This window comes from Juglans regia, chromosome 11, assembly GCF_001411555.2.
Source record: "Juglans regia cultivar Chandler chromosome 11, Walnut 2.0, whole genome shotgun sequence".
In the NCBI taxonomy this organism is placed as follows: Eukaryota; Viridiplantae; Streptophyta; class Magnoliopsida; order Fagales; family Juglandaceae; genus Juglans; species Juglans regia.
Genome location: NC_049911.1, coordinates 10,323,177 through 10,395,265, shown reverse-complemented (window position 1 = coordinate 10,395,265; position 72,089 = coordinate 10,323,177). Strand labels below are relative to the sequence as shown.

Here is a 72,089-nt window from a genome sequence, read left to right as displayed (position 1 = left end):
AGAGAAAAGGCCAATAACCTTTATTTTCAAAGCACTTGGTCCTATGAAGAAAGTTTGGAGTACTTATGCAAGAGAGATGCTTGTGGTTGTGCATGCCGTGAAGGTGTGGAGACCTTATTTGTTGGGAAGGAAGTTCACTATTGTTACGAATCAACAAGCATTGAGACACTTACTTCAACAAAAGATAGTGACACCCGAACAACAAAAATTCTTAGTGAAGTTGCTTGGTTTTGAGTATGACATCATTTACCGACATCATTTACCAACCAGGTAAAGAAAATAAGGTGGTGGATGCTCTTAGTAAAAGAGAAGGAAGTTCATTGTTGTGGCATGTTCATGATGAGGATGAAGCTATTTTGATGGCCTTGAGTGAGGCCGAATGGAGGGTATGAGATAAAATTCGGGAAACAACAAAGTTAGATGCAAGAGCCATTGAAATTGTGGAGCTTTTAGAAGCTCAAGGGATGGAGTCAATGGGTTCAAGGTGAGAGATGGCCTAATCTACTACAAGAATTATGTGTATGTTCCCAATGTGCCTAACTTGAGAAGAGAGATTCTTGTTCACTTCCATCATAGTAAAGATGGTGAACACTCGGGGTGGTTGAGGACTTACATTAGGGTTAAGCATTTTTTCTATTGGGAAGGGATAAAGAAGGCCGTGAAGAAACTTGTAGTTGAGTGTGATGTGTGCCAAAAATCTAAGTATGAGACAAGACCTCCATCCGGGTTGTTGCAACCATTACCTATCCCTAATTTGATTTGGGAATACGAGAGCATGAACTTTGTTGAGGGACTACCTATTAGTGGCGGGTTTGAGATGATACTTGTTGTGGTTGATAAATTGAGCAAATATGAGCATTTCATTCCACTTACTCATCCATACACGGCCAAGAGTGTGGCCAAAGCTTTTATTGATCATGTGGTGAAGCTTCATGGATTTTCCAAGAGCATTGTCACGGATCGGGATAGAGTATTTATGAGCTCCTTTTGGAAGGAGTTGTTTGAGCTCCAAGGGAGCAAGTTGAAGGCGAGTTCATCTTACCACCCACAAACTGATGGGCAACCGGAAGTGGTTAATAGAACACTTGAGCAATACTTCAGGTGTTTTTGCCATGAAGAACAAAATAAGTGGGGGGAGTACTTGTCTTGGGCCAAATATTGGTATAATACTTCATTCCATGCTTCCATACAACGAAGCTCATTTGAAGTGGTTTATGGAAGAACACCACCAATATTGGTGAATTATGAGAGGGGCACGGCCAAAAATGATGAAGTTGAAAAGGAATTGATCACTAAGGATGAGATCTTAGTGAAGGTAAAAAAGGAGCTTGCTAAAGCTCAACAAAAAATAAAAAAGTACCATGATGAAGGTAGAAGAATCGTTGCCTTTGAAGTAGGAGATTGTGTGTATTTCAAATTGCAACCTTTTGGCCAAATGACCTTGAGAAAGAAACTTAACTTGAAGTTGGCCAAGAAGTACTATGGACCTTTCAAAGTGCTTGAGAGGTTGGGTGAAGTGGCATATAGGTTGAAGCTTCCTCCAACCTCCAAACTACATCCGGACTTCCATGTAACCGTGCTCAAGAAGAGGATTGGTGACCCTAGTCTTATTGTGGAAGAGCTACCCAAGTTTGATGATGAAGGGCGTATGCTCTTACAACCAAAAGAGACTCTTAATTATAGGGTTATTACAAGAGGAAGAAAGAGGCAAAGTGTATGGCAAGTTTTGATCAAGTGGGATAAAGCCCCAAAAGAAGAGGCTACTTGGGAAGATTATGATGATATAAGGGAAAGATTTCCTGAATTTATCTTTGAGGGCAATGATATACTTGAAGAGAGGGGGATTGTTAGACCCCCACGTCGAGTTGCCTCTAGAGATGCCACACATGCCCTAGTCATGATGGAAACATGCACCCTGGCTAGCCTACAACCATGCCTTGGCTCGTGGGGTGACACGCACGGGGCGCCCAACATGCATGCATGCCTTGGCCCGCGTGATGGCACTCATGGGGTGCCAAGCATGCGGGCTAGTGAGGCTAGCATGCGCGCAGCCATGCGCCGCACGCCCATGCGCAAGGCATTGCACGCAACAGCATGCCGCGCACCCTTGCGCATTCTAGTGCGCATGCCCATGCGCTGCACGGCCAGCCCAGCCAGCGCGTGTGCGCACACGCCCATGCCCATCATCCTGCAGCACACCAGCGAGGTTAGTGGCATGCCGCATAGCATGCCATCCAGCACACGACCCCAGGCCGTGCCTTGCGGAGCAGGCCAGTGGCATACCCATCAGGCATGCCATCCAGCACATGGCTCTAGCCCATGCCTTGCAGCCAGCGCCTAAGCCACCAGCTTGGGCCATGCAGTGCACCCACATGACTCACCATCAGCAAGCCATGCCGCACCACCTAGCCATGGACCAGCCCGAAGACCAACATGCAACCACTTAGCCCATCATGGGTCCATGCATGTCACGGCCAAGAGTGGTCCATACCACTATCATATTGATTTTTTAATTATTTATTTATTATTTATTTCCAAGAGACCTATTGGGGGTTTCCAAGTTGTAACTCTTATAAATAGGAACTTTAGTCATTTCTTTTACATCTTTTGGCAAATTTCCTTGAGAGAAGACTATTGTTTGAGAGATGACAAACGGTACCTTTGCACTTGGGCTTTTTGGGTGAAATTCGTGAATTCCAAAGAGATGATTACACCTTGCAATTTATTGAATAGGTGTAATTCATTTATCTTGTTTCTTTGCAACTTGGTGAAATTCGTGAATCCAAGTTGTGTTAATCAATATATGTGGTTTATTCAATTATTGTGCAATTCGTGAATCAAGTATTGGATTATTATTATTTATGCTTTTGTGCATTCAAGTTTATAAATATTTTGCTTTTGTTCTTGAGTGTTCTTCATTGTTCTTGGAGTTCTTCATATTTTTTGCTTTTCCAAATCCATAAAACCCTAAAAGTCGACCAACACATGTGTTAGTCAACTTTCCATAAATTGTTTGCTTCATCTTTGTTGCCCTAGCCGAACCTTGCTTTCATTTGAATTTGAATTCAAATTTCGGCATTCATTGCCTTATTTGAGTTGCTTAGCCGCCCAATCCACTTACCATAATTAGAGTTCCTACATTTGAGGAACCCTAATTGACCCCATCCTTTCTATAGCCGGCCATATACACTCACCATTGACTTTCAAGATTTTAGGAAACTTTCCTAAAATCCATCACTAGCCATCCTCGACCAACCCTAGCCGCCCAACACTCTTAGCCTAATTCCCAAACCCTAAACCTAGCCATAGCCTTCCATCACCTTTCCAAACCCTAAATCCAAAGACCAAGTGGTGCCAACCATAGCTTCCACTAGTGCCGTGCGCCCCTTACTCCATTGTAGCTCATACACTTCCTTGACCAATTCCACCACTCCATACACCCAACTTTGCCTAAAAGCCTAACTTCACCATACCCAAGTGGTCACCTTGACCATCATTGCTTGAGAACCAAGCAAGAGAAGAACAAACTTTCGGTCATCACAAGACTACCATTGGCGTGGAGAACTTAGTGTCTAGGGACTTGACCGAAGTCCCTAACAACTATGCCATTGTATTGTATAAATTAACAACTTCCATCTAAATGCCATCACTGGTACGTTGATGGTGCGTTGATTAATATTGTTTATCTAAACACCGGCATTAGTATGTTGCCAACGCATTGTATAAATGCCACTAGCTATTTTTTTCTAGCATTTTGTAAGCTCCACCAAATAATAATCACTTACGTTTGCGAGCATATGTTGAACTTTAAATGAACGTCACAATATTTACGTTATCTGCATTTTTGAAACTCCTCAATATGCAGATAAAAATCCAAAGCAATTTATTTTATATTGATGTTTAAAAACCTGCCGGTAATAGGATATACCACAATAAAAAATCTATATAATACACAAATTAATAATAAATATAATATAATTGGTCATTATTGATGTAATAGATAAAAAAATTACAATTCAAATCACATGAAAGTGATTTAAGAACAACTACTATATATAATATTATTACATGTTATAAAGATAGACTTTATTTCAATTGATTTCTTGAATCCCTCGATTTCTCACTAGCAACTTCAATATCTCCAAAATCGCAACCGAAACGGTTTCTACAATCCCTTGGTTCTACTCTTCTCCTTGTTCTGCTTTATTATCTACATTTTCAATACACGTAACCGAAGCCCATTATTCAAATTTTTATAGTAATCAAAATCTTCAATCCATACTAGAAAAAGATTCAAACCCATTACTCAAAGTTACAGAATTATCAAAACGCAATATTCAAATTTGCATGAAAATGAAAGAAAGAATAAGAACATCAATGTCATTCATAGTTCTGCATTGGCGAAACAGGTCCTTCATGTCCTCTCATGAAACAAACAATAATTTTGTTAAAATTCGACCACTTTACACTTCTAACCAATCGGGCTAAAAAAATTAAAGGAAAAAATAACAATACCTTATATCAGGTTGGAGAGAGAGGGCTAAGCACGACATGGCCGTGATGGTCAAGAACTTAAAACTCAAAGACTAATTTGGAGAAGGTTTCTTGCTTTAGCCCCATGGATTCCTCTCTCTCTCTCTCTCTCTCTCTCTCTCTCTCTCTCCCTCTCCCTATTAGTGAATGAAAACGAGAAGCTCTGCCTCTCTTATGCGAAGTTTAAAACTTTACTGAAAATTTGAGAGGGAGGAGGGTGCAAGTTAAAATTTTGAGCCTCATTAATTTTTTACAATTTTACCCATCTCATTATTAACCTATTATTTTTTACAAGTTAATATTATTGCTATCGAGTCGGACTAATTTGAAAGAGAAAAAGTGGGATTGATATGAGAAAAATATAAGAGAAAATAAATTCATATTTTTTATATTTTAAAAATATAAATAAAATAATTTTGAAATAAAAATAGAAATTTACGTTGATATCTTTTATCAATACAAAAATAGTCAGAACAATTATATGTTATTGCAGGCGTAACAATGCAAACACCGGCAAAACTTCTTATTTATCGGCGCATAATTGATAAATTTCCAGTGTTTGTATAAATGTCGACATAATTATATGTTATGGCCAGTGTAACTAGATAAATGCCGACAAAACTTCTTATTTATCAGCACATAATTGATAAGTTTTTGGTGTTTTTATAATCAGCGACATAATTATATGTTATTGCCGGCGTAACTAGGTAAATGCTGGCAAAACTTCTTATTTACCAACGCATGCATAAACGTCGGGAATGTAAACGCCGGCATATCCCTATTTTTTTCTAGTATATTTAACAAGTCATTTGAGAGAAATTTCCCTTGATGATGATCTTGTACCACCTATTCAAAGTTTAGGATAGCGTTGTATCTATCAAAATGATTGTTGCATCTTATGAAGCCTCTAACCAAAAGATCTAAATTAAACTGGTTTAAAGATTTTATTGTATGTTTTGGATTTAAAAAACTGTCGTAAGGCTCTAAAAGTTAAAATTTAAAAATCATGGTCTATGAGGGTGTTAGTTGAGGAAGTCTCTAGAGATACAACAGTTTGACTCTTGTCAACAGTTGTGCCTCTTGTCAACCAGTGCTTGAGGTCTATAAATAGGTACCTAATGTGCACAATGACCAAATGTACACAATTTGGGCTCACACAATTGCTCTGTCATATACTAACCTGTGGGACAAACACCTGCACGAGATTGTCACCATTTTCAATACAAATACCAATAGTGGTATCAAGAGTCTCGTCAATGACAAAGGGTTGTATTCTCGCATAGTGAAGACCAGCAATAAGCAAGTGGTTGGTTTGACAACTACATTTGCATATTATAACCATTTATGGAGGCTTTCAGACCCAACTCAGAAAAAATTTCAAATCACGGTAGGAGGGCTTAAATACATTGGTAATCTAGAGAACTTGGTTACCAGTTACTACTTTGAGAAAAATTATTGGAGAATTTTCACTCAAAGGGGCAGTCGCCAGAGTACTTCAGTACAACAAAATGTTCAAAAATCAGATAGGCCGAAATATGAAAGTTTATGTGAACGAACTTTTGGTGAAGAACATATAGTTTGGACAATACATGAAAGACCTCTTGAAGGAAGCTTTCGGTGTACTACGACTGTACAGGATGAAGCTCAACCCATTGCTTAATTTAATGAGATAGATCTAAATTAAATATGAAAAGTGAAAAAAAAAACGCTACATTCGGTTCCCTAAATTAACTTTTAATTTTAGGATTGCTACAATTACTCTCTAAATTTAGGGAGCAACTGTAGCAAGTCTAAATCATTGTTTTCATTTTTTTATTCTGAAAATATATATATTTAGATATATTTGTTATTCTAATTCTTTCTTCCAAACTATAAACCACATCATAAAAATCAAATTTTCCTATTTCTGTTAATGTGAGGTAGATAATATTTTTATATGTTTCAATAATATTAAATAAAGTCATTTTTACTAAAAATTTAACTAATTTCTATTAACAATTAAACACACATTTTCACAGTATTATGTATGATTTTAATTCCTTAATAATTATATATTTCTAGATTTTCTTATTCCAAATTTAATTATATTCAATTCCTTGCTACTTTTTTAAATTTAACTATTACAAAATATTACTGTTGGAAAATGCTAATTTTGACAAAAAAAAAATTATATTATTGTTAAAAACATAATAATTTTGAAAATATTATCATACCTGCAAAAGAATAATTTATGTTTTTGTTTAAAATATTCACTAGCTAGCTAAGAGTAATAGTTCAAAATATAAGGAAAAAAATAGTGAGTAGTTAAAATTGTAAAAGGGAAGTGAGAAAAAAATAATAAAGAAATAATAGAAAAATATTATTTTTATAGAATAAAAAAATGATAGAGAGTGGAATGTAGGAGGTTTTGAAAGGATGAATAAAATTTAAGAAAAGATTACTTTTAGCTAAAATTTATGGAAGATTTTGCGCATCCTGATGTGGATGCTCTTATATATCCCAAATACTCCTCGTTATGTATTATATAGATTATTAATTGGGCACGCAACACCTGATCGCCAATGATCGATCTTCTCATGATAGAAATTCCTAATCTTCCGTGTGTGTGTATATATATATTGTGTATATATATATATATATATATATATATATATATATGAGAGGCATTTTATAAAATAACATATAAAAATAACTGTCTTTATATAAATATCCTAATATTGTTAAAACATGGTTTTATAAACAAATGTAATACACATGACTTTACTTATGATTGTGTGTGTATTATTACTCTCTGATCTATATATGTATAATATATAGCATGGGTACATCGTACCATACGTATTTAGTTTAAGATATTTCAAAATTTATTTATTTATTTTTTCTAAGCAAGCTCAATATATTATAATTAAGGGATACAAAAATACATGAGTAAGGGGTAGCGAGACCCCGACAAATCCAATTTCTTAACTAATGCAACACTATATAAGAAGAAAAAGAAATGGACCTGAAAATAAATAAATGTTTCATGTCCTTTCTTGCTAAGAGAGAGCTGCACAAAGTGCTGATTTTTATACAATATGAGAGAGAGATTGTAGTTTCATGATTGTAGGCTATGGTGATTGTAGTGACTGCATTTTGTCTTGAAATGGCTGTTGGGTAAGTCCACTGCCTCATTTTCACGATCATGTGGCCAAATAGGACAACTCTTATAGTAGAAAGCCAATTAAGAAAGCCAAACTTCATCACATTATATGTTGTCCCAAAACTCCACACTCTCCTAAAGGAGTACATGCATGTGATTCTCGGGCCGGGGACAAATGTAAAAAGAGTGGGGCTCGTGGGATGTGGCGGAGAGAGATCGGCAAGGATAGAGGCGAAAATGGACATATTATAGTTTAGACGTAGACTTTAGAATCTGTGATGGTGCGTGAGGCTCTCGTGCTTGTCTCTTTGCAACCACAATAGTCAGATCAGAAGGATCTGATGGTGGCGAATCCGTTGATCTGACACGTTTGGTGAGAAAAGCTCTCAAAAGGGGTGGAGCGCAAGGCCCACGCACAGTTGTTGGCGGCATATAAGGCCCATGCTTGGTGATTTTTGCAAAACAACTACCTTCTCTTCCAACGATTGGTGGCCTCAGAGCCTTCTCGTATCGCGCGTCGCTCAGATGTTTCTGAAAAATTACAAATCTGTCTTTTCAACTTTGGGAGAAACAAAACATCTAAGAAAAGAGAACTAACTTTATAAACAAAGTAGATAGTTGAAGAAAGAAGAGAATGATAGAGAGCATGAGACCGAGGAAGCCAAGGCCTTCCCCTCCTCTCTGGTGAAAAATTCAGATGTGTTTGGATTTTCTAATTTTAAGAGAGAGAGAGAGAAGTGTGAGTTTTATTTCGAAATTTGTTTAATTGGTAATTCAGTTCATTCTCCTTTCTCGTTATTACATTCATAAAAAAAGAAACGACACTGATCTAGGATTTCGATCGATCCTCTGAACCATCCTTGCTCTCATGCATAGGAATTGCATGGACACTCTTTGTTGTAGTACTACTTTTGCTCGGCTCAAAATAGATGCATAAGGGAAAAAAACATGTATTGAAAAACATTGACCCACCGCCTCGTTTGCTAACGAAACGTTTACTGGACCCAGCTGTGACAATACGTACACGAGTCACGACGATTGAGTCACTATATACTCTGCATTGATTTCAAGGTTATATAGAGGCTCGAAGCACCTCTTTCATACATATACATATATATATATATATATATATATATTTATATATGGGTCGAAGCACCCTGCCATTATTAATTATGGATAAGTCACAAGTGGCAAGAAGTTTCTGTACGTTAGCTAGCTAATGAATTCCTAATTAGGTTTAATTAAAAGAAAATGATTAATCCAAAAATAAATATTTATAAAAAAAAATTCACAAAAGACATGATTTAGTATGATATGTCAAATAATTATAGAATTTTTTTTACTATAAAATAGATTTGACATATCATATCAAAATTAGTTTTTTTTTTTTCAATAGTTCTCCAAACAAGTATCCCGTATGAATAATTCTACGTACAATCGTGAAGTGCATAAATGTCATGTAATTGTTTTGAAAAAGTGTAGGGTCTATTATTAAAAAATTAATTTTTTTCATATAAATTTCATATTTTATTTATATTTTTTAAAATGATTATACGGCAATTACACAATTTACAATTATATATATATATATATATATATATTATATAAGTACTGAACGCTAGCTGGTACCCAGATGATGATCATGATATTAAATACTAGCAACTATATATACTACTATTGAAAAAAAGTTTTATTGTATCCTTAAGATATATGCCTTTTGGCTATATAGGTCGAGCTAGAAATTAATGTTCCATATATGGATACTGAAAAGTCAAATTAATTAGTCAAGGTAAAAAAAAAATATAAAGGGATCTATATATATATATATATATATATATATATATATATATATTATTGAGCATTAACTAAACGACAGTTGATTAGCTTCATGATCTTACGATAAATCTAATCTCTCCTACCAAATCCAGACTTTGACAAACGCAGCCCGCGGACGGCTATATATCTAGCCACCTCCCTCTAATTGGCCTTTTCCTTAGAAAAAACTATAGCACTATAAAAATAAAAGAATGGCTACCGACAGAAAAAAAATTATATAAAAGTGAAACTCATAAAATAATGTGATTTTATAAGATTTATTAGATCTATTTTATAAAAAAAATAATTTTATAATATGATATATTATATTAAGTCACGTAAATTTATGATTTACGAGCAAAATATTTTCCTAAAAACAAAAGAAAACATCCAACATCCCTAGCTAGCTCCATCAAATTAATTACTAGTTTTGTACGTACGTAGCTTCCTAGCTAGCTGCATAATATATAACATGTAGCATACATATATAAGAATCCAAAGATTTCATGAGATCGATCATCATATCAAGCAGATTATCGTACGTGTAGCCAAAAAGCTTGATCATCTGCGTCTTGCCGTTTAATTTGTTAACTTTCACAAAACAAACGAGGCAAAACTAAAAGTCCTCAGTGACCATCCGATTATAAGTACTTTTCCAAGCTGCGCGCGCGCAGCATGCGTGCGTTTAGCTAAAAAGTGTTATAATTTGTACTTCTCATGAGTAGTAGCATCCATCTTCAGGAAAGTGAAAAGTCAAACAGAAATATATTAAAAGTCAAACAGATCAATAAATTAGCAGGCCAGCCAGAGCTAGCATATATATATATATTAGCTACGAAAATTAAACAAAGTTACCGCGCGGGCAAAAGGCTTGCTCATGATCATCATCTGATCGGTGATATCTTCTCGGTTGGTCTGAAAGAAATGAAAGAGCACTGAGATATTGGCACGGCTCAATCAGAAATAAAAAAAAGAAGATGATCAGCAGCACCCTTGAGGTTTCGCAAAATGCATCTTTTTCTTCTGAGTGAACCAGGCCAATATCGAAGTAACTATTTCACATGATGATGAGATACTCCAGCTTGATCTTCAAACATATGAAAACTAAAGTACTAGTTCGAGTATCAAACTGAAAAGATCTGGTAATTATGTAGAGAAGAAAAATAGAAGCAAGCAGGCAAGCTTGCTAGAGCTAGGTTCAAGAAGAAGAACACCAAATAAAAATACCAGAAAGCTAGAGAGGGAAACTCATGGGTATAGATCAAGGCTAGCAGCTAGCTTTGAATTTGGTGTGTGTGAGAAAGGTTAGAATGTCTGGGGTGGGATTTAAGGGTGGAAATATTGAAGGGTGGGGGGTCTGCATGAGCATTAAAAGCTGCGACTACCAAAGCAGAAAGCTGGGCCAGAGCATTTAAATCCATAATTCCCCCGGCCTCCATTTATTTCACTTTCTTTTTTTCTAAACCATAATGCCAGAGGCATCAAGTTTCATGATCGTCAGCCAACTTGTTGGAGGCGCCCAATTAAGCCAGTAGAAAGTCAACATAACCTAAACCTAGAACAAAATATGCGACCACTCTACCTGGGTAAAACAGACTTTCTGGGATAAAAATGGGGTGCTCTTGTTCAAAGGGAAGAGGGCCCCAGAAAGCAAGATCTCTGCTCCCAACAAAGGGATCGCCCACGATGGTGATGCTCTCTCACTCATGTCTTACCGAACCCGGAAGACCAATCGCCATTAATGAGGGAATCTCTCTCTGGGAGGGACAGGCTGCGACATTAATAGGTAAGGTACTACCGATGAGACTGTTTTGAGAACTGTTTAAAATCCTTTTGGCTACGTCTGTATATTGAGAGAGAGAGAGAGAGAGAGAGAGAGGCTGGTTGACTTGCAAGTTGCAAGGGAAGGGAATAGCATTTTTATGGGCACTAGATCTCATGAAATGTTATTGGTTTGCAGCTAATTGCTTAGAGTTCCTTACTAAGGCAAGCCAAGTTTCATGATTAGTTTGCAGTTTGCACTCTATATCTTTGTTTTGCTCACGCAAAAGATCGATGAGCCATCTTTAGACAAACTAATCCGCATGCGTTGCACGCACGCGGTTACGTTATGTACTATACTTAGGGTAACTTAATCATATATATATATATATATATATAACCTAAAAACGACAGCTAGCCTTCGATCGATCGACAGCTTGCCTTCGGCCAGTTACGTTATATATTTCACTTCTTCATGATAGATTTTTTTTTTTTGAATAATGTTAGAAAGAAGTCACTATAGCAGTGCATACTTTACACTTATTGTGTGGCTGCTTCTAGTTGATTGTTCCCAACATTCACTTGAAGAGATGTATGGTTTAGATAATACCATATCATGTGTGTAAAATATATATTCTCAATAATAATTTTTATCTATATTTATTCTTTTTTTTTTTATCAAATTTCTAATAATATACATATATATATATATATTTATGTATATATCTGTTGGACAAAAAGTGGATCATTGATTTTCCTCTCATAGTACTGTTGCTGCATTGGGACATTAATATTGTAGGACCATTGACAAGTTACTATCCAATTAGGTCTTGCATATATTGTAAATGATCTCTCTCTCTCTCTCTTCACACTCCCTTGGCATCCGAGGACAAGCATCTATGTAATGTAGCCAAAATGCAAAGTCTAAAGTACTTGCGTTTTGAGCTGAAACAGTGTAATATTTTATTATTTCACAAAAATAAATCCATAAAATAATAATATAATTTGATGGAGTAAGTTAGATTATAGAATTATTTTTATTTTAAAATAAATATAACTTATCATATAATAATAAAATCAAAACAAATTTTTAAATGTAACACTAATTCTCATATGTGGTGGATCAGAATTAATGATATGCTATATATAATCTTGCTATATATATATATACATGACAGTCTGGCCGGCCGGAGGCATTAGATCACAAATCTGAATAAGAATATTGATAGAAATATATATATATATATATATATATGTGTGAAGAAGAACAATTCTATATACAACCATGAATTGCATAAATGCCATCATGTAATCGTTTTGAAAAAGAATGAAATCTATTATTAAAAAATTAATTTTTTTTATGTAGATTTAAAGTTTTATTCATTTTTTTAAAGCTATTATGCGACAGTTACACAATTTACGATTGCAAATATATTTTCTCTATGAAAAAATATGTGCAAATAGGATAAGAATTATTAATCCTTCAACACCCATATTTTTTTTTTCATATCCGGATTCTCAAAAAGTCCAAAACGAACGATCCAAATCTAATAAAACCTCAATTATGGTGATTAGACAAAGAAAAAACGTCTTGATTATAATTAATATCAATTCTGAATTAATTACTACCAAATATGAAAGGATATACATAGAAGCTGTGATGCACCACCGTCTAATTAATAATTAGTTGGGCCCGACCCCACTATACACAGAAAATTCAATTTCTCTTTATTTGTAAACGGATTAAAATCTTCCATACTTCTATAAAAATTCATGAAAATTCTTCTTGGTTTAGTTTGTAATGATTAAGTGCAACGATAAATATGGAAAATGGGTTGTATAGTAGTCTTAAATGTGTAATTTCAACACATTCTTTAAAACGGTAGAAAAATTTAAGACCTACATGAAAAAATTTATTTTTTAATTGTGTACCTCTAAAAGAGTACGCGTAATTTGCATATCCTATATTGCAGCCTACAACAGCTCAAGTATTGTAGCCTACAGCTCATGTTACAAGTCGTGCATCCACTACAATATACATACGGGATAAAGGCTAAAATATCAGAAGATTATACAATATTCTTTTTTCATCTCTTTCTGTATTGCTATTTTGTCTTTATGAGTGAGCTGTATAATTAGTTATTTTCGTTTTTACAGTTAAGGTCAAGATAGCAGGCTGTATTTAATTTCCCCAATATGTACAGATTTGATTTATTCAATTCAATATACGAGAACAAAAATTTCTTCTCGTTTCCTTCCTAGCTTGAATCTTATTCTCTTTGCCTTCATTTTTCATTTTGTGTTATGGTATCAGACAAGAAGGTTTTCTGCTAAACTTCTGCTGTTGATTTTTTTCTTCTTTCGTCTAAGCCATGGAAGAACCAAATCAAGTCTCTCCTTACCTCAATTTCACAAACCCAAACAACCCTTATCGAGTTGAGAATGGTGACATTAGAGCTCTTTTTCTTGTCACTGAAATCCTCATCACTGATAACTATGCTACTTGGGTCTCGGGCAATGCGTCGAACACTTAGAGCAAAGAACAAGTTGGTGTTTATTAATGGAAGCATTTCAAAACCTACTAATGAAGATGATTCTCTGTTTGATGCATGGGAGAGAAGTAATGATATGGTAGTGTCTTGGATACAAAATTCCATCAGCATGGATATCAGGTCTAGCGTGACTTTTGTGGATGATGCACAAGTGGTATGGACATAACTCAAAGACCGTTTCACACAGCAAAATGGTCCTCGTATCTTCCAACTCAAAAGAAATTTGGCTAGTCTTCGACAAGAAGAAGGCTCTGTGAGTACTTATTTTGGTAATCTTAAAACTCTTTCGGATGAAATAGCAATCAATGACCCTATTCCTATCTGCACTTGTGGTCAGTTGAACATTTTGAAAGATAGACACCAAAGAGACCGTGTTATATAATTTCTTATGGGATTGAATGACCAGTATTCTAATGCTAGGGGCCAAATCATGCTTATTGAACCACTCCCTACTATCAACAAAGTGTTTTTCTCTAATACAATAGCAAGAATAACACCATCAACTCACTAATTTTTCCCCATCTCCTGACACTATGGCATTTACCAAAACTTTTCAACTTTCTTTCAAAACCAAAAACTCCATTGCTCAGAAAAAAGAGAGACTGTATTGTAAATAGTTCCGTATTCAAGGACACACTCTGGAAAATTGTTTTAAAGTGGATAATGCACAAGCCCCTGTGCGTACTCACTGTAACATGACAGGCCATGTTATTGAAAAATGTTACAAACTTCATGGATATCCCTTGGGACACAAGCTGTACAAGGACAAGGGAGCAAACCCTTTTGCAAATCAGACCAGTTTGTCCACAGATTCTTCTCAAGAGGAGGTGCATGAGGGCAAGCTCAGTTTCACCAAGGAACAATATCAACAACTCATGAGTCTACTCCAGCATAAAGATTTTTCTAATTCCCTTCCCTTTGTGAATCAGACACAAACTCTTCTCAAACCAAATCCCACAGCACCAAAAGCTTCCAAAATGTCTGGTATAAACCCCACTTGCTGTAGTTTTTTTTCTTACAATTCTTTTAATTCAAACATAGTTCCTTGGATCATTGATTCTGAAGCTACAGATCACATGATCTGTAGTCCCTCATTTTTCACTTTTGTTACTGTAGAAGTATCATATATTGTCAAATTGCCTAAGGGCACTTGTATTCCAGTCACTCACTCGGGCATTGTTAAGCTTACTGATAGTATTACCCTTACCAATGTTTTGTGTGTGCCTTCTTTCTCCTTTAATCTTGTTTCAGTCAAAAGACTTACTGAAAACCTGACTTGTTGCTTTATTTTTTTGTTTAATGCATGTTTTATACAAAACCTTTCCACTTGGACCACGATTCAGATGGGTGAAGCGAAATGCAGCCTAGATCAACTCCTGCCTACTGCTATTTCTCCCATTGCCTTGGTTGACACTTTGTCTTAGTTGTCATCTTGTGTTCCTTCTTCTGCTTCTATGACTTTTAAAAATAGTGTTGATGTTAGTAACCTTTGGCATTGTCGCCTAGGTCACATTTCTGAGTCTAGGCTCAATTTAATCAAGGATCTTGCTGTAAAAGATAGCTACATTTTAAATAAAAATGCTCATTGTTACATTTGTCCTCTTGCTAAGCAGCATAAGCTTCCCTTTCCTGTTAGTTCTAATAAATCCTCTGCTGTTTTTGAATTGATTCATTGTGATATCAGGGGCCTTTGCTCTACTGTTGCTTATGATGGTTCAAGATATTTTTTAACCATAGTTCATGACTTCTCTAGGACAACTTGGATTTATCTGCTCCAAACCAAGTCAGAAACAAGAAATTGAATTCTTGTATAACATGGTGGAAACTCAGTTTGAAACCAAGGTTAGAATTCTTCGTAGTGATAATGGGATGGAGTTTAAGATGACTGATTTCTTTAATAAAAAATGGATTATCCACCAAAGGTCTTGTGTAGAGACACCTCAACAAAATGACATTGTTGAGAGAAAATATCAACATTTGTTGAATGTGGCCCGTGCTTTATTTTTTTCAATCTTGTCCACCCTTGTCTTTTTGGAATGACTGCATTTTAACTGCAGTTTACCTTATAAATAGAACACCTACTCCCTTACTTGAGAATCAAACCCCTTATGAAATCCTCTTTGCCACCAAACCGAATTATTCACATCTTAAGATCTTTGGTTGCCTTTGTTTTGCATTAACACTCTCACATGGGAGAAAGAAATTTGATCCAAGGGGCAATAAGTGTGTTTTCTTGGGTTACCCTTTTGGGATAAAGGGTTATAAGTTGTTGGGTCTTGACACCCACCTTACTTTCATTTCTAGAGATGTCATCTTCCATGAAATCATTTTTCTTTTTCAATCACCTTCCTCTATTGAATTTGCTAAACACACTCAATTTGATTTTCTTTTCACCTCACCAGAACCAATGACCTATCCATCTCCATTTTCAGAAATTGCTCATGATAGTTCACCATCATCTTCTGAGTCCATACATGTTGATCCTCTTCCTACCAATCTGGAGCCTGAAATTACCCCATCTCTTAACTCACATGATAATAATAGCCCATTGCCTACAGCTCAACCACCTATTCGTAGGTCATCTAGGACTAGAACAACCCCTAGTTACCTCCAAGGTTTTCACTGTCAACAGGTTGCTATCATTTCAGACTCTCGAGAACTGGTTCAGGTATCTACCCCTCACACTAATTCTATTTTTCCTTTGCAGAATTATGTTTCTTATAATTTATTCTCACCCACTTTACAAGCCTTTTCCACTTGCCTTTCCACTGATTTTGAACCAACCTCATACTCTCAAGCTGCTAAAAGTCCTAGTTGGTGCAAGGCCATGGATGCTGAATTGTCGGCCTTGGAAGAGAATGAGACTTGGATTCTTACTGACCTACCTCCTAAGAAGGAAGCCATAGGTAAGTATGTTTACAAGATTAAGAGAAATTCAGATGGGAGTATAGAAAGGCTGAAAGCCAGACTAGTTGCAAATGGGTATACCTAGCAGGAGGGAGTTGATTATCATGAGACATTCTCACCAGTAGCCAAGATGGTTACTATGAGATGTCTCATTTCCATTGCAGCTGTCCAAGGTTGGCATTTGCATCAATTTGATGTAAATAATGCCTTCTTCCATGGTGGCTTAGAAGAGGATATATACATGCACAAGCCACCAGGCTACACAAAAGGAGGTCATCAGCAGGTTTGCAAACTTCTCAAAAGTTTATATGGTTTTAAACAAGCTTCACGACAATGGTATGCCAAACTTACTTCATGCCTTCTAGATTTTGATTTCACTCAATCAAAGGCTGATTACAATCTTTTTACCATGACTAGTGGCACTTATTTTATAGGTTTACTTGTTTATGTTGACGACATGTTAGTTGCTAGTAACTCAATGGATTCTATAATTGCCATCAAGAATTGTTTGCATGAAAAGTTTCAAATCAATGGTCTCGGGATTTTGAGATACTTCCTTGGGATTGAAGTTGCTTGATCACCAAAAGGGATTCATATCTGCCAATGAAAGTATGCACTAGATATTCTTGCTGACTCTAGTGGTTTAGGGTCAAAACCTGCCAAGAATCCCATGAAACAAAATTTAAAGTTCAGCAAGAATGATGGTATGCCTCTCACCGATCCCTTTGTGTATCGAAGACTTATTGGCAGTAGGGCTGCAAACGGGCCAGTCCGGTCCGATCCGGTCTGGCGATGGACCGAAAATTTTCGGTCCATTATTTTCCCAGACCGGACCGGACCGAACACCCAAAGGGACCGGACCGGACCGATACGGTCCGGTCCGGTCCAGTCGGTCCGCCCTCTTTTTTTTTTTAAATAATTAATAAAAAAATTTATTTAAAATACTAAATTAAATTAAGTGACTTATTAATGTGGATTATGTAACAAACTCAATAAAAAAATATTTTATATGGTCAATGATAATAAATTAGATGAAAATTATATTATTAATTTATATAATTACTATATAATTAACTAATTGATATTATATATTTATTAATTCATAGAATATTAACAAGTGTTAATAGTATATTTAAAATTTTATATTGTTAATAGTGATAGGTTAAATGAAGATATATATAAAATATTGTTAATTTATAGAATATTAACAAGTATTAATAATATATTTAAAAATTTATATTGTTAATTGTACAATTATTATATATAAAATATATATAAAAAATAATTTTTTTTTTAATTTTTCATTCGGTCCGGTCCGGTCCGAAAAAACTGTGGACCGGACCGAATGATTTCTGTCCTCTAAAATATGGACCGGACCGGACCGGTCTAAGTCTTGGTCCGGTCCGGACCGAAACGGTCGGTCCGTTCGGTCCGACCGGACCGTTAATCACCCCTAATTGGCAGTTTGTTATATTTGACCATCACTCACCCAGATATTAGCTATCCAATCCAAACTCTTAGTCAGTTTATGGATAAGCCTACTACAATTCGTTTAGCTACTGCTCATAAAGTCTTAAAATACATCAAAGGTGCACTTGGTCAAGGCCTTTTGTTATTTGCTTCCTCTGAATTACAATTAAATGCATATTGTGATTCTGATTGGACATCATGCCTTGACATCGGCAAGCCAGTTACTGGATATTGTGTATTTTTGGGTCACTCTTTAATCTCTTGGAAGTCCAAAAAGCAGATTGTTGTGTCTCGTTCCTTTACTGAAGCTGAGTATAGAGCAATGACTGCCCCATCTTCTGAACTCACCTAGATTTGATTCATTCTTGCTGATCTACATGTGTCACATCCTCAAGCAGCCACACTCTACTGTGATAACCAAGCTACTCTCTATATTGCAGCAAACCCTGTCTTTCACGAACGCACCAAACATATTGAATTGGACTACCATGTCATTAGAGACAAAATTCTTAAAGGCTCTATTTCAACAGCCCATGTTCCAAGTCACCTCCAACGACCTGATCTGCTTACTAAAGTTTTGTCATCATCACTTCTCCATTCTCATTTGCTCAAGATGGGAATTGTCAGTCTCCATTCTCCATCTTGTGGGAGGGTATCGCAGCCTACAACATCTCAAGTATTGCAACCTACAGCTCATGCTACAAGTTGTGCATCCACTACAGCATACACATAGGAGAAAGGCTGAAATATCAGAAGATTCTACAATATTCTTTTTTCCTCTCTTTCTGTTTTGCTATTTTGTCATTATTAGTGAACTGTATAGTTAGTTATTTCAGTTTTCACAGTTAAGGTCAAGGTAGCAGGCTGTATTTAATTTTTCCAATATGATCAGATTTGATTTATTCAATTCAATACACAAGAACAAAAGTTTCTTCTCATTTCTTTCTTGGCTTGAATCATATTCTCTCTGCCTTCATTTTTCATTTTGTGTTATCCTAAGATTATATCAACTTTAGTCATTTTCAAATCCATTTATAATCTTATCACAATGGTATTTATTACTTTCATCAACCAAAATATTTACTTTCTAAAAAAAAAACATAATATATAAGTAATAAATTGTGATATGATAAAATATCAATCATTTAATGTAATAAAAATAATTAGATTTAAAATTTTTATTCTATGATCACTAGAACCTGATCAAGGCCGATGATAGATTAAAATTCCTAACAGTACTTTAGCATGCACATGATGATCAGCATCATAAATTAATTCTCCTAATTAATCATTATATATTTCTTGTTTTAACAATTATAACATAGAAAATAGTTTTTTTCTTAAATAATAAATGTTAAATTTTAAACATTAATCAGTTAAACGTAAAGTTTTGATCTTGGGAATATTGAACTGATTTAAAGGATTTTGCATGCACTACAATAGAAGAGGTTTTTTGTGACAAAACTTTTCGTCCCAAAAAAGTGTTTGGGATGGAAAAAAAATCCTCCCAAGGTCATCCCAATATTAGTGTCGCAAAAGGTTTTTTGGTATGAAAATTTCAATATCATCCCAAAATATATTTTTTGGACGAAATAGAGCAAAATCGTTCGATGGCATTCGAACGGGAATTTTTTTTTGGGATAATTAAGGTTCGTCCTAAATTTTCGGCAGAACTGTAAAATATTACATTTGACCATGAATTATGTTCAAACGCATACTTCGTGAGTGTTCGATCGAAATAAATTTGTTCAAACGTATTGACATGGAAAAACGTTCGAATGTTAATTTTACTGGTCGAACAGACAACTATATTTGAACGCATTAAGTAGAATGTTCGATCGGATTATGATACAATCGAATGATTTGCTAGGGGATGACGTTCGAACGTTGATGTCATATTTGATGTCATCAGTAAGCATTCGAATGATTTTTACATTCGAACGGTTTTCGAGTGTTGTTCAAACGTCTATTATAGATTACATTCGAATATTTTGTATCATTGTTTGAATGGTTTGACTGCTTTTGTTCGAACTATTTGTGGTCGTTAGTACGTATTTGATTTGACTCAATAATGAAAAACCAAATACACATACTATAAAATAGTATTACCAATTTCTTAGAGAGGCAATGAAAAGATCTTGAACTTGCATGATAATGAATGTTCAACTTTAATTTATTTGTTTTGTTTATAGAACTTTGCTCCTGCATAGAAGTTGTAAATATTAGCAAGATAAAATTATAAACTATGATATGTAAAACAATTAGTTTATCTTATATGCTGGATCCTCAAACATGCGACAAAATTTTCTCAATCGGAAGGTCGGATTTCTTGAAAAGGATGTTGGTGTGCCTCATCCTTGTTTTAGAATTTATTATAATGCTCATGACACATCGCCTTATATTTATGGAATGCATTATATATAACTTCATTAAAAGGCTTACACTCATCTCTCCAACTAAAATTTAGTTCGAAATCATCATTGAAAAAATATATACACAAAAAAATTATCATTTGCATATTCTTTATTTTGCATATATATTAAATAATTTTAGAAATGAGTTAAATATTACCAAACAACGCTTCTTGAAAAGCTCTTTCATATCTTAGAGAACTTTATGGCATGAACTCGTAGCCAATGTGCATAAACTCATGTAAGAGCACCCACATATGATACAAGCCAAGCTGCTAGTTGTCATTCACCTCCTGTATGTACATTAAGAATGTTAACCTTAATCTTACTTAATTTACGATATTTTGTGAAGGTTCATGTATCATATTTTATAACTAATTTTCTTAGTTTTATTTTTAAATTTGCAGGTTGACAATATCTTATAGGGGAAGGAAGCGTGGTAGATTTGGGCAACCTTCCAGCGAAGCAATTCGAGATAGGACTGTTTTATTGGAGCGTCAGGTGAAAATCTCTGACTTTCAAGATCTTTTTTGGGAGGGTTGTTCCTTAGTATCCATCTTCGTCGAGTGTGGTTGGACACCAATCTTTGACCAGAAGGACGAAGGGAGGGACATTATTTCCTATATCGACATTGTCTTTGAGTTTTATAGAGAGGTCGGTGGTGCTAGTCGAGATGAGGAGGCAAATGCGATATCGGTCCGGGGAGCCTTAGTTACATTTCCAGCGAACGCACTCGCTGATTTTATTTGTATCCCTCGATTGCCCACTGCATATTCCAACGTGGTGCCTAGGGAAACTACATATGCAGGTGACGGGGATACGGCTGAGGATGATGGCTCTTATGTAGATGGACTTGACGACCTCCCTGATCATGATATTCGATAGTTAGTTGTTGGTCTAGACGCTCCTCCCTATGATGGGACAAAGAGCATCAACCAGGCCAATTTATCTGGTTTATTCAAGATTATGAATTTATTCATCTCTAACAACATTGGTCCTCACCATCACAAGACTAAGGTTGACATGGATCGTGCGAGGTTTATGATACTCATCTCTCGTGGGATGCTTATCGACCTAGTGAGTTATATATTCGCTAAGATTCGATCAGAGACCCACTACATTACGACAGATATATTACCATTTGGGATCCTGATCACACCATTTCTGCTAGTTACATGGGTCCTACGAGATACTGTTGAGTGTTTCGGGATCCGATTGGATCGATCAACACCTCGACTTTGTCACGTAGCATGAGACACTCAAGATTTCATCTTCTTGCTCCCATTACAAAGCCGGTAGAGACTCAGGGAGATGCACATCCGAGAGATCATGGCGTATCAGCTGGTGAAACATCTACACAAGAGGCATCACACACTGTTATTCATGAAGAGATTGCAGATATAGTGCATGCAAAGATCTGCATATAAACATCAAAAGTGATTGATGCAGTGCGTACAGAGATCCGTAGTGTCTTCTTTGATTTACGTATAGAGATTGCTAAAATCTCTGCGCCTCAGGTGATGATCAACACTCGACTAACACAGTTAATGGCATGCCTAACTAGAGTCAAGGAGTACTTTGTAAAAGATTTGGGCATGTAGTAGTGTGTATGTTTTATTTGCATTTTTTTTTGTATGAACAATATTTTGTGTTTTGTAAAATTAATTTAATTATGACTCGTCTTTTTTTTTTAAATTAATTATTTATTTCCATTATATATTTTCTTTAATTGCTAATTTTTTTTATATAAATTAAACATTTCTCTATAATTAAGTAAGGTATTGTTCTTCCATAAAAATGAAATAAATATTGTCACTGTTCGAACATAATGTATACGCCTTCGAATGTATTTCCATTCCTACCAAAGAATTCTGCAATTCATTTCCATTTGAACCCTTTATATTGCATTCGAGTAGCGATTAACCTGGACGTTCAAATCATTTATTAGGTTGTTTGACCGGTAGGTCAATTTCTCGCTAAATTTGTCATTCAATTCTATATAATATCCATTTGAAAGTTTATTTTATTTAGTTCAAACGGTTTAATAAATGTTTGAACGGATATTTTATTAGGGACGAGATTTCCCATCCCTACATATACCACTCGAATGGAAGATTTACTATTCAAACGATTAACGACTTCCATCAGTTGTTAAATTTTGTTCCTAAAACTCATTTTTTGGGACGATTCTTTTTTCATCCAAAAAAAAAAAAAATCGTCCCAAAATCTAATTTTTGTTGTAGTAATGAATGATCATGAGGCTTGATATAACTAACATCATTGAAGAATAATGTCCAAGTATGATCAAATCTGGTACACCAATCAGAAAAAGAAAAATTCTACTCAACAGTCTTACACCACACACCTGCTGAGGAAAAAAAAAAGATACAGAATATATAAAAAAAAATTATACTCATAATTCCTACTTCACACACTATACATTTTTTTTTAGTAAGTATGTAGTGTAGAGATAATGAGTAGAAGAACTCAATTAGTTTAACAAGAATAAAATAAAAAAAATAAAAAAATAAAAACAAATATGATGTTTGGAATAATAAGTAACAAAATTCTAGATAAAAACCCATATCAATAAGCATGTGGTATAAAGTTGCTGAGCAGAAGAAATCGTCATAAATTAATTCTAGAAGGCTTAAAATTTCTAAAACACCCCTCCCCCTCCTTCCAAAAAAAAAAAAAAAGAAAAAACCAAATTCATGAAAGGTGGACGTCATAAACACAAGGAATGGTCACGATCTGATCAGAACCGTACGTGGGATGGTGGACCAAGCGCTTGCCACGAAGAAAATGGAGCTGTTTATGGGAAATAGCCTAGCAAGCAAAACTTACAGCAAACAAAGACAAACGAGAAGGAATCTCACAGATAAAGGCAAGCAATACCGCTTTGGTCATCTATGGAAACAAAAACCCTTGCCAGCTGAGACACAAACAGCTAGCTAGGCCGGTGGATCTTGACCTTATCATTAATTAATATCAGGGAATCATCAATATTTCTGGGTTAATCTTCATGTATTGGTTTTCGAAAACATGTAGACTCAACATCAGACTCGTCTGCAGGAATTATATCATTCTTTAATCTTCAGGGTTTTCTCTTCTTCTATATTTAATTATATATATCCATTGATGTAAATGGGTCAATGCATATCTGGGCAAGCTGGGAAGCAAAGATCATCAGATCAATTTGGTGGTGGGGGTGAAGAAGATCATACAGAGAAGCTGCAGGCCGGGTGTTTGGCTACTGTGAAAGAGAAACGGTCCAGGCTTTACATCGCTAGGAAATGCGCGGCGATGCTTCTTTGTTGGCACAAATACGGCAAGCAATAAATTCTCTTCTTCTTGACTCTTCTTTATTCAGTACTGTATTTTTTCCCCTCTGATCCTGATATATATTTATATTTATTCCCATGCATCATATATGCATGCTGTAATTAATATGCCTGCAGGAGATCGAGACTTTTCTGGGTTGATCAGTTTCATATATATTTATGAGAAAGTTTTGTTGCTCCTAATTTCTTATCATCATCTTCAGATATTTTCTCTCCTCAATATTCTTAATTTCTGAGAAATCAATCAAGTCAAGTTTAATTAGAACCCCAGAAAGAGAGTCAAAATTTCAATTGAATAAGCCAGATCATCATATATACATGGTAGTGATCAGTGATATGCATGCATGTACCTGAAAGATGGAGATGAAATTTCAGGAATATATACACTATATATATATATATATTCATGTGTTGCTTAAATCAAGGAAGCATAATGAACAAGTGAAATGCAAAAATATAACAAATTAATATATGGTTTTTGGTGCAATTTGATGGTAAATATAACAAAGAAACGAAAACAGGCTTATCATGATAATTTGTTAAGAATAATGGTACTGTTCTTTATCTTTTAGAGATCGAGGGTGTTTGCTCATTAATGGAGGGTCGGAATGGATTTGGACGTCATGCTTTCCATTCTTTCCTACTTGCCCATCATTCATCATCAGCTTTCCTCTTTTCTTATATATATATATATATATATATATATATATATATATGTTTATGTGTATATGTGTATATATATTTATATATGTATCTGTGTGTGTGCGCCTGATCATGACAATATTAATAATTTTTTTTATTAAGGATTAATAATTATTGCAATATTGGTCATTAATTATACGGATCATTAGGAAAAATCCTAAGATAATCCAGGCATGCATCAAACATTCAAATTAAAGTGCATGCAGGTCTCTTCATCGGATACATTAAATATTATATATCAGTTAGTTGATAATTTGCTCATCATGGCTAATGACAAACAAAACACGAATCATTATCACAACGAAATCATCGACTTCAAAAAAATAAAAAATAAAAAATAAAAAATGCACATTCAACGTGCCATGACAATAGAGAATTATATATATAAGAAAAAAAATATTCAAGGAGGATATGGAATTGCTATATATATCTATGTATATGTGTGTGTATATATATATATATATATGTAGGATACAAATTCTCATTATAAACAACCTGCTGATAGTGGCAATTAGCAAGAATACAGGACCTAGTTTTGAAATAAGGCTGGTTTGGTTATACAAAATCAAATTATCTCATCTCATATAATTATTACAAATTTTAACAAAATATAATAAATAATTCAACTTTTTCAAATCTTAAAATAAAAATAATATTATAATAATATTTTATTTAACTTTCACCAAAACATCACATCTTATTTCATCTGAACTGTTTAACCAAATGAGGCCTCAAGAGGTGTTTAACAATTAATGCTTCTACCCAAAGGCCTCATAATGGATCAAGATCTATCACCTCATGAGAATCTATATATAGATTTGAGATTGAAATTATCCAAATATCCCTGTATTGTAACACAATGTTCTATCAATTCATTCAACAAATTAGATAGTCGTCAATCATACAATTATACGATAAGAAAAAATTAATATAAAATAAATAAAATGCATAATATCAAGATTGGTAATAAAGGAAAATATTTTAAAGAACTCTTTAAAGGTAAAATCCTACGGGGTAGCCAAATCCAAAAAAGTCAATTTTATTATTTAAAAATAAGTACAAGTAAGTTTCAATTACAAAATCTTTGTGATGAGTGTACAAAAGTGCACTCTAAATATCCTATTATTGGACTAAAATGCTAAAATGTGAATATAAATAATAGGAATTAATGTGTATTCTTGAATTGAGTTTCTATTTACTTTGGAATACTCCTGAGCTGATTTTTATATTTAATTTCAGAGTCTATAAAAGAGCAAGTCCAAACCTAGTCAGATTTTCAAGTGGGCAAGACGTTGGAACAACTAAAGAACTTTTAATCAGTGTAGGACTCTTCAAATAAGGATAATGATGGAGTTTAAGAGTAATTCGGATCAAGAGAAAAAGTCAGTTCGAAATTCGCTAGAAGACACAACCTGGTTATACTTTAGTATTTTGATCATAACTTTCCGCTCAAATATCAGATTAAATTCTTGATGCGTTGGAAAGCTATCTTAAAGACCTACAAAGTTGTCTCTAATAAGAATTTTCAAATTCGAACTCCTAAAGAGCGTATGTGGCAGCCAAGTTGAATCCTAAAATTTAGACGATTTTGTATGCGGGAATATAAAAGACATTAGGGTTTCTTTCCTACCCTATATAAGTATTTCATTAACACGAAATTGGGGGTAGAAAAAGGGGAGACGGCTCAGCTTTGAAGGAGGAAGAGAGGAAATTAATTGCCATGGCTGCCGTTTGCTCTATATTTCTCTTGAGATTTTTGTTGTCCATTATATTTATGGGTAACTAAATTCTCAAGTAGGGCTAGGGATGAACTTGCACATTAGATGATATTTTTAATTTATGTATTTGATTTTCAATTACTAAAACTCTTTTATTTTATCATTCTCAATTCATTGTTGATGTTTTCTTCTTCGAATAATGATAGAATTTATTCTATTTATGGATTCAGTCATGCTTTTTCTATTGAATAGATTGATTTGTTGATTATGTTTGGATCAATTATTTATCTATATTGATTTAATTCTTTGCTGCAATATCGCTTCAAGAGTATATTGTCGTCGTTGAATTTTCTCAATAGTGATAATAATTTACGTATTTTAAAAGTGGTGAATGATTTTTCAAAGGGTTACATTTGGTTTAATCTTGGTTTATAAATCTATACCTTCCGATTGAGAATTTTGGGAATTGAGTTCCCAATTGAGTTATTCAATGAATTAAGAATAATTAAAAAATCGGATTTGTGCAAGGGATTCCCGACGCATTACTGTTTGTCAAATTTGAGAACTTTTTCCGTTAGTCACTTTGCTTAACTTAAATTTGCATTAAAATTAATCTTTGTTCTCCATTAATCATTTAATATCTTTCTTTAGTTTCTTTATTCTTTCTACTAGTCTTTTAATTTGTCTCTCTGTGAAATCGACACCCCAAAACTGTGTTACAACTACAACATTATTCTTTGGGCGTAATCACTTTGTCAATTAATTCTCTTACTTGACACGACAAACGACTCGTTTGTCTCTACCGAAGTAGCAGTCAGAAATTCTAACAATGTTCAAACATTGATTTTTCTCCTAAAACTCCAGTTGCTAAATCACTATCACACTATCTTAATCTTGGACTAACAATCACACACTTTGAGAGAAATAATATGAAAACTTTCCAAAGAAATTTTTTACCAAAATATGTATTGGAAAATACTCTAAAAAATATCCAAAACTGAATCTTTGCAGATCTAACTAGTATGACAGTTTAAATAGATTTCTGGAAGTAGTTTCCAAGTCACAGAGAAGCTCTGTTGATGACTTGCTGACGCCTGATACTTATATTTTTAGCATTAGTAGTTTCACATTCAAAGTCTTCTCTAGATAAGATATATCTCTTGGAACTCGATTTCTACACTTTTGACTTATCTAAAACACATCCTAATAACCTCTAGATAAGATTAAAATAATTTTAGACAAAGTCATAGTATTTTACATTCATCCAAATTACAGAACCCAGCATAAGATGAAGTTTATCATCTTAGTCACTTAATTCTATCCAAACTTATCATTTTAGTCACCTAGTTCTAGCGAAACTTTTGCATCAACAATGTCCCCCTTTGATGGATTGGTGACAAAATTAACTTTGATTAATGTAAAATAGACCTGTCGAAGCACAACCAAAAGACCAAGAAACCAAGTAGAAAATCTAAGACAATAATCAAGAAACAAAAATATTGACTTAGATCATTGACTAAGATTAGTTTCATCAGCATCACAAGTTTAAAATAATCTAAGTCTAACAATGTTCTAGTTCACCATTAAAACATGTTCAGCAAAAACAAACTTAAATGAAATTAACCATAGAGTAAAAGTTTCTAAAGTAATCTTTGCAAACCAGATTAAAATTTAAAATTTAGTTTTTAGTTCTCCTCCTCAATATTAAACTATCTTAAACAGAATAACAAGAGATCATCATTCAACTCCCCCTCAGCAACACACTTACTCCAACTCCCCTAAATCTCACAATACCAAAAAATCAATCTGCTCCCCCTCAATCTGCTCCTCCAACGCTCCTCTAACTTCCCATTTTTGTCACAAATCTGACAAGACTCAAACCTCCTTGTCATTAGAGTCAGACCCATGCTGACTATCGTGTGGGAATATGAATATAAGACTCTTGAGAAGACCCTCCAACGACCACGAAAAACCTCAACTTTACAATGCAACGTGATTAGAATGAGGAATGTGCATGACTGCATGTAAAGTAATTGACAAAATGCTGAGAAACTTAAGTTGAGGCAAAACATCAAACACTTGGTGGACATTCCTTAAAAACCGAATGACAAAGGCCAGAAACCCACCCAAAAACCATCCCCAAGTCATGATATTTTGAGACAAACTCATGGTCCAATCACAATGCATTTCAATTTACATCCCAACACACCAAATCCAAATTGAACTCACAACATCCACTAGATACCGAAACTTAATCCCAATGGGGAAGATATCTAAACCCTAGAAAAAGGGAATAGATGAGAATGGGACACTTACTGTGGCTGAGGGACTCGAAGATGAAAATCGACGCTCGATTTAATAGGTCTAGAAAACCCTAGGGCACAAAAGGCGCACTGCGTGAATATGGAGTTGGCTCAAGAGACGTGAGGGACATGTGAGACGTGAGAGAATAGGAAAAATAACAAGTGTGAGGGTCTTAGAAGGTATCGGGCGTGAGTGTGCCAATGTGCCTGGGAGTCTCTCTTAAGTGGGGCTGGGTAAAAGACTTGGTAAAATAACGGGACTGAGTCATTTACCACAGTAAGCCTTAGAGTCCCACTAAGACTTAAGTTACCTCTGCAAAACGACTCCCAAACCCCATATGAAACATGCCCTCATGTAGAAAAATTCCCATATAACAACCCAAAAAAAAAAAAAAAAAAGTGCATGCTTATTAGGGCTTAAAAATAAAATAAACTAGTATTGACCTGGTACAAAATTAAAGCCCATATGCCAAAAAATCTAACCCAACACTCTGTTTTGCAATGAGTAGTAAATTTGTTTTTAAGCAACTTAATTCTTTTGAAATCAAATCACTTTGCCTAAATGCACTCAGTGTCCAAGCACAATCTACCAATCACACAACCAACCTTGAAAGAGGTTCATATTCTCTTATTTGAAATAAAGAATCCAAAAAAAATAAGTGATAACACACCACAAATTCATCATGGCCAAAGTCTATGTGGGTGTGTAAGTGAGGTAACTTACCATAATGATCAATTTTGCTTATGTATAGATACCCCTAAATTTTCTTATTTATATTTTTTCCTTTTTGACACATAGATACCCCCAAATGAGTCATTTTTTTACCTCAAAAGATAAACTTTATGCTAGAGTCTAGATACTTGATAAGAATATCTCCTCCGAACACAAGTTTGCTCAAACCTTTGTATGTCCATTTTATTGCTCATATTTTTTCACAATAAATATATCAATGATTTTTTCTTTAAGGACTTAGGCTGCGTTTGGATGTTGAGCTGAACTGAGTTCTTTATGAATCATAGTAAATTGAGTAGTGGAGGGAGTTATGTGGGGTCCATCTAAACAGAGTTTAGAGTGTGTTTGGAGGTTAACATGGGTTTAATACTTTTTATGAGAAATTGAAAAAGGTTGTAGATCCCACGTATAAAGATGTTTTAAATTGAAAAAGGTTGTGAGTCCCACGTGTAAGAAGGTTTTGAGTTGGGATGAGTTTAGTAATTTGAGAAGTGGGTGTTTGGATATTAGACTCAATTTAAAATTAGACTAAACTCAGCTGAGCTCAACTGAGTTTGGAAACCAAACGTAGCCTTAAGGAACATGACGGTGTTTGTCTTTTTTTGCAATGAATAAACACCGACATTTTCTATATAGATCAAAACTTTATGTCCGGCAAGAGGAAACAACTTGACTTTTAGTACTAGGTTCAACTAGGATTAGTCAATTTGAGGTATAAACTCCCCTTTGGGATAGCATCCAGGAAACTTCATTGAACATACGTGATGACTAAAATATTATAAATAAGTTTCTTACAGTGCACTAGAATGTGACTTTGGGCAAATATGAACCATGAGGTCTATACTCACATTTTAGACTATATAAAAAAAAATAGAGAGATGCTTCAACTTTAAGTATGGAAAGTGTGAGGGTCCGAGTAGTCTTGACCTGGCAAGACAAAAATGGTCTATTCTTTTTTAATTTTTAATTTTTGATTATTTTATAGATCAAACCAGAAAAATAGAAAACAATTTAACCAAACCAAATAAAAAAAGATTCAAACAAATAAAAAAATGTGAAACGCATGATGTAAAGAATGTAGGAACATGCAAGTGGTCCTATCAATTAATGTCACACGGCATCTTCTTGACCACCCACTTTACTTTAAATTTTGAGGCGAGTTTTACATCATCACAACTTTTTATGGTCTTATCCTTGTTGCCAAGACAAAATTCAGACAACTCACATACCTTGACGTTTATGGTGTTTATTTGTTGGCTTAACTCTTGGACTTGGTTTTCAAGTGTCTTTACCTTATTCTTTTATTTTCTTTCACCTCTATTTTTCTGCACTTTACACAAATTAAAGAAATATGGCCTTATATAACTAGAAATACCACAATAATGACTGACAAATAGATATAAACTTACCTCCAACCGTACCTCAGTTCAGCTTCTTTGAGGCTGATGTTTTATGTGGCTTTTAAAAATGATTTGAATTTGAAACGACTTCTTTTGGAACATCTACAACTTGACTTTCATTGACAAAGACGATACTCTTAGAGGTAATAGCAGCAGATTAAGAGGCTTGAATATCTTTGTCTTATGAAGTTGTATACCCCAAACTAGTACGATAATAATTGGACTTTTGACTACTTAACATCTTATCGAATTTCTGAGTTGCTGATTTTTGTTGATACTTTTGAGAACTCTTCAATTATTTGTCTAGTGCATCCTATTGAGCTTTCAATTTTGAGATATCAACTTCAAAAAAATTTAGTGCCTCCAAAAGATTATTCTTTTCATTCTCCACTGCTGTGAGTTTGTTATACAGCTTCTTGTTAAACTTTTCCAGCTTGATCACTTATTCACATAAGAGCTATATCTAAGTCACTATCATCAAATTCACTTTCAGATTTTGTTAGCACAATTTCAGGAAAATCATCAACAATAGTTGTAAAAGCCATAAAGGAATTTTCATCATTAGAAGATGAACTAAAAGTTTCAAATTCTGAACTGTTGCTAAGTATGACATTCGGTGCTTTTCCCCTATTTTTCTTAAAATTTGGACACTCCACTCTATTATGACCATAGCCAGAGCACTCGTAACATTGTACTTTGTCATCTTTCTCAGATTTTTCTTTATTCCATTTTCATAATCATTTTTCTTTGTAGAAAATTTCTTACCTCGATTTTGTTTTCCACTAGCTTTCTTGTTAAACAAGAATTTTCTGAATTTCCTTTCAATGAGATCTATATCCTCATCGTTCAAATTTTTTTCATCAGAAAAATAATCTTGATCTTCTTTCACAGTCTTTAATGCAATGGACTTACATTTTCTTGTTTGAGGAAGTGAGGAATCATATGTTTGCAAAGAGCCGACCAATTTTTCAATCTTAATAACATTCAAATCATTACTTTCCTTAATGGCTGTAACTTTTGGGTGAGAATTTTCAAGCAAAGACCTTAAAATATTTCTCACAATTTTTGAATCTTTCACCTTCTCACCGAGATTAAACTTAGAATTTACAATATCATTAAGTTTAACATAAAAATAATTAAAACTCTCATCTTCCACCATTTTAATCGCTTCAAATTTTGAGGTTAGTATCTGGAATTTTGAATTTTTACTATTCTTGTGCTTTAATGTGTAACCCCCAAAACATCCCAAGCTATTTTGAAAATCTCACATGGAGATTCTGTTAAACTATTCGTGAGATATAACCATAAAAATAGTGTTAAATCATTTGCTATTCCATTTGCAGATGAGATTGCAGATGTTGATCTCATCTCTAGTCCAAGCATCAAGAGTTGTCTCGGGTTTAGTCCATCCTCGTTAAACTACATGCCACACACGTTCATCTAAAGGCTTGAGGAAAACCCTCATAGAACTTTCCAATAAGCATAATTTTTCCCCCACAAAAGATCTACAGAGACACGGATCACACTTGGATGAGTGAACTACGTTCTAATGCCAATTGAAACTACCTAAATATCCACGTATTGTAATACAACGTTTTACCAATTCATTCAATAAATTGGTTAGTCATCAATCATGCAATTATACAATAAGAAAATATTAATATAAAATAAATAAATTGCATAACACCAAAATTGGTAACGAAGGGAAACCGTTTAAGAAAATCTTTAAAGGTAAAACCCTACGCGGGGCCAAATCCAAAAATGTCAATTTTTTTTTATTTGAAAATCAAGTACAAGTAAGTCTCAATTACAAAATCTATATCAATGACTCACTTACTTGACACGACAAACGATTCTTTTGTCTATACCACAGTAGCAGCCAAAACCTCTGACGATTTTCAAATATTGGCTTTCCTCCTAGAACTCCAGTGGCTGAATCACGATCACGCTATCTCAATCATGGATCAACGATCACACTCTTTGAGAGAAACATTATGAAAATTCTCCGAGAAATTTTATTACCAAAATATGTACTACAAAGTGCTGTAAAAAAATATCAAGAACTGAATCTTTGTAGATCCTAACTAGTAGGAAATTTTAAATAGGTTTCTGGAAGCAGTTTCTAAGTCACAATGAAACTCCGCTGACGGATTGTGTTGACGACTTGTTGGCACCTAATACTTATCTTTTTAGCATTAACAATTTTACATTCAAACTCTTCTCTAGATAAGATATATCTCTTGGAATTCGATTTCTACACTTTTGACTTATCTAAAACACTTTCTAACAATCTCTAAATAAGATCAAAACAACTTTAGATAAAGTCAAAATGTTTTACATTCATCTAAATTACAAAACTCAACATAAGATGAAGTCTATCATCTTAGTCACTTAGTCCTATCGAAACTTATCATTTTAGTCACCTAGTGCTAGCCAAACTCTTGCATCCACAGAGATGAGGAGACTAAATCAAATATATCTCAATACAGGCAAGTTGCAGTACCCAAGGATCATTAGGATAAACATGGCATGCATGTCTACAAATAATAAGTTGGATAACATGAATTAATAACATTGTCATAGTGGTAAAATGAGAAATTCTAAATGTCACATGAATGCCACTAACTAAAGAAGGAATCGATGGAGAAATGGTACAAGATTTACACGGCATAATAAAATCATCACCTATGACAAAGAACTTAAGGCAGAAAATGACAACTTAGCATTCTAAAGGTCAAGGTTTAATTAGGTGCCTCAGGTCATGTACTGGTAACCCTCATGCAAGGAATATATATAATGTTGGGCATGAACTGTATAAGAGGTTGCTTCTATTTGATCAAGCAGACCTTATTGGTAAAGATTGTACGTCCTAGGCCGGAAACTAGAACCATTATATTGTTGAAGGATCAGGAAATTGGAGGTTGGGTTCACAGCAAGGACGATAGTGCCAACTTGCCCAAGCTTGAGTTTTGATGGTCCCTAAACTCTACCACAAGTGCATGGGTCATGACAATTAAAACATGACAAAAAGAATATCGTTTCCACAAGGAGGAGATCCAAGTACCAATTTATAAAATTTCCTATATTATTTAGACGATCCCAAATTTACGTGACTGACTGCAAATTCTTAACCTATAAATCGAATATGAAAGGTTCCTAAGGCTTGGATTTCATCAATTGAATTCCTTCAATGAGTTTAAACCTGGTTGCTTGCATTAATGTTTTGCTAATTACAATGACCAATTTTTTTTTTTTTTTTATGTGATATCCTCTTTTGAGGTATAACACCTATACCTATATTAACCCTATGTCTACTGTTGTGATCACATAAATTAATATAAACTCATTATGCTCTGTGAAATTCTTGAATATAGGTCACAAGGGTGTGTATTTATTTCTAAACTACATTGCCAAGGTTTGAGTAATTCACGAACTAATATTGAACTTCAACTTCCATTACTTCATTCATAGCAAGTAAATTGCAAGTGTGAAAATCAAAATCACGCAATTGCAATTAACAAAGGATATTCAATACAATCATACTCAAATTACATCCAAAATTCAATGACTACATCCTAGCCCTAGAAGAAGAAAACTAGTAAATCATAACTAATAAAACAATCCAATTATTTCTCAAACATAAATTTGAATTCAACATTTTTAATAACAATTCAACAACAAAGAATTAGAGAAAGAAAAAAGAAATCTGTAATTGTAAAAATAGTGAGCTTCATTCTTCCTCTCCAATATTACAGCTCCTCCTTCAATCCCTATTTTTTTTTGGGTATTTTTTTTTTCAATTTCAACATTTTATCTTTGATTGGTAATAACTGCAGGCCATCCAATCAATTCAAAACCAATTCTTCTTTCAAATTTAAAAAAAAAAAAAAAAAAGTTTCCCCCATATATGCTGCTAAAATCTAAAAATTTTGGCTGATTTTATTACCCCATTTCTAGATGGATTTAGAGCATCAAAACGATACAGTTTGGAGTTGGGCCTTCTATGAAAGTTTTAGATCTCGTTCTCAAATTTTTAAAACACTTGCGCTTGCTTTATTTAGACTTCTAGAACTCCAGATAAAGCCTAAAAACTGAAACAAGGTCTAGACTGCAGTAAACTTCTGGACAGATTTGGACTTCTTCGTTTTTGCTAATTTTTGAACTTCAAAATGGCCGAACTAGGTTTTGAACTCTTCATAAACGTTTGAGGCCTACGTCTTCTTTCCAGCAAGTCAAACAACACTTGAAACCGAAGTCTGTAGCTCCAGTTAGAACCTAAAAACTGAAAAGTGTTCTGTTTTGACTAGACCAATCCAACTAGGATTTGCTCTCTAGGCCTATCCCGAATTCTGCCTCTTCACATCGCTCAATTTCAACCTAATTCAATAATTAAATACATGCAAAATATAAACAATTCTCAAGAATTAAATAAATATAAAGGAAACCTAAAATTCTAGATAAACAAGTTAAGAAACATATAAAACACCCCAAATCAAAACAATTATGACTAAGGAAGTGTGGGAAATAAATTCCCACATCAAGTTTCCACACTCACATAAAGTATGCGATCGAAGACGATAAAGTAGCAGGTGTCTTACTTGCTCGAACCAAGCCTAGCTAATAATGTTTAGCTAGTATCGTCATATGGTTTATCATATGTATGTCATGCACAAAACCATGATGGACAAAACATAAATAACATAAGAACAACACCTATATCATGTGGCATTTTACTTGGGCAATGAAAGATCCTCAATTCAAGACAAGAGAAAGATAATATATAGAGTGATAAATTATGGCTAAATATTAAGAAAACCAAGAGTTGATATGACTACTTTAGCTACAACAATTTAGGTACCATGCATATTATCGATGATTTTAAAAAACAATTACTCACGAACTAGGAGCACGACTATGGAGTCTAATTAACAACCCTTCCTCATCATGATGTGGTGTTAAGATCCAAACTCATATAGTAAAGGATCGAGCAAGCTGTCGAATTCAACGGCCATAAGTGGGATACAAGCTGTATTTTTGTGAAACTTTTTAATTAATTAGCTTGCTCTCAGACCAGCCTGGGGTTACTAATTAAAATCAATTAGCTACCAGAGGTATATATGGGCATTTACAACATTAAACTTCATGGATCGATGAAGTTTTTATAATAATAAGGTTGCTAGGGTGTAGTACTCAACGCGCACAACTTAGCCTCGTTTGTTTTCAGAAAAATCTCATCTCATATCACATCATCTAATCATTACAACTTTCCCAACTTCTAATACAAAATAAAATAAACAATTCAACTTTTTCAATTCCCAAAATAAAAATAATATTAAAAAATATATTCTAACAATACTTTATTCAACTTTTTAACTTTAATCTCAACTCATCTCATCTCATCTGCGAAAACAAACGAGACCTATAGACAATTTGATTAATGAAAAATAGATATAGATGTTTAACACCGAAGATTTTGACTTAGAAAGAAACTATATTAGGATAAGAGAATTAATCATGTGCATGAGACACTAGACTCTGGTCACGATTAATTTGGCGAACCTCTGCCCATTGCCATTGGTGTTTTGAGTGCTAATTTCTTGAGATCGATCCTGTAATATGTCTGATGGTGGATGTTTGGATGATTAGAAAATATGAAAAAAGTACAAGAAAATAGATCAAATTCGAGGTTAACCTAACCTCCAAGAGAAGAAGAGAATAATAGAAAATGTTTGTATTAAGTTTATGAATGAATTTTCAAGTGAGTCCACACTACTACAAATACTGACGGCCTGCTCTACTAACTAATGGGCCCAAGGCCTACTTAACCAAACAATAAAATAAAAACAGTTCATATAATTCTAACACTATAAATGGACCATGGCCCACATCAACACTAACTTATGAGTAAAATAAATGGACTCTAGCCAACACGCCCACATAACTGAGCCCATCAAGTCCAAATGCTGTTGGTCTCTAAATGACGTCCAAACTTACATAGAAACATAGTGTTTCTAGCTATATTGACCGCAACATGAGATCACTTGGAACGCGAAGAAAAGCTAGCTTAGATTGAATTGATATTGTAGATCGAGAACCAAGAGATGTCAAATCGAGACTAGAGTATGTATGAGTCCTGCAGACGTGACCAGGCCATTTGGACGCCCATCAATGCATGTTCGTCTAAACGTGCCCAGCAAAATTTTCGAGCTAGGATTGGTCCGAACAGAGTGGCACAAAAGTGTATATATATCATATCTAGGACTTGCATATTTTACCTGCATGCGGTGAGATACATACATACATACATATATATATATATATATATTAATGCTAGCTAGCTATGATCTACCAACTTATAGTTGTCTTGAATAGATCGAATATTACTACTCGGTCTTTCGTACATAACATTAATTAAATTAGACATCATATATATTGTCATAATATTATGACATGACATGATGTTTCAAAACTTTTAAAGAAAACCTCTGATCATTTACAAAACTAGACGAACGGTGAAATCATTTTACAAAAGAGGGTTTATAACCATGCATGCACTTAGATCATTAATTAGTCTGTTGGGTACGTCGTAGTCAATACGTTTTGATGAATTTTCACCTGCAAGAATTTGATAATTTCGCATATAAAAAACGGGTGAAAGTGTGGAAGAAGAGCAAGGCGGACCGAGCATGCATGCATGCATATATGGCCTCTTAAGTTTTTATTTTAAAGGCCGTTTGTAGTAATCTTTCATGAATGTTTACATGTTTTGTTTTCAGTACTACAACACATGATCAGTACTACTCATCAGTTTAAATTAATGCTTGTAGAGGCAATTGATCCGATCGAAAGCCATCGCTAAATGAGAGGCAATTGGGCGGCATAGTTTTTCTCCAACCAATTAATTTCCTTTATTTCAAATTTAATATTTAACTAGTAATTGTGAATTCACGTGGAAGCTAGGCAGGCACGTGTTCCCATTCCCTATATATATTTACTATTAGAAAATGAAAATATTTTTTAAAATTAATATTCGTATTAATTGGATCTCACTGTAAAATTGCTAAGAATTGAGAATTGAGAAACTGAAGATATGGAAGAGAATTGGAAAACAAAGAACATGAAAGAGAGAGCTTTACTTCTTCTCATCAGACGAAAATGAAAATGACTTGATGAGTTGAAAAATAAACTATACAAAGTATTGTATTTATACAACTTGAGATACAATCAAGTAGGTTATTCTGAGGCTAACTAACTTAACTGTCAAACTGGATTAAGAATTAATAAAGTCCCTTGTTTGGCTTCTCGGGATTTCCTTTCCAATTTCTTGATATGGTTTCTATATTCCAGCACCCCCCCTCAAGATGAGAATGAATGTTTAACATTCCCATCTTGCGAATAAGGAAATGAAATTTCAAAGATCCGAGGGGCTTAGTAAGGATATCTGCTATCTGATGCTTTGAAGGAATATGTATAATGTTGATGAGACCCTCTTGTAACTTCTCTTGAACAAGGTGGCAATCAAGTTGAATATGTTTGGTTCTTTCATGGTGGACAGGATTAGAAGTAATTGCAGCTGCTGGACTTTTTGACAATAGCAATTTGCTCAAGCTTATTGGATGCTAAGATCACACCATCAACATTGATTAATAGAACCATGAAACTGTTTGAAGTCTGCTTAGTGAAGAGTGAAGAGTCTGATTTACCTTGAATGAAACCAAACTGGATTAATGAGGCTGACAGTCTTGAGAACCACTGTCTTGAAGCCTGTTTTAAACCATACAAACTCTTTTTAAGTTTGCAAACTCGTGGATCATTAGGAGAGGCAAAACCAGGTGGTAATTGCATATAAACTTTCTCATTTAATTCTCCATGCAAAAATGTATTATTTACATCAAGTTGATGTAAATACCAACCATTTATTGTTGCCAAAACTAATAACACTCTAATTGTTGTCATTTTAGCTACAGGAGATTAGGTATAAAAAAAATCTAGTCCTTCTTGTTGAGTATATCCCTTAGCCACTCATCTGGCTTTGTATCTCTCAACACTACCATCAGCTTTGAACTTAACACGATAAACCCATTTGCATCCTATGTCAATTTTGTTTGGAGGTAAGATGGAAAGATCCCAAGTTTTGTTAATTTCAAGAGCTTTTATTTCTTCTACCATAGCATGTTTCCATTCAGCTTGAAAGATGGCTTGTTTAAAAGTTTTGGGTTCATATATGGTGGCAACAGCAGATACAAAGATTTTATGGTTATGACACAATTTGGAATTAGAAAGAAAGGAAAAGATTGAGTAAGGTTTACTAGAAGAACAACTAGGAGATGATTATGCAGCTGAATGCTTGTGAGTCAGGTTGCCACAATAATAATCCTGCAAATGAGTGGGAGGATGTCTATTCCTTTCAGACCTTCTTAGATTTGTAGGGTCATTATATGAGGTATTAGAATCAACTATGACAGAATCGATGACATCAGAATTGTGAGAAGAATTATCTGGTGTTGTATTTGATGCTATATGATCATATACTTGAGGAAAGTTTGGAAAGACATAAGGTGTATGATCACTATTAGGAATAGATGGAAAAACTTATTCATAGAAAATAACATTTCTAGATACAAATGTTTTTAGAGTGTTTAAGTCTAGAACTTTGTATCCTTTAATGTAAGATGGATAGCCTAGAAAAACACATTTCACAGCTCTAGGATGGAATTTACTTTAATGATTGGTAAGAGTATTTGCAAAGCATAAGCAACCAAATACTTTGAAGTAATTGTAGTTTGGTAAATTTTGAAATAACAGAAAGTATGGTGTTTGATTATCAAGAATCAATGAAGGAGTTCTATTGATTATATGTGTGGCAGTTAACACACAGTCAGACTAGTATGTTAAGGTAATTTTGACTGAAATAAGAGAGTTTTTGCAACATTGAGTAGATGTTGATGCTTTCTTTCAACTCTATCATTCTGTTGAGGAGTTTCTACACAAGATGATTGGTGTATGATGCCATATTTTTTATAGAAGTCTGGCATATTGAACTCTTGACCATTGTCAGTCCGAATGGTTTGAACTTGTGTATTGAATTGATTTTGAACATATGAAATGAAGTTATTAATCAGAACTTGAGTATCTGATTTAGATTCGTAAGATATAACAAATAAATCTTGAATAATCATCCACAATAGTAAGGAAATAGGAATATCTAGAATAAGATATTGTAGAAAAGGGGTCCCAAATATCAAAGTGCACCAATTGAAAGGCTTTATTAGAATGAGTAGTTGATATAGAAAAGGGAAGTTTCTTTTGCTTGGCTAATGGACATACTTCACATATATGATTTTTTGAAGAGGTTACAGAAGAATCAAATGAATTGATGACTTTTATTCTAGAATTTGGAAGATGTCCTAACCTAAGATGCCATATTTTAGAAATGGCATTACAAGCTTTAACATAATTTGAAATAGAAGGTAAACTGATTGGATTAGAATTCTCAATTTTCGTAGCAACAAGTATGTGTTGTAAGTGGTATAAACCTGACTTGACTTCAGCAAGCCCAATCATCTTCCATTTGTTGAGATCCTGCAAAACACATTTGGATTCGAAGAAGCACAAACCAAGTGGGTTATCTTTTGTCAATCTTGAAGCAGAAAGAAGATTGATATTGAATGCAGGAACATAAAGTGCATTATACAGTGTTATATCAGGTGAAAAGATGACATTTTCAGTAAATATAATTGGAACAGATTGGCCATTTGGAAGGTGGACTTTGTAAGGTTCAGTGGGCATTTTTATGGAGGTAAAAAGGTTAGGACAACAGGTCATATGATCTGTTGCCCCGTTATCTAAAATCCAAGTGAATGTATTCTTTGAATTAGATGTTGTATTATAGATTGGAGAAATACCTAAAGTTGTTGCATTATTAGCAACTGGAGTGGAGTTGATGTTTGAATTGGACAAGCTATTTGCAAGAGTAATTAAATTTTGAATTTGCTCTTGAGAAAAAATAGTATTAGGATTACTTGCATCTTGCTCCAAATATGAAGCATTGTTTGCAATAGGTAATCGTGAAGTTCCATTTCCAGGTTGAACATAATAGGATCTTTTGTCTCGATGACCCTTTCAGCCAAGGGGATAGCCAATGAGTTGGAAGCACTTATCTACCAAGTGTCCAGAATATCCACAGTGGGAACATATTGCATCTGTTTTGCCTCTTGGTTTTTGAAACTTGGTAACATTTGTTGAATTTTGCCTCTGAGATTGTGTAGCAAACATGGCATGTGAGTTAAGAGAAATACCAATAGTATTTGATAATGATCTTTGGCTTTCTTCTTGCAGTAACAGAGAAAAGACCTTGCTCATTGAAGGTAATGGAGATTGAAGCAGCAGCTGACTACGCAATGCTGAATAAGAATCATGCAGACCAACCAAGAATTTCATTACATAATCAGCTTGTTGGCATTCAAATAGATTCTTTAAAATTTCACAAGAACATCTTTCAAGATTTCCACAACAACAAACTGGAATTGGGCGGTAGCTAATGTATTCATCCCATAGGGTTTTGAACTCACTAAAATATTTAGTGACAGACTTTGATGCTTGAAAAATAGAGTTGAGTGATTTTTCCAACGTGAAAACTCTAGGACCATCACTATGATGATATCAAATCTTGAGTTCCTCCCAAATCTTGAAGGCACTTGTGAAGTAGAGAAGGCTTCCACGAATTTTTTTGGAGATCGAATTCATTAGCCAGGACAAAACCAGATTGTTTGCCCTAAGCCAAGCAACTCGAAGTGTTTGATTCTCAGAAGATGGTTGAGATAAGCTGCCATCAATAAATGCAATCTTGTTCTTCACTGTAAGTGCGATGGAAACAGAGCGACTCCATGCCACATAATTCTCTCCAGTGAAGATTTCATAAACCAACAAAGCACCTGGATTATCAGATGGATGCAAGAAATAAAAGCTTGAAGAATCATCTGAAGGATTCATTCTTGGAGTAGCAGAACTTGAAGAATTTTGGATAGGAGGATCAGAAATAGAATTAGATTCTGCCATAAAAGCAGACAGAGGAATCAAATATGCACATGATACCATGTAAAATTTCTAAGAATTGAGAATTGAGAAACTGAAGATATGGAAGAGAATTGGAAAATAGAGAATATGAAAGAGAGAGCTTTACTTCTTCTCATTAGACAAAAATGAAAATGACTTGATGAGTTGAAAAATAAACTATACAAAGTATCGTATTTATACAACTTGAGATACAATCAACTAGGTTATTCTGAGGCTAACTAACTTAACTGTCAAACTGGATTAGGAATTAATAAAGTCCCTTGTTTGGCTTATCGGGATTTCCTTGTTGGAATATAGAAAACCATATCAAGGAATTGGAAAGGAATTCCCGAGAAGCCCAACAAGGGACTTTATTAATTCCTAATCCAGTTTGACAGTTAAGTTAGTTAGCCTCAGAATAACCTACTTGATTGTATCTCAAGTTGTATAAATACGATACTTTGTATAGTTTATTTTTCAACTCATCAAGTCATTTTCATTTTCGTCTAATGAGAAGAAGTAAAGCTCTCTCTTTCATATGCTCTGTTTTCCAATTCTCTTCCATATCTTTAGTTTCTCAATTCTCAATTCTTAGCAATTTTACACTCAATTTCAAAAAAATAATATAATCTTTTAAAGAGTAAAAATTAATATATATAGAAAATGATATTAATTTTTAAATTTCTAATTACAATTTAAAAAATAGACACTTCACATAAGAAAAACTTTATTTAATATCTAAGTCTATATATTTAGAGATTTAACATTGTTGATGTGAAAGCCTTCTAGTACTTCAGATAACATAAAAAAACGTTAATAATTTAACCTTTTTCATGACTATAATCGACATCCTAGCTAGCATGTGGTTAATTGCATGTACACATCAACTTACAAATAACAAAATTCTTTGCATAATTTGCCACCCTTCATTTCATTATCGCTAGGTTCTGTAATCATTATCAATTATGATTTAATTTCTGATGTTGGGTCTTGACCATACAACTAACATTTTCTAAACTCCGCTATACCAACCACATATTATTTACCCAAAAAGCTATGGATTTGAGTCTCGGGGTGATTACAATTTACAAGAGAGTTTTAGTGATATTGATCAAGATGGTTAAACTATCTTCTTTTAAGATTATGTTTGGATTCTGAGGTGATCTTAAATGATCTGCGAATTGTAGTAAAAAGTAGTGAATAATAGTAAAAAAGTAGTGAATAGTCTATGAATGTAGTGAAGTAGTTTCAGATTCACTTACCAAACACAACCTAATCATAGTAATGTTAGATACAATCCTAGAATATACAAGTCTCACGCATTCCTTTTAAAAATAAAAGTGAAGTTTACTATTAAAAAATAATATTTTCATATGGGTTTCAGATTTATATATTTTTTTCAAAATGAGCATACATATAGAATTTGCTCAGTACACTAAAACTGCAAATATCATTTCTCTTTCAATAAATAATACATAAATTTGGATTGTAGATCTCATAAGAGGAGGGCAAAAATTCAGAATGAGAGCTATATTTTTTTTAATCCAATTTTATGAAGATGGAAACATTAAAGCATATCCAAGAGTCTTGTTTCATGTAAAACAAAACATTGAGTACAAGTGAGTGAGCAAGATGCATGCAAATTGCTTATAGAACAGATTGTTGCTGTAACGCCCCATCCCCAAGGGTCCGGAAAGTTAACCCATGTCACTTAAAAATCATTTTCCATCCACATAGTACGTACTCTAATTTTTCTTTATCGCACAAAATACCCATTTATTTACATCAATTACTCCAGAATAACTATTCTAAGACGATACAAAGTCTTAATGTAAATATCAACCCCCAACAAATCACAACATCAGAGCACAACAAGTTTACTGAATGAAAATCCTCAATAACCATATAAACCTTCTATGCTTAAATCATCATTCTTAACTCCTCTCAACCATGCTCCATATTCTTGATCCTCAACTGGAACATTCAAATCATCTGAAAAATATTGTGGAAATAAGGGGTGAGTTATCAACAACTTAGTAAGCAGAGAACATATACTAGTATGTAAATATGAGCCTTTTCAGAAAGTTCAGTATGCAGAAACAAAACATTTTATTTTTATACGCAGATCTCTGAAAAATGTGTTATCAGAAAATCAGAGCGATTTTTCAATCTTTTCATACTCAAAATCAACTATTCACGTTTAAAGATCCGTTTCATATTTAAAAATGCTTTGGCATGACATCATTGAACATCTTCATCTTATCATATCATATCATATTGTATCATATCATATACCATGTTTAACCCCTGTGGCAGGTTGTGTTATCCCCGGTGGCCAAACTAGGCAGTGTCATGCGGTGAACTTCCCATTTTTCAATCTCGGAGCCTCGAGTGTGCACACAGGAAAGAACACGTAAAAAAACCACTTTGTTTCCAAAGTAGGTGCACTCATATCATATCATATCATATCATATCATGTTGGTACCAACCATATCACGTGAACCAGTATCATTATATCAGAACCATATTAAAAAATTAGATTCAGAACATATAAGTATGTCAAAGTTTTATCATATCCATGTCATATCAAAACATGTGCGAAATATATTCATATCATTTCCATTTGATCAAAACAGATTCAAATCATTTCATATCACATGCATAAAAATCTCAATGATATCATAATCGCTCTTTTGCATATTTCATAAACATGTTAAATATTGCTCATGTCTATACTATTCATGTCAAAACATTTCTTTTATCTTTCATACATATCTCATGAGTGAATGCAAAACATATACTGAGGTTGTTTTTTACATTTTCTTTTTAAAACAACATGCATATTTTTACAAACCAACCTCAGTTTATTTCTTTTTATGCAAATCTAGTATAGGAACCCGCTTACCTGGACTTCTTAGCTTTTCGAAAATTTCCTCAAAAATGTCGAGTCGACTATAAATCGTCACCTATAAAAATAATCACGTAATTTCTGTAAGTTTTCAATTAATCACGTATTTCGATATTTAAGCCTAAACTTCTTAAATAACCTATTATAATTCCTCAAAACTTAAAACCTTCATAATCCCAAAATATATTATCACTTCCTAAAATCACCAATATCCACCATAACCCACGTCACACACAAAACATCAATATTTAAACCCGAAACAGCCAACAAATCTCATAGCATAAATCAATCACACCAACAACTCTATCATCCAATCCAATCGACCCCCTTACTCCTCGGACTCAGGCTGGCACAACCAATCAATTTGCAGTAAATATGAGTTAGCGCGAAAATACATTTAAATCTCAAAAATTCTTTGAGAAAATACTTACAATGCTATAATATAATTTTTGAAAGATCACAGAGGTGCTAGAAGCGGCAACACAGCAACAAAACAGTTCCAAATGCACTGTGGCCGTGGGTCTCAAAAACTTACTTTTGAACGGGGACAAACCAAGACCCGAGATTGTTAGAGTAGGGTTTAGGGATGTCGGTGAAGCTAGTGGTGGTGGTGGCGCAAATGGTGGTTGAAGACCAAAAATACCCAAATCGGAAATGAGGTTGGATGTGCTTTACCGGTGACGGATCGGAGCTGGGGTTGGGTCCATTGGGTTGCTAGGAGGCCAAGGATGAAGTGGTGAAGAAATGGTGGCTGGAGGTGGCACGCCAGTGGCGCGCGAACATTAGAGGTGCCGCGGCCTTGCGTCGTGTGTGGGAGCAAACGGTGGCACGAGAGGGGCTGAGATTGGAGGGGTGGTGTCGCCGACCGGTGGGGGAGCGAATGGGCTGGCCGGTGTCGGTCACGGCGGCGAGCGGGGCAAGCTGGGTGAGAGGAAGAAAATGCACGGGGGAGAGGGGGTGCAGCGAGCGGGAGAGGAGAGGAAAAAGAAAAAAAAATGAGGAGAAAAGAAAAAACAAAAAAGAGGAAGAAAAGAAATGAGTTCCAAACCCCACATCTTGGGTCACAAAAATGATCCAACAAAAACGATTTCAAAGCAAGAAATAAAATAAAATAATTCAAACGTAGTGATTAAAATGAAAATAAAAATTTAAACACAAAAATAAGTTAATTAAATATGAAAAACAATTTAAATGTATAACAATAATTAATTATAAGAAAACACTTCAAAATAATTTTCACAAAATTAAAATCATAAAAATAAACCAACTAAAAATCTAACAAATTTTAAAACAAGAGAATAAAATTTTAAATTAATAACAAATAATCTTTCAATTAAAAAATATACTAAAATACGGGATGTTACAGTTGCCCATCAAGTAGAATACATTGTTCCCAAAGACAACAGAAATGACCCAAAAACATACACACCCATCCAGGTGAAAAATGACAAAATTGTAAATATAAGCATCAAACAAAAATATTGTTCATGGGCAATGAAAAAGACCCAAAAGCATCCAAAAATGTTCCCATCAAAGTGAAGTGAAGAAGGAAAAGAGTGTAAATAAGAGCATGGGACAAAAACAAGATTTATGAGCTATACAACCACTAAGAGCATTAGTGGTGGACTCAATAAAGTTATATTTTGGTCAAAGTTTAACTAGATTATTACATAAAAACTCACCGTAGTGGACTTAATAAATCTACTGTATTTTTAATTTTGATCATTTTTACTGGCTAAATATGTTGAGTCCAAGTTGCTGGTCAAATATTATTTTGGCATAAAAAATTCCCTCTCCCGCATACTATTCGCTTCGCACGAGCTCATAACTCCAGAAAATTCCTCTTCGTCTCAAAAGTATGAAGCACTCAAATTCCAAATTCAACCACAGAAGGCGGTCAGCCTCCATTAGTCATCATTTCAATGATGTGGCATCATCTTACTGGAGTGTTTCAAGTTCTAATTCTGGAATATTATGATTAGTTGATGCCAATTTTTTCTTTTAAAATTTAATATGAATGTTAGAAAATTAATGTGTATTTTTTTTAATAACGAATAAATATTCAAATTAAAATTAAAATTAAATAAATGAAAATGTTAAAATCAATATTTTAATATAATACTGATAGATTTGGAGAGTCTGTTATTTGGTGTTATTGAAAAGTGGCTAGCTAAATTTATAAAAATGAATTCTCTAATCAAAATTTGGCTAAACTTTGTTGAGTCTACTACTAATGCTCTAATATTATAGTTCTAGACAATGCTCTTTTAAACTGATTTGTTGATCATAAAGATGCATATTTGTTTTCTACATACTTCAATTAATAGATCAATTAAACGAGCTTGTGTTGAGCTCAATTTAATGAGTAAATTAAGGTTAAGCTACAAAATTTATATTTATAGATTTTAAATGATGATTAATTTGGTTAAATTATTTATGTGTAATAATTTATACAAATTTTATATATACAAAATTTATGCCGGCTGTTCTTTGTAAAAGAGTAAACCTACTATGAATAAATATAAAATTAATTATTTTTTATAAAAAAATTATACAAAATTTATTAAAAATTTATATCTAACATTACGATGATAATTTTTAAATCCTTATATTTTAATCTTCCTCCTGTGAACCAAAGTATGTCTTCATCACTGATTTGACATGTAAATTATAAAAAGGGATGAGGAATATAAATTTCTCCAAAGTTCGATTATTCAACGCACTAAATCCAAGACAATCTGCATGGTTTTCTGGCTCCAGCTTTTAAATTGTAATGGGTGAAGCTGTCAAACTTAAAATAACTATAAAAAATTGTGTTGGAATAATTTTATTATTCAATACAATAAAATATGCGGCGACATGGTTTTTATATGTATCGTGCATAACTAAGCTCATTCTAATAACTTTCAACATTTGCCCAAAATGTTAAAAGAGTTTGATTTGCTGGTTTGTGAAAGGACTTGCTGCCACCCACAAGGACCCACCATAAAAGGACAAGGGTTTAATCTCTCCCATTTTCAATTTGAGAAATGTTACTTATTATCTCCATACTATATATCAATATGTAATTTATCATTTTTATACTTTTTAAAAATGACAAATCACATATTAATATGTGGTATAGGAAATTGTTAATGTCTTAATTTGCACAACAAATTGAAAGAGAGGAAATAATTATCCTCGGCCCACGATGATGGTTTGGGCTTCGATACGATACTCTTCGCATTCATCCATATAATAAATAACAAATAAGCGAATAAAAGTAAATAAAGAGGGATACATGGATTTACATAGTTCGACGTAATGCCTATGTCCGCGAGTTGTTTGGGGGCAAAATATACTATAATAGATGTTTTTACAATTTCTCATGACCTCACATATCTCACAATACATTAAGAGAATTTAGAAAAGATCATTTGGAGCTATAGTGGAGTTTGGCATAGGGAGGTTTTGTGAAGAGAGCTTGTGTGTAAAGAGTTTGTTGAGAATCCTTGTGGACAGTTCTTGTGGACAGTTCTTGTGGACAGTTCTCCTCATATATAGAGAGGTCTATTTCTTTGGAGGGATGGCCTTGTGAAGTATTTTCCTTTTAGGAGTCTGAGTCTCTTTCCTTTTAGGAGTCTATGTGTCTTTTCTCTTAAGAGTCTGTGTTAGCTTGTCCTATCTCTTATTGGTTTTATCTCTTAGCTTGATTTTTGACCTTATCTCTTATACGCTGCTAATTTGAACCCTACAGATGCCCGCGATTCTTAAGGGTGATTTGTTGTACAAGAAGGCCTTGAGAATCTTCAAGTCAATAATCTGTAGAAAAAGTTTTGAAAATTGGTCACTGATATCCTGTTTGGTCCCTGGTTTGCTATTTGTTTTGTGCTAAGCGGTGAGGGGCTCAGCTTGGAGAGATAGGTGGGAGGTGTACCCGACCGCATTATGTATGAGCGTGGAACTTTACTTTGGCGAGAGATGTACTCAACCGCATTAAGTGTGAGCATGAAGCTTTGCTTAGGTGGGAGATTTACTCAACCACGATAGTGGCGAGCGTGGGGCTCGGCTTTAATTTTGTTTATTTGTGTGGATGTTTGCCTGAGAGATTGTTTATTGTTGGTTAAGAGTACATATTTTCATGATTGATTTTTTGTTTGTATTTTTATGATCGTTTTTGCTTTTGTTGGTAGTAGTGGATTTTCTGCCCCTTTGGTGTAAATTGTACCAACTTCTTGTTTTGTTGTTTGCTTGTAGTAACCTGCACTTAAGTGGTCAGGGTGCCCGTTAACCCCCTAGATCCATTTTAGGCGGTTGTTGAGCTCGTCGACTCGTTCCCAAAGGACACCTGCGTGAGGCAGCTCTAAGCTCAGTGGCTCGTTCCTGAAGGTAACCCGCTAGTGGCGGTTGTGGCGCGAGCATAAACACTTAGCATTTGTTGGAGTATATGTTGTGCTTGTATTGTTATCCATCTGAGAGAGGTTGGGTGATCCTTGACCTTTCCCACCTGTTGGCTTCACTGCAAGTCTTTGGACTCGACATTGGTGGCTAACTGTAAAGGTAGTGGGATCTTCTGACCTCCACGCCCGTTGAGTGCATCGTGAGTCTGTGGACTCGACGTTGGTGGCTAACTGTAGAGGTCATTGGGTTTTCTGACCTTCACACCTGTTGAGTGCACCGCAAGTCTCTGGACTTGACACTAGTGGCTAACTGTAGTGGTCGTGGGGTCTTCTGACCTCCATGCCCGTTAAGTGCATTGCAAGTCTGGACTCGACACTGGTGGCTAACTGTAGAGGTCATGGGGTCTTCTGACCTCCACGCCCGTTGAGTGCACCGTGAGTCTTCGACACTAGTAGCTAACTATTGGGGTCGTGGGGTCTTCTGACCTCCACGCCTAATGCTTGCACTGCGAGTCTTTGGACTCGATACTAGTGGCTAATTGCTGGAGTCGTGGGGTCTTGTGACCTTTATGCCTGTTGGTTGCAATGTGAGTCTTTGAACTCGACACTGGTGGCCAACTGCTGACGTCATGGGGTCTTGCGCCCTCCACGCCCGTTGCTTGCACCGCGAGTCTAGGGACTTAACTTTGGTCTTTGAGGGGATGCTCGACAGCATTGTTGTGGCGAGAGGTTAAGTTCGACCATCCTGAGAAGTTTTCACCTAAAACCAAATAGGTTAGTGTAATACAAATTAAAAGTTGAGATTTGTAAACCTGAATCATTCCGCTAGAGTGTGGTGAACGCTGGTGACACATGGGCGATTACTGTGGGCAGACATGCTTTGGCATTGATGAAGGCCCAGGATGGCGGGATACCAAACGGTCTATTCTGATGAAGACATAGTAGAATGCCCGAGAGGGGCTTTGTAAGCAGTGTTCCGCGCCGCTTGGGTGATTTTTTGCAAAGTAAATTCCAGAAAAATTTTGCTGCTGCTTTCCATTTTTCCCAACCGAGATTGTTCTCTGCTGAATGATTTTTGTATGGAGAAATTGATCATGGTTGAGTACTTTTGTAGCAATAATCTTGCACGATTGAGACTGTTGAATTTTTACTTGCCGAGTGGCATGGGTTTGGTTGCTCTCCTAAGCGAGTTGATCTGGTAGCTGCTGATTTTTTTCTCACTGAGAAGTGTTGATCTTGTTGCTCGCCTAAAGGCATTGGCCTGGTTGTTCGCCAAGGGACGTGGGTCTGGTTGCTCGTCATGTAATATTGCTTGTTGTGTGAACTGCTCAGAGTTGTCTTTGTGGGCACTGCTCGCCATAGGGGTGGCAAGGAACGATGGGCGTGGGTCGTGTTCATCGTCTTCGTGGTTGCACCATGGCTCATAAACGGCGATGGTGGCGAAGAACTTATTGACGAACACTGGAACTTCTGTGGCGAGCACTCGTTCTTGGTGACGAGGGACTAGCAAGGAATTCTCTGTGAACAAATGGAGAGCAGCAACCGTGGTGAGCAACTGATGTTGGTGGTGAAGAACTTCTCTGAAGTTGGAACCATCACACCAGCGACAGATTATGCTGGCGAACTAACTGGTGGGCGGTGTATGGACCTTCACGGCTAGCTACAGTCGAGCAAGCTTTCGGTGGTGCGTACTCGTGAGAACGGCGAGGAACTCTAGTGAGGTTGGGGACCACCATTCCAGTGGCAGAATAAGCCGGCGAGCTAGTTCTTTTGGGATGCTCGCACGTTGCACAGCGTGCACGGTGCGCTACTACAGCGAGGATCGATGGCGAGGAAGACCTCTGTGGTCGGGAACCACCCCGCTGGCGACAGAAGACACCGGCCTACAAGGTGGGGGTCGGCGATGGGCTGGCCTACACATGGACGCCTGGTTTGGTGGTCCTTCAGCAGCGTGCATCCTTTACCCGTGATATGCCCGACGCGATTAGCTTCTTGTGTCACCGAGGATAGAAATCGCCGGTGGTGCAGGTGGTCGCCTCACTAGCTCACGAATGCCGGTGTGTTGGCCTCCAACCACTCATCGATCTTTGCCCACACTGCGCAAGGTGTGCATAGCGCGCCTGAGCAACTGATGGGGGTCATGCATGAGGAAAGATCAACTGGGTGCATGGCCTGCACCCCTTACGTATGCTGCCTTGGTCGCCATTTGGGCGGCGAGATGCTGCCTCGAGCCAGGCTAGCGAGACGTTGGCCTTCATGAGGGTGGCGAGGTGTTGGTGAGTCGTTGTTCGCCAGGAGGCAGGAGGTGCTGCATGAACTTGAGATCAAGCTCTGTGAGCATAGAATAGCGTGGTCGATGTGGGCGCAACGATTTCAAGATCACCGTGCGTAGGGAACATCGTGGTGGCCGCAGACTTCGCATATGAGCCAAATGCTAGTGACAAAAAAAACTGTCATATGGCTGGCGAGTTGTTGGTGGCCTTACCTGGCTATGGGCAAGGAACTCTTGCTGCTGACTGATGTGGAGGTGGTGACCTCCTCTGCAAGGAGAAACACCTTGTTGGCGATAGAAATCACAGGCAAGCCAGGTGGGGACCGCTAACGGCCTAAGCTAGTGAATGGTTGGAGGGGGCACTGCTCATTGCTTGTATTGCATACAGGTCATCAAACTGCTTTCGAGTCGTCTGTTTTTTGGCCCATCGTGAGGCGAAAGGCGTAATACCAGTGATAGAAAATGCCGGCGAGCCCAATCATAGTCCGTTGGTGGCCTTAACAGACCTTGAGTAGATGGGTGGTTTTCTCGCATGGTTCCGAATTCTAGTGGCGAGATCCCAGCGGGGAAACCCGTCAACTCTGTCTTTGTGCTCTACCTAATGGTCGTTATTGTGTCGCGCCACACACGGAGGTGGCTGGCATTAAGCCTCACTCTGCTTGACGATTCTCACAACTCTGGTTCACAAGGCTATGCACGTTACATGGCCCCCTTTCCCTAGGTCCCTCCATATATATATATAATTTGTTCTAACAGTATTGATGAAAATAAAATAATAAGTGTTGAGTGGCTTATTTGATATTCTTTGGAGAATATCTTGTGAGTTGGAGAATATCTTTCTCCCAATTCCGGTACAGAAGATTAGTTCATCCCACAAACAGCGTTAATTGTTAATGCCTTAATTTGCATAACAGACCGGAATGGAGGAAAAAATTATCCCCAGCCCACGATGATGGTTCAGGTTTTGATACGATGCTCTTCGTGTTCATTCATATGATAAATAACAAATAAGCAAATAAAAGTAAATAAAGAGAAATAAAGAGATTTACATAGTTCGGCATAATGTCTACGTATACGGGTTGGGAGTGAAATCACTATAATGGGTGCTTTTATAATCTTTCATGATCTCACATATCTCACAATACAATAAAAAAATTTAAGAAATATCATTTGGAATTGTAGTGGAGTTTCGTGTAAGGAGATTCTATGGAGAGAGCTTGTGTGCAGAGAGCTTGTTGAGAGTTCTTGTGGAGAGTTCTCATATATAGTGAGGTATATTTCCTTAGAGTGATTGCCTTGTGAAGCCTTTTTTTTTAGTAGTTTGAGTTTCTTTCCTTTTAGAAGTCTGTGTGTCTTTTCTCTTAGGAGTCTGTGTTAGTTTGTTCTATATCTTCTTGATTTTATCTCTTAGCTTGATTTTTAATCTTATTTTGGGGTTAAATTATAAGCTACTGATTTGACCTCTACAATGATGATAAGTAGAATTATTCTTCTCTGTTATTCATTATTTTGTAACTAAATTGTTTTTTTTTTCTATTTTTGGCAAATAAACTAAGGATTTAATATATATATTTTTTAATTTATAAAAGTTATATTGATTTTTATGTATAAATTATGATTAGGTAATAACTAAATAAAAAATGTTAAAAGTTTGAAATTGAGAAGTGTTATTGTATTTGAGTGATATTGAAATTATGAAAAATTTTAAGAATTCTCATAATATCCAAACATTTAAATTTAAAGAAAAATAGACTCATAAAGTAAGTTCTGCAATATTTGAACGTGTATTATCTGAAAATTTTAGATAAATAGTAATAAATTTTGTGAGGTTCATTGTATATGCATATCAAACCAAAATTTTGAAGGAAGAAAATCTAAAAGATTTAATTCCGATTGATTTTTTTACTTTCAAATTGAAATTAATAATAAAAAGCAATAGAAGCTCTGGGAGTTCTCCAGTTTGGAGGACTGATTCTTAAAAGGAAAGAAAATGTTGGTGGTATCTTCAATTTTATCGCTCAATTTTATTGTTTATATATTTTAATATTTTAATTTATTTTTTTTTTATTTAATAGTTAAGAAAATAACTATTTATTTTTTTCTTAATAATTAAGAATGTCAAAAATGTATTGTTTTTTTTAAAAAAAAAAAAAAAAAAAGAGTAATGCTAGAGCCCGTGGCTCCCGCTGGAAGCCACCGCTGGCTCCAGCATATGTTTTTTAATGTGTTTTTTTTACAATTTTTTTTTATAGAAATTTTTTTAATAATTTTAAATATTTTAAAAAAATAAAATAAATTTATAATATTATTAAAAAACACTTCCTTAATCACGAAGTAAAAAAATTATTAAAAAATACTTATTTAATCACGAAGTAAAAAAAATTATTAAAAAATACTTCCTTAATCACGAAGTAAAATAAAAAATAATTTTTTTTTACTTCATAATTAAGGAAGTATTTTTTAATAATATTATTATTTTTTATTTTTTTAAATATTAAAAATTATTAAAAAAATTTATATAAAAATAATTGTAAAAGAAATACATTAAAAAATATATGATAGAACTAATGATAACTTCCAACGAGAGCGAGCAGCGAGCGGTCACTCTATCATTTTTCAAAAAAAAATTAGTGGTACGCCATGATCCTAAGTAGAGACCGCCTGTCCGGTTCTGAATATTCAGTACCAACAAGGTCACTTTCCGAACGCCAGCTGGCTACCCTTATTTTGTTTTTTTTACAGCAAGCTGGCTGCCCTTATTGATTTATAGATGAAAAATGATTTACGCATTATATTTTTTATAATATTTTATATAATTATCTCTTAAATAAGAGATATTTTTATAAAATATTTTATAAAAATAATATTATTTTATAAAAATATCTTCATTTTATAATATTATTATGTAATATATTATGCAATATGTCGCGTGTATATCATTATTAATATTTTTATTAATAAACTCACAAATTAGTAATATGACTAAAAAGGTAATTTATAAAGTTTCTATCAAATAACACATAGGAGTTATGTTTTTTTATGGGAAATAATTTGTGTAATTTTAGATTGTATAGTATATTCATTTTAAAAAAATTGAACAAATTTATAATTCATATGAAAAAAATCTATTTTTTAATTGTGAACCCTTTTTTTTTAAATATACAAGACTTGCATATCTGTATTACACATTCCTATTTTTAAATAGATTTAATAGAATGCGATTCTTTTACCTTTAAAGGACAAGTAAAATAATTTGAAAAGTAAATAGTTAGAGCAACATGCCAACATTCACAAGCGTGAGAGTTTAATTTATTCCCTTTCATTATTTTAAATGGGAATCTGCAGGACCAACCAAAAGGGACAGCAAAGAATATGGAGTATCATCGATGCCGAAAATGCATTAGGAGATTATCCCAAAGCCAACATTTCGGCAAAACTCCAAAACTAGTTACTCTTTATATTGTAATCCCCTCTATGCTAGCCCAAAATTTCCTGATAAGATTCTTCCTCTCCTTTCTCTTTTTCCTAATCTTCAATGGTTTATAACAATTCCCTGTTTATTAATTTTATTACTCCTGGTCTGCCTGTGGCACTACTTCCTGACGAGTCTTCTCCACCATGGAACAACAAAGGAGACAGTGGTTGGCAGCTAACAGCAGCAACTTTGGTGTGCTTGCAAAGCGTTCCTGGGCTGGTTATCCTTTATGGCGGCATGGTGAAGAAGAAATGGGCTGTGAATTCTGCATTCATGGCGCTTTATGCGTTTGCTGCAGTTCTCCTCTGCTGGGTTTTGTGGGCACATCACATGTCCTTTGGCACCAAGCTCTGCTCAATCGTGGGAGTGCCCGATTTCGCGCTGACCCAGAACTTTCTCTTAATCCCGTCTAGATATGGGCATATACCAATGGCTAACTATGTGTATTATCAATTTGGTTTTGCTGCCATTACTGTCATATTGCTTGCCGGGTCTCTGCTGGGGAGGATGAACTTCTTCGCTTGGATGATGTTTGTTCCTTTGTGGCTCACCTTGTGTTACACAATTGGAGCTTTCACTATTTGGGGTGGTGGGTTTCTTGAACCAGCCATCATTGACTATGCAGGCGGTTTTGTTATTCATCTTTCTTCTGGGGTGGCTGGTTTCACTGCTGCTTACTGGGTAATCGACATGAAAATCTAATCTTTTTTATACAATAATGCATGCTTTCAAATAGAATCAACAAAAACAAAAACAAAAAACATTACACTCGGACAATTTCAGGGAAGAATATTTGATTGTAGAATCAAAACAATCGTGTTGCACTCACAACACGTGTTCTCATTCCATGATTGTTATATATGATGAGTGTAGGTCGGACCTAGACACACGCATGACAGGCAAAACTTCCCACCAAACAACATAATTCACATGTTGGCAGGTGCAGGGTTTCTGTGGATGGGATGGACAGGCTTCAACGGTGGAGCTCCCTTTTCAGTAAACGAGATAGCATCTCTGGCCGTTGTCAACACCCATATCTGCACTGCCACCAGCCTCTTGGTCTGGGTTTCTCTGGACATGTTCTTCTACAAGAAAAGCTCTGTAATTGGTGCAATCCAGGGGATGATCACTGGCCTCGTTTGCATCACTCCTGGAGCAGGTTAGCTCTTAAACTTGCTCTACCCTAAGTGGCAGCCAACCATGGGATCATATATTCACTTAAAAAAGACTTGGTTTCATTACTAAGGACATATCAATGGCTGCAAAGCATCAATTTAACATGATTTCTAAATAAAGAAAACATTATATTTTATCATTTTCGATGGAACACCATGTGTCAACAGAATAAATCTATTTGTAAGTCTATTTCACTTGTAAATAGCTCAACACTTGCTAAGTTTTGATTAGATTTCGAGCCAACAAGCAAAAAGTTAACATCAACGTAATGATACTGATTTTTTTTCTTGGTTGTTTAAAGATGAGAAACCACAACAGAATGTAATTGTTTTCATCAATTATATATAAAAATGGACAGGAGTGGTGTGTCCTTGGGCAGCAATAATTATGGGAACACTGTCTGGTTCGCTTCCATGGTACACCATGATGATTTTGCACCGGAAATCGGCCTTCTTTCAAAGCGTGGATGACACATTGGGGGTCTTCCACACGCATGCCGTCGCCGGTATCTTGGGGGGACTTCTCTCTGGCATCTTCGCCAAACCCAGCCTTTTGAAGCTGATGTACGGAGAAGGAACCAGCTATGGTCCCGGCTTAGTATACGGCATCTTCAACCGATCCGGATCAGAGTTCGGAGACGGCCTCAAGCAAATGGGGTTCCAGGTTGCCGGGGCTGCTTTTATCACAGTGTGGAACGCTGTGGTGACGAGCTTAATCTGCATATTGATTGGCCGCATTGTTAATCTTAGGATGAATGAGGAAGACCTTGAGATTGGTGATGCTGCTGCGCATGGAGAGAAAGCATATGCACTTTGGGGAGATGGTGATCAGAAACTGCCAACCTCCCTTCGTTTGCACATATCTCCTAGACTACCTTCTATCTGCGGGAGACAATACCTCTGACTTTGCACCAACAAAAATTGGTTTCACATTTCCAACAATTTTCTGATTTAAACATTTTCTACAATCCGAAGAAATCAGATAAATACAAGATCATGTGGACTCCACTGATTAAATGTTGTCCGTGAGCAAAGTCAAGCGTGACATTTAATACAGTGAAGTTCACGTAATGCTGTGTTATCTCTCTCCGAATGGTAAAAAATATTTAGTCAGAAAATTGAAGGAAATCTCGATCTTAAAAATAAGCTCCCAACACCATAACCTTTGAGTAACAATCGTTACTAGGAAAACTCAATAAATGTATTGTATATTATGTTTGTTGTATTATGATCAGTAAATTGTCATGTTCTTGTGGAGCATAGTTGTAGGAAGTTGTTAATATTGTTCAAAAAGTTCTTCATTTTATCGAGTGTTTGTAAATTAAGCCATGGGATCAGTAGTCAGAAAGAGATGCAGTGATGTTGGTTCGGCTCTGTTGAGTGATCAAAGACTAGCATATCTTTAAGCTAAGCTTTGGATCATGAACTATAAATTTCTTTGATTAATGTTTAAGATTATCATACATATATATATATATATATATATGAATTCAGCTTTATTATCTACTGCATCCAACCAGAAATTCGTGTTTTATTTTTTTCTTAGAAAAAATAGTGAGCTTAAGTCTCGTTTGTTTTCGCAGATGAAATAAATTGAGATTAAAGTTAAAAGTTAAATAAAATATTGCTATAATATAATTTTTTTAATATAATTTTTGTTTTGGAATTGAAAAAGTTGAATTATTTATTTTATTTTATATGAGAATTATGAAAAATTATAATGATCAGATGAAATGAGATGGGATGAGTTGAGAGGAGTCATGAAAATAAACGAGGACACAAGTTTTTCTTAAATAGTCCAATTAGTGGGATGTTTTGTACTTTTCAATGTTCCAAGTTTTACAAGAAAATTAATGTAATTTGTTCTTAAGATGCTCCAACTTTATAGTGCATTTGAAGGGGCTTTTGATTGGATGTTAAACTTGGAATGTTGTACAATGCCATTGTGACAAAGCTTCTTTTGTTTCTTCATCTATTTTTCATAAGAATTTTTAATCTCACTGATCAGCACTAAATTTGAAGCATTGCATAACTATTAACATGCCTTAACACCAATACATAGCACTTTTCATGGAAAAAGATGCAGAGAAGATTCAATGGAAATCCGTACAAAAAAAATTTAATTGTAGTCCACTTTGGTAAATTACATCTCCAGGTAAGTCACCTTTATGGCTAGAACAATTTGATTTAGGTGCCGTTTAGATATTGAGTTAAGATAAAAGTTAAATAAAATGTTATTAGAATATTATTATTATTTTATATTTAAAAAAGTTGAATTGTTTATTATATTTTATGTGAAATTTTGAAAACGTTATAATAAAAAAATGAGATGAGATAAAATACTTCTTGTATCCAAACGGGACTTAATACATGATTTTACATCTGCCTATAAAAGGACAACATGTACAAGCTCCAAGTTGTACATATCATAATTTTGAATTGAGCAGTGGCACGAGACGGGTCCGATAAGGGCAAAAAAAATTTCATTCATTTTTTATATCCTTAAACATTCTTTTTTAGAAAAAAAAATTACAACATTATTAAAAAACACTTTTTTAATAACTAAGTAAAAAAAATTGTTGGGACCCAACTATCGGTGAGAGTAGCGTTTTTCTATTGAATTTTACTTGTGTGTCAATTCATTGATGAGGTGTTTCTAACACTTCTAGCATTCCTAAATGAGATGATATACCAAAAGACAAGTGCATGCTTAGACAATGAGATAAGATGAGAATTCTGTGTATAGTAGTAAAATAATTTTGAATAATAATTAAATATTTGAGTTAAGATGTTTTATCAGATTTTAGAAAATGAAAAAAAAAATGAATAAAAATATTATGAAGTTAAAATATTATTTGAAAATAATTTTTTAATATTATTTTTATTTTAAAATCTATAAAAGTTGTATTATTTTTTATGTTTTGTTTAGAAGTTTGTTTAGAAGTTTGGAAAAGCTATAATGATTATGTAATGATTAGATGAAAAAGTTGAAAATTTGAAATTGAAAAATATTTTGTGTTTGAGTATTTTTTTTAGAGGAAAATCGTAGTATTATTGAGAAAAATCTCTAGAAGAGAGATTGAATACAATTGGGAGTTTCCTTCATGTCAATGATGACATCAGAAATATTCAGAGCACTCTTGCCTACAACATGAGCTACATTATTTTCATCCCTCTCAACATGGTTTATAGACCTTCTAACAAATTGAGAGAGCAAATTTTTAACATCTGCAATTATCATCCCTTTGTTGTCCCAGCTTTCATCTGAATCTTTGATGCCCTTGACAACAAGAAATGAATCACTTTCTAGAATGATCTTTTGTAATCCTAACTCAATCCAAAAAATAGTAGCCTGAAGTGCACCAAAGGATTCGGCAAGGATGGGATCTGGAAATAATGGTCTGTTCATCCTCATAGTTGATAGAACTTTTCTTTTCTAGTCTCTTGCAATTAAGCCAATACCTACTCTACATAGTTTTTTATCGATGGATGCATCCCAATTAATCTTAACAATATCCCTTGGAGGTGCCACCCAAACATTGCTAACTAGTGGAGAATTTGCACATTGAGAAGGATTTTTCTAGTTAATAAGTCTGAGGTCTTAAAATTTTTGAGATGCTTGTTTAATCAGTGTATTAGGATGGGTGAAGACCTTATGAAAAATCAAGTCATTTCTTCCTTTCCATATTCTCCATTAGCTTCTTTACTCGAAAATAACTCACTGATTAGCTGCATATTTCATTGTCTAGAGTCTTGGATTATCAGCATAGCCACGTTGTCCTCTGCTAGAGTTCTGTGGGAGCCACTTTGTATCTTGAAAGATGTAAGTTGAGGGATCCATTTATTAGAGCTGATCTTGATGGATTCTCTATTGCCCATTATCCAAAATAATCATTCTTGAAAGAGTGATTTTGCTGCCATGAAGCTTCTTCAAATGAATGAAGGATTCCTGCCCATTTTTTCCTGTTAAAAGTGTCTTACTGGATAATATTTCCAAGACATAACCTGAGCTACAAGTGAATGAGGTGTTTGTACTAGCCTACAACATTATTTTGCTAGTATAGCCAAATTGAAATTATCCAAGTCTCTGAGTCCTAGCCCTCCAACAGATTTTGCTTTCCCCATTTGGTTCCAAGGGATCCAATGTATCCTTTTATCCTTATCTTTCTGACCTCACCAGTAGCCTTGCATTATTCTATTAATCTCCCTTAAGATTGATTTTGGAATCTTGAATATATGTCCATGCAGCAGATGGGAATTGCTCAAATCACAAACTTTAAAAGGGATTTCCTTTCTAGCTTGAGATAAGAATTTCAACTTCCAATTGTTTATTCTTGCTCTAACTTTATTCAGAATACTATTGAAAGAACCTGCTCGAGATCTTCCAACTAAAGCTGGAAGTCCAAAATATTTCTCATAGGTTTGAGTATATTTGTTTCCTGCAATGTGAGTGATAATATTCTTTGTATCTTCATTAGTATCCCTATTGAAGAATATAGATGTATTCTCCTTATTAAATTTTTGTTCTGATGCATTTTCATAGATCTTCAATAACCCTAGTAGTCTGCTCCACTCCAGTGAGTTTGCATTGCAGAAGAGAAGGCTATCATATGCAAAAAAGAGGTGATTGATATGGATTTGGCCCCTAGCCAATGGCGCACTAGTGATATGTCCTTCAACTTCTGCTTTGTTTAGGAGTTGATTGAGAGCTTCGAAACAAAGTATGAAAAGATAAGGTGGGGGAGGGTCGCCTTGTCGAATACCTTTCAAACTGGGCTAGTTTGGGTAGTAGAGTATTCTAAGAATACTATGAGTGTCAATCGTGTTAACCGGGTCGTGTTCGTGTTGTGTCAAAGTATGTGCATTACACTTAATGGGTCAACACGAACACGACGCATTAAAGATTTCGTGTCAAAATTCCAAACACGAACACGACAAGGTAAGATAACGGGTTGACACGACACATCCCGTTATGACACGTTAATGAATAAGAAAAAATTGACACGACCTGAGCCGACCCGTTCCAACCTGTTTACGTTAAAGGGTTGAATAGACACAATACGACACGACACGACCCATTTGATCTGTTTTTAAATATTTAAATATAAATAATATCTATAAAAATAAAAATAAAATAAAAAATTAACTACAAATCTAAAATTACAATCCAAACAAATATGATCCACACACATTGTAATAATATATTAAAATTACATCTCAAATATAATGAACAAAACACACATAGTAAATATATTAATGTTACAATCCCAAATATAATAAAAACACAAAGAGCTTGAAGAATGAGGTGTAGCGTCCTCCAAGTCCTTGCCCTTGTTGTTTTCCAACTTCATTACATATTCGGTTAACTTGTCCAATTTAACTTCTTCTTGTCTTTCTATTAAAAAAAAAAAGACATCAGTAAAGTTTTATATTATTGAAAAATTACAGTCATTTATTCAATAAAATAAAAATAATATTACATTGCTCCTCGCCATATAACCAATCTCGGGTGCAAACTAATGCTTCAACAATATCTGCTTTTAGTGCACTCCTAAACTGATTAATGATACGTCCACCAACACTAAAAGTAAATTCAGATACAATTGTAAAAACCGGAACCCTCAAAATGTCACGAGCCATACGAGCAAGATCAGGATAACGAAATTCATTTCCTTTCCAAAAGGAAAGAATATCAATATTTGCATTTCTATCTGCCTTAGGTTCATCCAAGTAAAGATCCAATTGACTTTTTTTCATATGGGCAGAAAGTTCATCAGATCTAAATGCGTCAAATTCTTGTACACAAAAAATAAATAAAAATATTTCAAGCCAATATGTGATATGAAACAATAATATAATATAAATCATTAAACAAAAAATATTATTTGATATTACCTGCAATAAAAGATTATCATATGAAGATTGACTTTCCTCACTACTAACAGCTATCAGAAGTCATGGTAGAACATGTCATTGTGGGAGCACTAGAAGAACCATATTCCATGAAAAGAGATTACATTTTGCTCCGAACATTCATATACTCCACGGAACATTCTCCATAAAGCTTTGTATAAAAAAAATCAACAAAATGAAACTTGTATCGAGGATCCAATATAACTGTTATAGCCAAAAACACAGTGAACTCGGACCAATATTTCGCAAACTTAGTAAGCATTTTACAACATATTCTCTTCATGTAGTCATCTTCACCCTCAGAGTGTCGCTTTAATGTAAAATAAATCGAAAATATTGATGAAAATTAGAGATTGGCTGTAGGGTATTTGATCCCAGAAAAATTACAAGTAGCTCCATAAAAAAACTCTCAATAAATCGTTAATCTACTGAACTTTTTCTCACTCAGATATTGATAGACAATGCTTAAAATTGGAATCAGTTAACTCCAAATGAGTAAAGGCGACAATAGAAAAATATACTCTCAAGCATAAAAAAAGTAGAATTCCATCTAGAGGGGACATCCTGTCTCAACCATTTCTTGTTATCCAAAGACATTTGATTTGCTAAATCTATAAATTTTACTTTCCTTGTTTGTGATCCTTTGACATACTTGATACATTCACAAACTTTTTAGATAGCAACATCAATCTCTTTTAACCCATCTTAACTACCAAATTCAGAATATGAGCACAACAACTAAGATGAAAGAACTCACCATCACAAAGAAGAGCCTTCTTAATGTTCAATTGAGTTCTTAACAACTCTATTGAAACATCATTAGAAGAAGCATTATCTAAAGTCACTGCAAAAATCCTGTGTTGAATTCTCCACTCACGTAGCAAATTATAAATTTTTTCAGACAAAGATATATCATTATGTGGTGGTGGCCTAGAAGAAAAATTCAAAACCCTTTTTCTGCAGAACCCAATTTTTATCCAGAAAATGTGTTGTAATGCACATATAACCATCAGTGGTTATAGAAGTCTACAAGTCAGATGTTAGACTAATTATATAAGGAGAATCATTTAACATGCATTTAATCTTTTTTTTTTCTCGATGATACATCCTAACCTAATCAGCCTTGGCAGTATTCCTAGAAATAATTGGAACATCTGGACGCAAATATTGTAATAAAGATCTCACACCCGAATATTCAACAAACCGAAAAGGCAATTCATGCTTCACAATGGCAGCTACCAAAATTTCTCTATATTGTTCAGTATCAAATTTAGGAGTGTTTATCGAAATATTTCCTCTATTTTGCGATAACATCATCTGACAATATCTCGTGAACTTCTCCTAGGGCATGTGTCAATGTGACAGTTCATATTTCTGGTTCCATATTTGCTAGCTGCCATGTAAGTACTTCCACACATCTTTCACTTGGCTCATGGTTTGCCATCATTGATCTCATAATCAAGAACCATTTCAAAAAAAGTCCATACGCTTGACTGTTTCCTTCGTTTTGCTATAAAATCCTCATTTTGAAAACTTTCTGAATCAAACGGGTCCAAATAAATCAAATAGTCATTTTCACTTACTGTCGAACTCATCTAACAACAAACAACAAGAACAAATGTAAGCAGTATAATATTTGTGAAATGAAAGAAAAACTTCAATTAATGCAAGTAAAATGATACATCATAATATTTGCTCTTGCTCCTATTTTATGTTCTTTTTTAAAAGTAACAAACAAAATTGATGCTCTCAATCGCTCCTAAAGTTGCTCTTTATCAGTAGAACATAACAGCAAATTTATTCTCTCTCAAAAAAATTTGATACTATCATACTATTCGTAACAATTAGTTTAGATCGATTCCCTAAAGAAAAAGAAAAAAAACAATAAGAAATGCACCAAAAAACAACTAAAATATTGCGGACTGTTGAATAAAAAATTTTCATAGCTCTATTGGACAAAGCATATCCAGCTAATGCAGGAGATACTGAAATTGGGGGTTTGCAAACTGTGAGTGAGTATCCCCACTCATTTTACAAAGCATTTGCACTTAGCCTATTCATGTTTTGGTGTGATTCAGTTTATAATTCAGAGGTGTTAGCGTCAATAAAATTCAGAAGTATAACATTGTTCTCATTGTTCCCATCTAAAAGGAGAAATAAATAGTTTAGGCAGCTCTGTCACACAAGTTTGCATGTCTGACATTGATCTAAGGAAAACCACAAAAAGGCTATGATGGCACAAGATGGGTATTTATAGTTATATATATCACTTGAAGCAGAGGTTTTCCAATACAACTTTATGTCGTTATGGCGTTCGATGTGTATTAGTGTATGCATAATTTTATGTTTGTGTTCCTGGACATTTTATCAAACATATATTATGCACTACGGATCTCATTGTTCAAAGGTGTTTTGCCTCTATTTGGTCACCGAAATTTTAACAAGCATCTATTACACTCTTATGCAAGCCAAAACAACCAAAATTACAACAAGCAAAATAGTCTCCCCTCTGGTGCCAAAATCCCCCCCCCCCCCAACAAATACATCACGAAAATTATCAACACAAAAATTAAACAAAATTGTAAAGGTAGAGATTCTGTTTCGAATCGAGCTAATCTTCTTACAGTGGGCGGGGTGGCATGGGCGAAGGGGCGTTGGCGGTGGGCAGTGTGAATCCGTGGCTTTAAGTCTGCGTGGGCGACTCGGCATCACCGTTAAACTAGAGGGGGCGATGTCACCGTGAAAACTAAAGAGAACTGGAGGGTGGCAGCGACGCAGCGTCACCATGAAGAGGAGTGGAGGGGGGGGGGCGTGGTCATGGCGACTCAGAGTTTCTGAAGAAACATTGAAAGTGTGAAACGCGAGGGGGGGAGTGTGAAACGTAGGGGGCGGGGGGGAGTGTAAAACGCAGGGGTGGCTGGTTAGAACTTATGGTTTTTTAAGTTTTAGGTCATAAGGGTATAAGGGTAATTTTCATTTTCTTAACGAGTCATAACGGGTTGACCCGTTAGTGACCTGTTAAGCAATCTTGTCTTAACGAGTCAACTCGTTTTGATCCAAACCCGTTAACACTCAACCCTAACTTGCTTTTATCGTGTTGTGTTCATATTAGGTTAACGGGTTGTGTCACATATTGCCACCTCTAGAGAATACTCAACTACTACTCATTGTTTTATTATTACTTTTCACTTATTTTTCACTATTATTCACTCATTACTATTTAATATTCTATCATTATTTTTTTATTACTTTTCACTCTTATTCACAAAATATCTGAGATCACCTCACTATCCAAACACAACATTTTTGAATGGGGTTCCATTAATGAGCAAGATGTATCAAACCGTGGCAACACACCTCATTATGAGCCCTATCCATCATCTAGAAAAACCCATCTTTCTCAACTTCCAAAAAAGATCATTCAATCTTGTCATATGTTTTATTCATGTCTAGTTTTAAAGCCATAAATCATTATTCCCATGCAATTGGCACTTCATAGTATGCATGGATTCAAAGGCTACCATGATATTTTCTGTAATTAGTCTTCTAGGAACAAAGACACTTTGTGTTTGAGAAATTAGCGAGGGAAGAATTGTTCTCAATTTGTTTGCTAATACTTTGGCTAGGATCTTGTACATCACATTGCAGAGGCTGATGGGCCTAAATTCAGTGACTTTGGTTGGTTTTGTGACCTTGGAGATTAGAGCTATAAAGGTATCATTAAGGTCATTGGCCCAAGAATCATAGTTGAAAGCTGTCATAATTGCATTACAAACTCTTTTGCCAACAATTTCCCAATGATTCTGAAAGAAAGCAGCTAGAAATCCATCTAGTCCAGGGGAGCTAAGAGCATTCATCTGAAAGATGGCATCCTCAATCTTTGAAAATGAAATTTCTTGGAGCAATCTGGTGTTCATTTCCTCTGATACAGTTGGTCTTAAAGATTGAGTACATTCCTCTATTCCTATTGGATTGGAGGTATTAAACAAGCCAGAAAGAAAGCATGGAAAGTAGAGTAGATAGCCTCATGTGTATTTGCTGTTTCTCCTTCTCCATCAAATATGCTTTTTATAAAACTGGAGTTCCTTCTTTGGTTAGCACATAATTGAAATAATTTGGTGTTCATGTCCTCATCCTTTAGCCATCTTTGTTTTGTTCTTTGCTTCCATTTTAAATCCTCTTCAAGGAGTCCATCCACTTCCTTCTTTAGGTGTTACTGATCTATACTGAGAGATCTCCATCATTTGCTTCCTCTAATACTTTGAGATGAGAGAGCTTAGTGTTAATAACTTCTTTTTTGTTTCATGAAGGCTACTTTACTCTATTTCCTAAGAGCTTCCATACACCTGGTCAATTCTTTTTGTGGTGTCTGTAATATTGATTAAAGGATAAAATTCACGATTTCAGACTTTCCTGACAATGTCATTACAGTCTTCCCTTCTTGCCCAATTTGTTTCGTATCTAAAAGGCCTTATCCTCCTTACTTCATTTTCCATAGTCCCTAATTCATGGAGTAATGAACAATGATATGAAGTTTGTGCAGCCAATGTGGTAACTTTGGTTTTAAAAAATAAGTTGTGCCATTCAGAGTTTGCTAGAGCTTGATCCAATCTTTCTTTGGTGAAATTCTTCCATTCTCTATTAATTATCCATGTAAACCGAGATCCTTGATAGCCAAGATCACTAGGGCCAAATACTTCAATGACTTCTCGAAATTCCTCCATCTGCTTATAAGGTCTTAGTGCTGCTCCAGATTTTTCATTTTGGTGGATAATTTCATTAAATTCTCCCATGCAAATCTAGGCCAAGTTCTCAGTAGGTTTCAATTCTTTCAATAGCTTCCAATTGTCGGTCCTTTTTATGTTGAAGGATTCCCATAAAAGCCTATTAGGACCCAAATGTTTCCTGTGTCTGGTTGTGACATTTTGAAAGATATGTGCCTTTGAGTAGAAGATTCTAACTCTACTTCCAAATGGTCCTTCGAGTAAAAAGCTAGTCCTCCACTCCATCCTATACTTTCCACAATAAAGCTCCTACTAAAGCCCAACTGGTTTCTAATTCTTTCTGCCTTTTATCTGTTACACTTCGTTTTAATAAGGAAAACAAAGTGTGGGGACTTTGTATTCACCAAGTGGTGAAGCTCTTGAATTGTACGAGTATTTCCCAGTCCTCAATAGTTCCAACTAAGGCCAATCATTGCTGGCGGTCACCAATTAGTCCTGAGTTTCACTCCTTGCATGGGATGAGTTTGTGCTTTATCTTCTTAGCATAAGAAATATTCCGATTATCATTTGGTTTACTTTGAGATCTCTTTTTTTTTATTGTCCTTTAGTTTACTCAGATTAAGTGAATGTTTAAGTGATGTTTGGAAAGAAAACTATAAATGTCATCTCATCTAAGTGCCCAAATATTAGCCTAAAAAGGCATTTTTCTCCAACAATGAGTTATCCTGACATCCATGATTTTGGGAAGGTAGTTTGATGTAGTACAATTGAAAGTGGATCACATTCATCACATGTTATGGGCACCAAGATGGACCTAGTCTTAAAGATCATTTAAAAGTTTCAAATGAGCCAATTACAAGATCAAGAGCCAAGAAGATCAAGGAGGCAATGTAAGTATTGGTTCAATCTATTTGGGATAAAGCTAGCAAGACTCCAACACTAAAGATGGGATTCAGAGAAGGAGATCCAGTTTTAATCCACTTGATACAAGTTATGGAAGACGTGAGCTAGAGTTATTGTTTGGACCTTGTTTAATTTATTAAAATGGCTTATTTTATTAGTTATAGAAATTCGTCTAGAATAATGGGTGCTTGAGGATATTTGGCCCACATATGCTTTATGTTTTATGAACTAGGGTTTCAAGAGAAGTTTTTAAGGGTAGTTTAGGGATTGTTTTAATTTGCAGCTAGGGTTTCTTTTGGGAAGGCCATGTATTTTTTCCAAGGGTATTTTAGAAAAGGATTTTATGTTAACCTAGGGTTTTGGGAGGATTGAGATATGTAAGTTACTGTAGCCGCGGTACTATTCACTCAGGGGTATTTTTGGAACATGGAGATTTACTTTGGCTAGGATTTTAATTTAAATACTCTTTGTAGCTTCATTTTGAGTTTTGTGAAATTTGATGAATTTATTCATTGTGAGTTGAGTTTATCTCATTTTGTTCTTAAATGATCTTTTGAACTTATCAAAAGTAAATCACAACTTTTGTAACGTTCTTCCTTATAATTTAGGTTCTTGAGATAGATTCTTCAACGGGTCTAGATTTCATATAATCTAGGTTCTTGAAACGAGTTCCTCAATAGGTCTAAATTTTTCATTGGCTTGATTTTGGTTTTCTTGAGTGAGTTTTCAAATTGATTGTAAGTTCAAGGGATTCCATTCCCACAGGTTCATATCATGTTTAGTGTAGAGGATGAGTCTCATCCATTTTACAGTTCAGACTCGACACATTCGAAAGATTACATAGGATCAAGAAGGAAGAAAATGAAGATAATTCGATGAGATCAGAAAAAAAAAAAAATAAACACCTGTAGTGTTTTAGCATTGAAACTAATATCAATGGCTTTGCATTAAGAAGAAAAAACAAAACGATTACTCATATTGAACTACAAGTACAGAACTTTCTATGTTGTGTTATTCTTTCAGATTTTACCACATCTTCCACCCACACCATTTTCAACCATTTTCAGCCGTAAGCAATTCAATGTCATTTCGCTTTTGTTTAATGACCTTGCAACCTGATTAAATTTGGCCCCCTTTTCTCGTGAAGAATGTTTGAAGATGTAATGGTCTGGACCAACCAAATGTAAAGGTGATGGAACCAAGAAGGCAATTGGTGGAGGCATTGAGGATGGAAGAGGTTGTTAGTTAATTCTATTATTAATCTTACTACAAGTGTCGTTTACATGTATTAATTGTAATAGAGGTAGTAAGTGCTACCATGTCGTTTAGCTGATAAAGGAAAAAGTGAAACGCACGTTTTGATGTAAATATGAAACGGTGTCACATGACACATTCTGTAACTATAAAAATAGACACGAAGTATATTCATAAAGCTGATTTCCCTCTTTGATCTCTCCCTCCTTATTTCTTACGTAATCTTCTTCATCTTCTTACTTTCTTTATTCCATAAGATTATATATAGAATTGGGTCTATTACAGTTGGTATCAGAGCAGGGACCACGTCACGGGTTCAAGTCACAGAGGGGGCGACCTATAGGCTAGATTAAAATGTTTTGGTACTATGTATGGGCATAGTGTTAAGTCATTGAATACTGTTATATGAGTGAAGCCGCCAAAATGGAAAGGGCTACCACCGGGTTAGTGTCAATATAGAGGGCCGTCGTGGACATCAGATTCAGAAGCGTGGTGAAATGTTATAATCCCAAGGGTTAATACCACATTCCATGCCTCTACTAAAACCACTCCATATGAGACTGTTTATGGAGTGTCACCCACTAAGCTGCAAGATTATATTACAGGCTTTTCACCTAATGAAGCAGTTGAAGAAATTTAAAAAACTCGAGAATAGATTTTCGACACTTTGAGAAGTAATTTGGTGCTGACTCAAGAAAGAATGAAGACTCAATTTGACAAGAGACATACTGAGAGGTCTTTTGCTGTAGGGAATTTGGAGTTTTTACGGCTCCAACCATACAGACAAAAGTCTTTGGCAGTTAGAAAGAATATGAAGCTCTCCCCAAAATTTTATGGTCTTTTTCAAGTTTTGGAAAAGATTGGCCAGGTTACTTACAGATTACAATTACCACCACAGTCTCAACTACATCTTGTTTAAAGAGAAAAGTTGGACAACATGTCTCCCCTCTCAACCTTACCTCCCGTTGGTAGTCATGGAGAGTTGGTGCTTGAACTTCAAGCTATTCTACAAAGGCTCACCTGAAAGTACAACATTAAAGCCTTAGTTGAAGTTTTAGTACACTAGTAGGAACTGATCTTAAACTCGCCACTTGGGAGCCATGCTAGCAGTTGAAACAACACTATCCTCACTTTGTGGGCAAGGTGCTTTGAAAGGGAGGGGTGTGTAATGGTCTGAACCAACCAGATGTGTAAGGGTGATGGAACTAGGAAGGCAATTGGTGAAGGCATTGAGGATGGAAGAGGCTATTAGTTAATTCTGTTAATAGTCTTACTATAAGTGTCGTTTATATGTATTAATTGTAAGAGAGGTAGTAAGTGCTACAGTATCGTTTAGCTTATAAGGGAACAAGTGAAATGCACATTTTGATGTAAATATGAAACGGTGTCGCATGGCACATTCTATAACTATAAAAACAGACTAATGAAAAAGGGAAGACACGAAGCATATTCATAAAACAGATTTCCCTCTTTGATCTTCTCTCACTCTCAGATTCTCTCCCTCCTTATTTCTTATGTAATCTTCTTCATCTTCCTACTTTCTTCCATAAGATTATATATAGAATTGGGTCCATTACAGAAGATAGAGAGACCCTATATCCTGAATCCCTTATCAAACAAAAATATTCTTGTAATGTAAACAAATTACATCCATGCTTGTAGGAAAATAGAATATTTGACAGATAGGGAAACAATAATAGGTTTTTCAATATGAAATCATTAAGAGAATTTTATTTTTCCATTCATAATGGGCATGATAGCAATTGACATATTCAATAACAAATTTCATAAAAAATATCCCTATTTTCTGTACAGCCAAAGAACCAAACATGCTAACTAACAAGTTCTGATCGTAGTGTCCTCTCCAATTGAGAAGATAGAGAACACGCACTTGTGCATCAACAAATATTCACAACATTTAAACCTTCTCGTGGTGGCATTCAGCATCCGGACAGCATGACAGACAGTGAAGGAGGCACACACACAGCACAAATCGTGATACTTTCAATTTAACATAATAAATATCCTGGGAACATGTCACGGCAACTCTTCCTTAACAATCAAGCATGAACATGACGATGGGAGGTGATTATGTTGTTAGGGTGTCAGGAACGCGAGCGGAATGAGATCCAAGTACTTGTCCACCTACATCAGGGAAATTCTCATGTCCGGGCAGGGGGCCAACCGTCCCATCAGCATCTACATGCATAGGATACTGGAGAAGGTGGCCCTGCAATGGTGTGAATTCTGCAGTTGAATATCTGACCCAGTTCTCTCCAGCAATCTCATTCACTGTCTTCACACATTCCAAACTCTCTGGCTCCTCGAAGCATGTATGCTTCACGGCAAGATGCTCAGACCACAGTGACATTCTGTATCCATAGACCTGCATGTGTGCATAGTCTTAAACCATATTCTGAATACAGGGACAGTGGAGTTCTTGTTAATTGTTAGAGAACCTAAGCAACAAACCTAATGTGAAAACACAGGTCAAATCTTAGAAAAGATTAATCACCATCATCACTCTTCCTCACTCTCACCAGCCCCACCAAATTGGCTGCCAGCCACCCAAAGGAAGAAAAACATCTAATGTGAAACACATCATTTAACTGTCTCATTGTTTCCAGTAACATCCTCCAAGCCCCAAGAAAGAAGCTGAAATGAAAACTTTGGAATAAATTAATAAATGTCAAGCAAGACAAACTTTACAGACCTGACCGCGTGGCTGCTTCTTCCTTCCAGCCCAAGTGTGATGGGGTTGATATGCAGCCATAGCTAACTCTGTGTCCTTTGTACCAGCCATGGATCTCTGGTTAATATTGGCAGATCCCACTATTACGTATTCATCATCAACAATCATTCCCTTGGCATGTACATAAATCATAAACCGCTTGGACTTTTGTGCATCCGAGACCTGAGAAAAGTTTAATTATGGACAAATAAAAACGATTTTCTTGCAAGATATAAAACAAAACTGTATTTCAATGACAAGTTAATACCACAACATATCAGGATGCATAAAATTTAAAATTCTGTGAAACCCCATTGTATCATAGAGAGAAAAACTAAACAAAATTTAAATATAACACATCTGAGGAAAAACAGTAAAATGGAAAATCACATGACAAACAATTTTGAATAGGATTTTTTATTACATGCAATTTGCAATATATGGCAAGATAAAGTGTCGTCCTATTTAATAAAGAAAAGGGCACAATTCCTCTATAGCTAAGAGAAATC

The 72,089-nt window shown here is 34.9% G+C and overlaps 3 protein-coding genes across 4 annotated transcripts in view; 2 read left to right on the top strand and 1 right to left on the bottom strand.

Moving 5' to 3' along the window:
* Positions 1–23,450: 23,450 nt before the first annotated feature.
* Positions 23,451–41,412, top strand: LOC108980764. Its single transcript, XM_018951769.2, has 2 exons — positions 23,451–23,922; positions 41,130–41,412. Exons 1-2 carry the CDS (start codon positions 23,739–23,741, stop codon positions 41,330–41,332), a joined length of 387 nt encoding a protein of 128 aa, XP_018807314.1. The 5' UTR covers positions 23,451–23,738; the 3' UTR covers positions 41,333–41,412.
* Positions 41,413–54,940: 13,528 nt separating this feature from the next.
* LOC108980766 (ammonium transporter 2 member 3-like) lies at positions 54,941–57,372 on the top strand. The gene is made up of 3 exons (XM_018951772.2): positions 54,941–55,561; positions 55,754–56,039; positions 56,415–57,372. The coding sequence occupies exons 1-3, from the start codon at positions 54,941–54,943 to the stop codon at positions 56,957–56,959; spliced, it is 1,452 nt and encodes a 483-aa protein (XP_018807317.1). The 3' UTR covers positions 56,960–57,372.
* A 13,196-nt stretch (positions 57,373–70,568) lies between these two features.
* Positions 70,569–72,089, bottom strand: part of LOC108980768 (phospholipase D delta-like) — a 10,849-nt gene continuing 9,328 nt past the window's right edge. For both annotated transcript variants that reach the window (XM_018951773.2, XM_018951774.2), the window contains 2 exons: positions 71,563–71,763; positions 70,569–71,235 (listed from right to left, as the gene is read on the bottom strand). In XM_018951773.2, coding sequence (XP_018807318.1) covers positions 70,939–71,235; positions 71,563–71,763 — 498 coding nt within the window. In that variant the 3' untranslated portion in view covers positions 70,569–70,938. The remainder of the gene's footprint in view (positions 71,236–71,562; positions 71,764–72,089) is intronic.

Coding starts and splice junctions, on each gene's coding strand:
- LOC108980764 (XM_018951769.2), top strand. CDS start 23,739: ATGGGTCAATGCATATCTGGGCAAGCTGGGAAGCAAAGATCATCAGAT. Junction 23,923..41,129: donor TCTTTGTTGGCACAAATACG/GCAAGCAATAAA, acceptor TTCTTCTTGCAG/TAACAGAGAAAAGACCTTGC.
- LOC108980766 (XM_018951772.2), top strand. CDS start 54,941: ATGGTTTATAACAATTCCCTGTTTATTAATTTTATTACTCCTGGTCTG. Junction 55,562..55,753: donor GTTTCACTGCTGCTTACTGG/GTAATCGACATG, acceptor TGATGAGTGTAG/GTCGGACCTAGACACACGCA. Junction 56,040..56,414: donor TTGCATCACTCCTGGAGCAG/GTTAGCTCTTAA, acceptor AAAAATGGACAG/GAGTGGTGTGTCCTTGGGCA.